Source organism: Ostrea edulis, chromosome 3 (genome assembly GCF_947568905.1).
Source record: "Ostrea edulis chromosome 3, xbOstEdul1.1, whole genome shotgun sequence".
In the NCBI taxonomy this organism is placed as follows: domain Eukaryota; kingdom Metazoa; phylum Mollusca; class Bivalvia; order Ostreida; family Ostreidae; genus Ostrea; species Ostrea edulis.
The window spans coordinates 21,876,576-21,941,896 of NC_079166.1; the positions used below are offsets into that span (position 1 = coordinate 21,876,576).

Below are 65,321 nucleotides of genomic sequence, written 5' to 3' on the forward strand. Positions count from 1 at the left end.
AATTTACATCGCAGCACTGTTTTCAACCTTCTATGGAATAGAAAGTCAACGTGTACAATAAGACATTTCGGTTTGATACACATGTTGTTTTCTCGTTGTCAATATCAGCATTTACTTGTACGCAAATCACTGTTGTGAAACATTTTTCTCTGTAGGTCTATGTATGGTCGAATAATATATTAAAACAAAGATATTATATTCAAATGAATGATTTGCCAAGTAAGCATTACTTTGTTCATTTTGAAATACATTTATCACTGGGGAAAAGGGGGCGGGTGCGTTGTTTTATTGCTTGTCTTGATCCATCTTTCAAGAAAGCATCCAAAAATTCATACGTCACATTTTATCACATGACGTCAGACACATTGACATGTGGATCGCGATTTTTTACATGCTTACATATTTTCTTGTGTCGGATTTACTATTAGCTACAACATTGCATTCAAGGGTAAGTTTTCATATAGTAGAAGTATAACCTGGTTTGGGTCAGTTTACGCTTTTTTATAGACCAGGCTATACTCGTATAACTTGCCCCATAATTAAAGTCATTCCTTAAAGACCCAATTCTAAGTTAACACCCACAAATTGAAAGGTGCTTGTCAATCAAACATTTAACAATATATCTCAGGCGGAGTGACATCTGCAGTCACTGTGGTCTGGAGCTACCCCATAGAGGTGTTTTGATAACAATAACAGCCAGTACCTACATACATTTTTTAGATCTTGAGGAAGTCCAGTATACCTGAGTTTTGACAGCATTGACCTGTCCACAACTGCTATTTTCTGGTAATTCAATTGTTTTTAAAAAAGATCCCTGAACAATGCAATTTCAATATAATTGTAGTCACCCCCCCCCCCCCGTATAGACATGTATTATAAATTAAACAATCATAAATCAAACAATAATTTGCACAATAAGATCTAAAATTTGTAACTTATTGAAATAATTTGTCATCAATTTATAATACCTCTATATTTATAACAGAAAATATTCATTGAGTCAATAACAGAGTAAGAGAGAGAAAGAGAGGGTGGGTGTAGACTGTGTGTCAGCTACCCTTAGGAATATAGCCATTATTCAAACACTATGACCATGGAAACTCTGCAGAGGTCCCCGAGACAGGTCCTGTGTATATCAAAACTATATTTAAAAAAGCAGGGACAGGTAGATTTCTACCATGTTCTGTCTCTGTGTATTTCTTTTGGTGCCATGGGATATACCAATTAACACCTTGGTAGACCCTGGCCACTCCAGGTAAATAACATCTGTTTAGATTAGGCTTCGCCTACATTTTCACCAACCCTACGGTCATGAGATGGGTCTTTAAATATATGAAAGTTTCGGGCGTTTTTTCATAGAAGAAAAGAAGACATGTTATTAGAGATAAGAGTTTGAAGGAAGTAAGGAAGAGATGCAGCACATACAGAGAAACAAGGCTGTTCATAGTTTATGATGAATGTTCAGTTTTTGTAAGGCATTTTTCAAACATTTCTTACATTCGTTGTACTTACAATTTTTCAGTAAAATAAATTGTTCAACATATAATCGACTAATTACATTCTTTGTTAGGGTCTCAAAGCTCAACCTCTTTGAAGGGGTAAACTTGTTTGTATAAATATAGTATTTAATTACAAGAATTATAAGATTTTCCAGACGGTGCAATCTAACATTATTCAATTTACCAAACACAATTGAATTTCTGCTTGTGTTTATATCAATATCAAATGTAGACTTTAATCAATTTTCTACCTCAAACCAAAGATCTTTTATTAAAAAACATTCTGAAAACAAATGATCTAATGTCTCTGGCAATTAATTGCAGTAAGAGCATAGCGTGGAGTCTTTGATACCACATCTATTCAGGTAGTGGTTTGTAGCAGATTATCTGTGAAGCGTTTGGAATTGAAACCACTTGAATTTTGTTTCTGCAGTTCGTTTAAAAGGAAGCATATAAATAGTATCCCATTTTTTTCTGCTAAAGTTGATACCATTTTCAATCCTTTTATTTTCAGAAGTTGGATTTAGTTAGATAAAGACATTATACATAGCTTTGCAACCTTTCTTGGATGTGTATATTAGTTCAATAGTAGAAGGTTATCTGGTATTGTAATCTTTTACAATAATCTTATTGTTCTGTTGTATATATATCTTTATTACTGTAACAAGACCTGAAAACTGGAGGAAGTTTACTTTTCTTGTAGACATCTTTTTAAATTCTGTAAATGACATAAATGAATTGTCCATATTACATATGTCACCAATGTGTATTATATTATTCTTTTAGAACTCTTTACGGGGTATTTGTAATCCATACCTTTTTAGATCGGGGTTATACCACAGATGATCACATGCAATATTTTGACGTTTATATTTGTCTGCATTACTTATATCAATCCAGCTTTGCAGAGTATCGATCCAAAATGTGTTACTTGTTTTGTGTTTTAACAACTCTATGTAATTTGAGCCAATTTCAGAATGCCTGAAATTGAAATTCCAAACTCAGTTTCAAACAACACTTTCCATTTAGGAGTATGAGCTGTGATTAATCTTCTGATCTAACTAGATTTAAGTGCAATAAAGTTGGTGTAATCTATCATTTTGAAACTACCATCTTTGTAATCTTGTATAATTGGTTTCCTTTTTATCTTCTCTTTTTTACCATTCCAGAGAAATTCAAAAAGTTTTTTTTCTTCAAATTTCTTAATAAATTCAGCAGAAGGATTTAGTAGAGTGAATATCAAATGGTTCATTTATGGCACACTTAGTGTCTTGATGACAGCAATTTTGCAAATCGAGGTTGATTTCCATTGAACAAGTATGTTGTGTATGTTTTCTAGTTTTTGTTTTAATTGATATTTATCTTTTTTATTCATGTTTTTCACCACACTCAACAATTTTTCAGTTATCTGGTGGCGCCCAGTTTGTTTGGTTTTTTTTTGGTGGAAGAGAGAACCCAGATACAATGTACCTGGGAAGAGACCACCGACCTTCCGAAAGTAAACTGGGAAACTTTCTCAATTACCGGCGCGAGGGGATTCGAATCCGCGCCGACAGAGGTGAGATGCCGTGTGATTTTGAGCGCAATGCTCTAACCACTAGTGATATTTATCATTTCGTCAAGGTGTAAAGATAATTTTAATCCTTAGAGTTCAAAAATGAGGTTTGGTTCCATTCAAATTTCCATCTCGAGTGATGATAAGCATCTCTTGATTTTTTTTTTACTACCTATTCAAATCATCTTGGTTTTACTTACATTGATTCTTAACCCTGCTATTTGTGCGTATAAATCTATAACTCTTAATATAGCATCTAGAGATGTAGGTGACCCACCACACATCTGCATATTGGGAAATTTTATATTCGTCCCCATCAATTACTATACCTTTAATTTCTTTATCATTTCGAATTAGAATGCCTAGGATTTCTGCGCAAAGTAAAAGTAGATATGGCGAGATTGGGTATCCTTGCCTACAGCCTCTTTGAGGATGAAAATATGTTAAAGTGATACCATTTTGGATTACACATGATGATATATTATTGTAAAAACATTTGATCCAGTTCTTAATTGAACTGCCACAGTTAAGAAACGTAATGCCTGGAAAATGAAGTTTCATGATATTGTATCAAAGGCTTTTTCGAAATCAATTATCATTAGAAGTCCTGGAATATATTTGCACTCTGTATACTTCATATTATCATAGATAAGGCGCATATTCTCTCCAATAAATCTACTTTTCAAAAGTCCTGTTTGATCTGTGTCTATAATTTTATTGAGAAATATTTTGTATTCTCTCAGCAATACAGCCAGATGCAGTTTGCATAGCTCTGATAGTATAGTGATTGGACGCCAGTTTTTTAAGTACAGTCTAGCCTTTTCCTGGTTTTGAGATACATGTAATTATTCCCAGGTTATTGATATTTGAAAATTCGCCTACTTCATATGAGTTATTAATTGCTCTTGTAATAACGTGACCTATAGATCAGACCAAAACAAATTAAAAAATTCAGCTGTGAAGCCATCTGGTCCAGGACTTTTGTCATTTTTCATATGCTTAATGAATTTCGAAACTGCAGAGTATTTTATTTCAGCTTCTAGACTATAGGACTCATCATCTGTAAATTTAGTCATTTCATATGGTTCTAGGAGTTTGTGAATATCACATTTTTCTATGATATCTCTTTTCATGTATAATGTCTCACAGAAAGTGTTCGTGTATGTTATTACTGTACCGTCATTAAGTATTAATTTTGGAATGTCTTTACTCGCATAGTTTCTAGATTCTAATTTACAGAAATATTTGCTTGGTTTTTCACCTTCCTCTATCCATCTGGCTCTTGATCTTATATAATTACCTTTAAGTGTGTGAGCTCTAATTTCTTCCAGATTTTTTTCCTCTAAAACCTTCAATGATTCTTCATTAAAATGTGCTTCCAAAAGTTCTAATTCATTTTCTAAATTATTATGTGTTTCCTTTTGTTTTGTTTTTTTCTTATATGTAGTATTAGAGATTGTTTTTCCTATAATATTTTTTAGTAGTGTGTCTAAAAATAAGTGGTCAGGGACCCGAAATTCTATTTCAACATCATTCACCTCAGTTACGTTTTCCAATTGGTAGACAAGGGCCGAATATTGCATTTTTGTTTCCTTAATTTTGGATTTTACTGAATTTACATATTATACATGTATGTCTTTTAAAAGGGAGTTGTTAAATTTCCAGAATCCCTTTCCGTGTTTAAAGTCTGTTAATTTTAAGGTCAAGTCTACTGGAGTGTGATCAGATCTGTAACTGTGTTCATGGTCAACTGCATATATAAAAGGAGTTAAAGATTCCAATATTAGGAAAAAGTCAAGTCTGGCTTGCTTAATGGGATTTCTTTTTCTCCAAGTGTATTTCAATTTGTCATCAATTTTGATTCTCCATAAGATGGATACGTTCTATATGGGCTTTGGGGTTGTTTAAGTTTTTGTAGTTCATTGTATCTATTTTTTTATCCATTACTAGGTTGAAGTTTCCTGCCATAATAATGTTCTGATCATTCGATAATGGTTCTAGTTTTTTAAATAGGTTACAGTAGGATTGGGGTTGATCCGCATTTGGGCCATAGACATTTATTAATGTAAATTGTTTTTCTTCAATTATGATTTATGCAGTTATGAAGTTTCCTTCATTGTACATCATTGTGTTTTTATTTGAAATTCAAAATAATTTTTGAATACGATTGCAACACCACGAGAGTTTGATTGGTATGAATTGAATAGTCCTTTATATCCCCACTGTGAAAGTATAATTCTCTCTTCATCTTTTGTAAAATGGGTGTGTTGCAGGAAATAAATATTGAAGTTTTTTGTGAAAATAATCAAGAACATCTCTGCGTTTCGAACAGTCACCAACCCTCGCAATACATAGTTAAAATACTGAGATATTCATGATAATTTTTAGTTCTTTATCCATAATCAGTAATGTAAAAATTTACAAAATGCATCGTCAGAAAAGAAAAGAGGGGAAGAATAGATTGATTGATTTATTTATTGATGTTTTTCGCCACACTCAACAATTTTCCAGTGATATGGTGGCTCCCAGTTTTTATTGGTGGAAGAGAGAACCCATATACAATGTACCTAGGAAGAGACCACCGACCTTCCGAAAGTAAACTGGGAAACTTTCTCACTTACTGGCGCGAGTGGGATTCGAACCCGCGCCGACAGAGGTGAGAGGCCATGTGATTTTGAGCGCGATGCTCTAACCACTCGGCCACGGAGGCCCGACAGGCAAAAGAACATAATGTAGATACTTTTGACAGGAACAACTGATTCCAAAGGTGCCAGTGAATAGTCATAGGGACATGCCGCTGGGTTTTAAAAAAAGTTTTCATAGTTTTTATAATAAACATCTTTCCCTAAAAAAAGGTTGTGTATTAATTTCTTTAGAGTAGCAGATCTGTGTATTTTAATGCATTTTCAAATCTCAAAGAAACTAACATGCTTTTATAAACGTAAATGGTAAAAGTCTAAATCTAATAAATATTGTATGATCTTGTTAAGTAGTTTGTGAAATAGATTTGAAACTTTATTAGCAGGATCCAAGAAAACACACAACTCTACCATCTAATCTAGACACATCGAGCGTGGTATCATTTAATCCTATAGATAGTGTATTGTAATGCTAGAATTAAAACACTTTTTGTTTTCATACCGTAAACTGCTAGGTAGTAACCGGAAATACATGGCGCAGTGTAAATGACTAAAACCATGCACAGTTAACAAAAAAAGATCCGGAATACCAGATCGTCAGATATGATACAAATAATTTGTATAGTACTGACAAAAAAATCTGGGATACCAGAACGTGAGATATAATTAATGCCTAATAATATTTTAGAGATAACGACGTAATACTTATTGTTCCATATGATAAATTCACATTATGTCTAACCACTAATTTCTGAATAATTAAATCAGGATAGAATGGATTTATATTGGATGTATATATATATATTAGAATATGTATCTATATATGCTATACTATACTAAATGATGCACTCGGTACAAAGGAAACATTTTGTAAAGTTAGAACAGTCGATATACGTATCACTATGAATTTCAACAAGAGTGATTAATCAAACCTTTGCTAAGTCATTACTTTACGCTGCCTACTGCGCTCATTCCCTCCTCCAGAATATGTCGAAATCGACGGGCACCGATTTTACTACTAAACCAAAGAGAAACCACTACTACACAATTTGAGACATGTTGGTCTTTCACTTACTGCAGTAATGCTCGGCCAGCGCCGTGTTTTCCATCATCACCACTTCCTTCGTGCATCACTCCGTCTGCGTGTGTGAATATGTATGCATATATGTTGCGCGTTGCACTTGAAACTTTGAGAATCCTGAAAATATATGCTTTACAGATGATATCTTAGTGGTATGCGATGTAAAACGATTCCCATTTTCCTCGATTTGTTTACTTGATGGATTTCGGACGCGTTTTTGTCGCTGGGATCTTCAAGAATGTCGAATGCTTTCGGTCTGACAATTTTTTCACGGTACACTGATCCATTATTTTTGAAGACCAGCTTGTCACCTTTGATCGTTGTAGGAATATTCTTTCCCTGTAGCTGTTCTGTACATCATAGAGTCGTTTCCGTTTTTCTCTTATCTTTTCGGGATAATGGTAGGAAATCCTAATGGGAACACCTTTGATTTTGAGTTTAGGAATTTTTTTCATGATCTTCTCCTTTTGGTAAATGTCTTGAAGCTGCACAAATGCAGGTCTGGTAAAACTTCTTTTAGCTTTCGGATCACCCTGTCTGTGCACCTTAACGATACCGACTTCGCTGATTTCCTCATCCGACATTTCCAAGTGTTGTTTGAAAAACTCCGATATGCGCTCGGGAAGAATTTCACGCTCTCTCTCTCATTTAAGCCAGTCAAAATAACATTTCTCTCTGCGGTTTTTAGTTTGAGTTCTAGGATTTGATGATTTTGTAGGTTTACCCTCTGTTCTAGTTTCACTATAAGATCGTTAAGCATTGTTATTTCTCTGAACATTTTCTGTTGTTTGTGATCAAATTATGTGATTTGTGAGATCGTGTCATCAGCTTGAACTTCTTGAAGTCTATTTTCAACACCGTGTTTCCTGTAGACATCATTCTTTATATCTGCCAGCTCCTTTCTTTATGTCTCAAAACTTATCATAAGATTAGCGAGGGTGCTTTGGATGCTTGTTAAGTCTTACATGACACGTTTCATGGACTGACCTGCATTTCTTCACGGTTTTTTTCGTACTGTCCTCCACAGTGAACTGATACTCACAAGTATTTACCAAAACAGAAAAGTCCAAAGTTTCTTTTAAATCTTCGTATACACTTTTTCTTTATAAAATGATGTGTCTTGATCGTCTTATAACTTTTCCAAATGATATATAAACCAATCACAATGAGTTACATATGAATTAAGATATAAAACACAGGAGCTGCAATTTGCACCTACATGGCCAAGTCAATCGGAACCAGAAGTCCTTTCGCAAATTTCATGGTCGTTATATAGATCTAGTTCTCCAATACAACCTATCATTGAGTCAAATGCTGCCTGACGTGTTTCATGCCGATTGTTAGGTCGTTCTTGGCACACTGATTTTGACTACAGATAACTCCGTTTATCTGATCAATATATAGGCTCAAGGTGGGTGTAACCGGTCACCAGGGGATGCGTACTCCTCCTAGGCACCTGATCCCACCTCTGGTGTGTCCAGGGGTCCGTGTTTGTCCAACTATCTATTTTGTATTGCTTATAAGAGTTATGACATTGATCACTATTCGTTATCTTCACCTTTCGTGGGTTAAACTAATTTTGATTCTGAAGTTGTATCTTATAATGAAGGGAGATACATGTACAATAACATAGATAATGCCCAAGCTTTCTCTAGCGGAGTCTATATGATGTTGAAATAGCATTATTGACATTAAAACTCATAAATGAGGGTAACCGTATTTTTTTTTTTCAATTAGCAAACAATTCATGGCATAAATTATATCGTATCTAACATTAGCCCGTGACTACTATCTTCGCTTAAATTGCGTTGTTGTTTTTACCGTATACCAGACAGTTTGGGACAATATATGTTTGTAAAGAACAAAACCTTAAAATGTCTAGATCCAGGACAAAAAGTTTGCCTGAAATATATTTTCACTTTTAACTTGATGATAATATTCAGGAAAATTTGTCAATCGACAAATAAAGATATTGAAATATACATGTACATTTGTATTTCGAATATTGGAATAATTGGTATGATTGCTACATTTATACGTCAATACTGAGAAGGAATAACACTAATTCCATGACCGAAAGCGATCATTTTGTAAACTGAATCAGGTATCTGAAAATATTGGTAACCTGATGTTACACTGATTTCAAGAATATCGTTTCGTTTAAAGTCAGCATTTATTATGATCTAATTTGTAAATACAAGCTTACTTTAGCCCAAACGATGCCTGGCGTGTTGTATACCAATATCAGAACAGTTATTTGCTCACTTAGTTTAACCACGTGTTGCTATGACGTCGCGCACGCTGTTGGTGTCAAAACGTATTTCATAGCATTACGGTAGCATTTACGCTGTTTTATATGAATAAAACCACTTTACTATACGAAAGTTGCATATCATTTTGACGACAATTTTACATTCTATCCATTTGATATCAATACATCTGATTCAAATGGGAATTATTAAAATGTATTAGTTTGGATATACTGATATTTACGTAAATATTGCATGTAGACAGGTAACGACAGTGTCGCACACACTTTACCAAAATGTTAATACATTTCTTAAAACCAAAGATACAAACATACAATTTTGCACAATAATTAAGATGGTGATGTTGATAATATAAGTTTTTAAAATTATAATGTCACCTAATATGTACGTTGTGCGCGCTGATTCACAATACAAGAATGGAGGTGTAGATAAGCCTTAACGTTAGGAAAATAGACCATGTCCATGACACATTTTGTAAGTACATTTGGATATTTGAGATAATTCTGAATTATTTATTCAAAATTTGAATTCATATTTGGATAAGTGATTTTAATATGAAAATAACTATACTTACGAAACGGTGAATATTGTATTATAGGTGTTTGATATGTGAAGTATTCATTGCGGTTATGCTCATTAGATTATGTGTCACAATTTAAAAATGTCTGTTAACAGAGTTTTTTGGTTATATTGAGTTAACGGTCTGTGTTAAATAAAAACGATTTTAGAAATAGCTTTTATATTATTTTTAAATATATTTTTGAACAAAATTTTAACATGGCATGTAGTTTATTTTAAAAGTTAAAATGGTATCGAATGTATAGCCATGTGTCACAATGAAAATTTGACGTTCAAAACGTCACACATAATTAAGATATTTATTGAATCAAAGTAATTTAAGAATGCATTTTTTAAAATGTGCACCTTTTGAATATCATTTACGGAATGTACAAATCAAAATTTCAACGTAACAAAAAATTGAGCTGATTGTTAAAATTTGTTTGTTTTTGAGACAATCTACGGAGTCAACACTGAATGTCACACCTTGCCGTAATCGTATTACGTTAATTGAAATTGAATAACTGTTTCAAAATCAATCATCCGTATAGATTGATATTAACAAAAATTAAGAAATTTTATGATTTTTAATGAATGTGCATCTCTTGAAAAAGTGTTTTCTTTAATTTAAAATATATGCAGTCTAATAATTACAAAATTCCAACAAAAAATGAATGTCAACACGTTTTGTCACATACCTAAACACATGACCGTTTTGACGTTACGATGAACATATGCTTGTAATTACATCCCAATACACGTATATCAAAAGAAATATCGGTTTTATAACTACACAATGCAGCATTATTGTGATAGAGTTAATACAATTATACAACATAATAATATTTAACATTGAATTTAAAAGTATATTTGTATTTAGATAAACTCAAAAAGTTTTATAATGCATTGGTTATGTATACAAGTACAGTTTCGTGTTATATTTTCATATTACAAGAGACACAATCACATGCACATTGACAGCATCTGATCGGATGCGATTGAGTAAAGAGTAAAGAATAAATAAGGGAGAGTGGGGGGGGGTGCAACAAACAAAATAAGGAAGAATGTAGGCAAAGAGAAAACCATTAAAACACACACACACAAAACTCCGCAAATGACAGTGAATCCAAACACCATTACCCAATTCCAGGTACAAGTGCTCAACAACAAATGTAAATTTTTGTCTTACAAGGGGATTTCAAATAAAAATATACATACATCTAACTTTGACACATTTTAACAATACTATTGACATGTAAGAAAATAAAAGAGGACCTAATACAAATCCTTTGAGGGATTACAACGTAAATTTGAATTCAAAATGTGTTTCTATGCAATATACCATTTCATTTCCGTTTAGATAACTTTAGAACAGTTTTAGCAATTTATCATTAACTCTAAATTTGTATCTTAATAAGAAGTCCCTTATGCCATGCCTGATTAAATGCCTTTGCCAAATCACCATAAACCATGTACATGTAGCAATGTTTCCTTTTAGCTTCTAAAAGTTACATCCTAATTCCTATGTTAACTTAGGAATGGACCGGGGTAACTATTTATTTAAGGCCCATGATATCAAGCTGCATGGACAATTTTTGTTCATGCCAATCATATGAAATCAACAAGTGGGGAGCATCATTCTAGTCCGGATGGGGGGGTTGTTCGTGGAAAATATTTGTTCAATGCTGGTGGTGTGGCATAGAATTTCCCCGCATAGTCCCCCCCCCAGAAAAACGGGCCCAGGATAGACACCCCCCCCCCCGGACAGATGGACCTGGCATAGAATATCCCCCTAGGAAGAATTAACCCGGACCCAATCCCCCCTTGGAAAAACCGCCCCAGTATAGAATTTCCCCGTAAATGACAGTACGCTCCCCCCTTCTTACATTTTAGCTATGTATCCGTTTCCAGTTCTATTACAAGAATTATCTTGCTTATCTAGACCCAGGAATTCTTCTTCTTCTTTTTTTTTAAATTTTGAGCACGATGTTGTGTATCACAATCACCATCTTATGTTTGTTTTTTGGGTTTTTTTTAAAGGAAATTATTCAAATCGTGTAATGGTATATCAAAATTCATTCATACGTCTCAAGTCTTTGCTGTTATCTACCAGTATCTAACATCTGAAATAGTGAATTTGGGAAGAAGTCAATGTATTTTTAATTTAAAATTTCGATTTTAAATAAACGGTTACTTTTATTTATACAGTGCATCTAATTTACTTATTAGATATTTTAATTGTATATCTTTTAGTCGACTTTTTATGAAAATCCCTAATGATATTGGCCATCGTTAAAGTCTGTTGGGAAGCATATTGTGTTTACTATACGCAATTCAAAGTTTTCGGGTAAACCCAACTTCAACATCTCAAAAAAATTCCTTTATTTTATGAATATTGTAATATTAAATAGCGGATACACACACACACAGACACACACACACACACACACACACACACACACACACACACACACACACATATATATATATATATATATATATTTCATTAAACTATAACAATTTAACAGCACATATTAGTTTCTTTTTTTAACTTTTTATTTTGATAACATGTACCTCTTTATAGCAATAATAACAAATTTCATTGATTATCATCTTCAATTGCATGGGTTTGCTTCATTCTATATTTATTCAAAAGCTTCTGCATGAGAAGAAAAAGATTCCGATCGATGAAATCCGGAAACAGGAGGAAGGAAATTCTATACCAGGGTGTTTTTTCCGCCATGGGGAAAATTCTATACTGACTTTGTACATAGGGGGAAATTATGTGCTGGGGCGCTTTTTCACCCAATGGGGGAAGATCTATCCCGGGGCCGTTTTTCCGGGAGAGGGGTCTATGCTACAACACCGGCACGTAGCATCGTTTTTCAAAGGGGAGGGGGTGGTGGGCAGCCGAAGAAGATTCGTATAAAGTTCTTTAAATGCAAACCAAAAATATGGGGGGTGTTCGGGTCTTCATAGCTAAAACTTCATATTTCCCCAGGCTTTAATTAATTAATGGGGATTTATCCTTCACTACATGTCTTCACATCATAGCTTACATTATTCTCATTCACTATACTACAATGACATATAGTGGGAAGGGAGGGGTGTGTGTGCAGTCACCCAAAACATCTTCATTTGAATATAGAAATACTAGATATTGATCATTGTCAAAAGACCCACCTCCCCTTTTTTTTCTACGTGCCTGCATTGCCGAACAATCCTTTAGAATTCAAGGTTAACCAGAAAAAATATCTGTAAGTGTGTCTGTTTTATCAATGTTTTAGATGTATTCTAAAAACGAATTGCAGAACAAAATTGTGATTTTGGGGGATGTACATGTATGTATGTATTCATCTCCCAATTTTACAGTGTAAGCATCTGTGTTCACTTCAGTGATGTGGTACTTACACATATATACATGTCCAAACCCACCATGTATAGTATTAGAGGCAAGCACTGAATTATGGATAGTAAATTTCACTTAGTCCGCATGCATGCATGTAAGAATTAATCCCTGTAGCATGCTTATGTTCAATATTTTATTTTTCATAATTAACAGAAATTGTATATAGAAATAATATCTCAGTGTAACGGCGGTTGACGTGCTAGTTAATCGCGCATACATATGTACCAAATTACATAATTCTAACTATTCCTTTTTATTGTAGTCATTTTAGATTAATTTGCAATTATTGCATGACAACTTACTGGAAATTACAAGATGAACGAAAACATCTTGAAGAGTTCATTATGGACTTTTCTTTTAAAATATTGTGATAATATATTCCTGTTGGTTTAAAACAGAAAAGTTATGAAGATCACGGATGAAATATAGACTAATTCTGAGTAAGTCGCAAGTTTAGTTTAACCATTTTAATTTACTTAAGTATAATGTCTCAGGAAAAATATCTAATTCGTTTTATGCTGCGTTCGCTTCAACTGTCATACCCCTGTCATATCAATTATATATATATATATATATATATATATATATTCTCATCAAAACTTCTTATAACGTAAATTAGATTATATCGATGTTATGACGCTGCGTTTTTAACGTCATTTTGACGTTACCAAAATTGACACCAATAGCGTGCGCGACGTCTGTGTTTATCTCATCAGGACAGAGGGCTGACGACAGCTTTTGGAACCGTCAAACTACAGTAAAGATTGGTACGGAAATATTCATTTGGCCCAGAGTGAAGACGCGTGACAATTCAGGAAGTGTTTATCTGTTATATAGCTAAACTATCATTTAGCTATCATATTGATGCTGCATACATTGGAATGAGAATTTGAAGGATAGAAGAATATCAACATATTTCAGTTGATAAAATCACTAGTATCTGATATCAATGGATTTTAATTCATTTTAACATTTCTTTTTGTGGTTTTTATCTCCTTGTATCACGTCTTCTGCCTCACAATTATGTTATGGGTAAGTCTTTTTCATTCAATCTCCACAAAATAGCGTAGTACAACATGTTCTTTATAATACAAAACAATGATGAATCATTTTGTAAGATTATTATGTACACTATTCACCAGTAGAATCCCACCAATTTACCAATGTGTTCTTTACGATTTGCTGACAGTAAGAATAGCAAGATACATGTAATAGAAATGTACTGGTGAAGTTATTATGATGATATTTTCGTTGCATATGCACGCAGCACTGTGTGTAAACATTATCAATGGCTGATTCTCATAACTTCAGTATTGGTGTGCAAATTTATCAAACACAGTTACTGTTTGTCCACTTGATTGTCGACAACTTTGGTTTTGAGTACCTATGCATCTTTATTTATAATTCCAAGAATATACCCTGATATCTTCAAATTTTAAGACGTTTTTCACATGCCCGTAGTAAATGATTCTTTTACGCAGATTTCAACTAAACGAAAAATTTTACTGGGTTATTTATAGTCACGAAACAATGTAGTCAAACCACGGAAATCGGATCTATCTTAAACATGGAATAAAAACAGTTCTTTTATATTTCTAAATATAGCGTTTTTACATGTATTTACTAATATGGATTGATTAAGTTACTGTTATGACACAATAGCTCATTATGAAGTCATATCATATCGATCTCTTTTGTAACGTTAACTATACTGTCTACTGTATGTAAAACTTATACGGTACAAATTTTGATGCACCAGATGCGCATTTCGACAAATAATGTCTCTTCAGTGATGTTCAACCGAAATGTTTGAAGTCCGAAATAACAATGAAGTTTTAGATGTATTATAGCCAAAATCAGCGTGCCAAAAAAGTGGAGTCAAATTTGTCTAAGGATAAGAGCTATGCATGAGAAAGATAATCCTTAATTTTAAATGAATTTCTAAATTTTACAACAGCAATTAAATATACATCCGTATTTATATATATATGGATATATATATATATATATATATATATATATATATATATATATATTATATTATATTATATTATATTAAAGGATTAAACATATCTTTTGAAGAATGTATCGATGTGTAAACTCCGGACATTTTACTCTCAAACTGAATAAAACTGCGAAGTAAAATATCCGGAGTTTACACATCAATAAATTCTTCAAAAACAATGTTTGATTCTTATAATTCCAATTCATTCACTTTATCAACAACTGGAAAAAAAAAATGAACAGTCTCCCAGCACTATGTTATTTGGTTTCAGGCGTGTATGAATACATCGCGTTTTCGGATTTATTGATTTGTAAACTTTTGTTCAGTTTTATTTTTGTCTAATTAAAACTGTGTGTGTGTGCGTGTGCGTGTACGCGTGTGAGTGTGCGCATTATTTTATATCAATGTTGTTAATATGGATAAAATATTAGAAAATTTTAACATCTATTTGTTCCGTCATGAACACGTTCCTTATGCGATGTGAATTGCATTGTATTGCACTTACATTATGATAATTCTTGACTAATGGTATGTTTAGTTTTCAACATCTTTGCTCGTCAAATATTAGAAACAATGGAAGTAGATGCAGTATTTTGATACGATTTGTTTTTAAACAATTGTAGTCCTGACGGGAGAGTTTGCTGTAGTGGATATGTATGGAATGAAACACAAAATACTTGTACACGTCTGTATATATTCACCTTGCATTAGTATTCAAGTTAATACATAATAGTATATTCATAATGGAAATTATATTCAAACATATTTGTATATTACTCATGGATAACGACGGCATGCATGAATATAAATTGCAATGTTGATTACCGCTGACGATTACATTGATAAATAAGCAATATTTTTTCTGCTTTTCTGTAGGTTGCACGAATGGCTTTTACGGGAGGGACTGTTCTATACCTTGTCCAAAACCATTCTTTGGCTGGGATTGTCAATTAAATTGCACATGCAGCAGTGAAGACTGTCACCACGTGTATGGTTGCAGGAAAACTCCATCAGGTGAGAAACAATTACTCTCATTTAGCTTTGTTTTTGCCGAAGAAAGGCGTCATCTGTTTAAAATTATCTCATATCTAATTTTACAGAATGTGCGCCTGGAAAGTATGGCGACTATTGTGAGTTATATTGTCGTTACCCAAACTACGGAAATAGATGTCAGTTGGTCTGTCATTTTGATGAAGCGTTGTGTGATCCTTCTAGTGGATGTGCACGTTTATTGTATAGTGATTCTTAATCCAGCTTTAATGTGTTCAGTTTCCGTTTACATTCCCTTTTAAGATAAAACTTTTATTATGTAAGAAAAACCTTTAATCAAATGCCCTGTAAATAATTACAAGGAACTATATTTTCTTTTGTTTGTAGAAGATTATTCATCATTGAACAGCAGTGAAATATCCACCATACCTGCATCTGCTCCAAGTACAATTTATAACAGTAATGGTTTATTTGTTCTTGCGAGAATTCACTGATCTTTAATTAATATAGTTATCACATTAATTTCCATGTGTACATATACCATGTTCATATCTAAACCTCCTACACACTTTGATTTTCCATTGTGTAAAGTTTTCTTTATATCATAACATAGGCTGCAACAGAGACTACACCGAAATCTAACAGCGTCCCCCATATTGACAAAATATGTGATGAAGATAGTGGATACATAAATGAAAGCAATTCGACATCTTTAATTGCGGGTATTATCAGTCTTCTGATCGTTGCTGGAATATTGCTGATCCTGTACGCAATGACGTATTTACATAAATTCACCCGTATAGATCAAGGGGTTGTAGGGAGTAAAAGCATACTCTGAAATGCTAAATCTTAATAACACCCACGTTCAATCAAAATATGACCGCATGAAACATTTATCTCAACATGTATCTAAAAGAGTAACAATGCAATGAAAAACGCAAGTTTTGTTCTATTCAGATTTCTTATTTATACCAAACAAAGAAACACATAGTACTAATTTATGGTGAATCTTATCAAATAATTTTTAAAACATGTTTTGATAAAGAGTGAATGTTGCAATTACTCATAGTAACATTTGATATTATTATTTACTAGAAAAAAGATTTGATATAATTTGAGGACAGTAGAACGTGGTTTCATAAAATCTTAAATCAGTCTCTATAACTCTCGATTGTTGTAAGCTCCTATTGCAAGTGTTACATCCACCAGTAGTCTATCAAATCCAGAGGTTCTCTATATTTTATAGCGTTATTATTATACGGAACCGCTTTTTAAGATTTGTCACGTCTGAATGATGTTCACTGCAACGATGCAATTGGATGAATGGAAGCAGGTGTGTCATCATTTACAGTTGCAAGATATTTATTTGTTTCACAAAGTACCATATCGCGCATTTGGAGCAGATATCAACACCATGGTTCAACAAATGATCGTCATAGAGCAGGTATACCACACGTGATATCATCAGCACATTATCACGTCATCTGGTTGCTTCAATGTCAAAGATTCACAACAGCACCATATACAACAACTATCATTCCTGGGATTTGTAGAATGAAAAATGAAAAGGGTGAAGAGAACGAATACTGACCAATCTCAAAATTGTAATTAGGAATGCAAATTCAGAGTAGGGCAAACACGGACTCCTTGATACCAGAGGTGAGAATAGGTGGCTAGGTGTAAACATCCTCTGTTGACCGGCCACGCCAGCCATCATCTTGATCGGGTAAACGAAGTAATCCATAGTCCTATCCGTCTATAAACAACCACCTCAATTGGTATAAAAGACGCCTAACGGCATTTCACCCAATGGTATTATGTTTTAATAAATATTGTTATAAAGACACCATGTGCAGGTGATAATGGAATATTGTTACATCAATATGGGAAGTTGACGAAGGGGAAGCTGATATAATATACATTCATTGCATTATAATGAGGGAAATATGAATATGTATTCACCCAAGAAAAATCATATTCCCCGAGGGCAACGCCCAAGTGGAATATAATTTTTCTTGGGTGAATAAATATTGATATCTCCGAACATTCATGCAATAAATTGTTTATTACACCGAAACAAAACAAGACTACAAAAATGTATTTGAAATTGGAGTCTACTCATCTATACATTGTATGTAGCTGAGATTGCCTAAACAGTAACAACGCGCTGTCAACGTATTAGAATGTAAAAACAACGAGTTACAGTGATATAATAACCAGTTTTTGTATTTCCATTCTCCGTGAATGCTGATTTACTTGCTTGTTTTTTTTCTATCAACCAAAACCAAGCAATTTAATTGTATATCAAACACCCGCATGTTTTGTGCCTTACCAACTATCAAAGTACAATGACTCGGACTCATTATGACCTCAAAATAAAATTAGTTTACCTTGACGTTAAATTTATGGAAATGCACGAGGCTGCATGTATGTTGTTGTCTGCGTCATTCGGAACACTAGGGTTTGTTCATTTAACTGGACACGAAAGGGAAGCACGAGATATCCGAAGGGGTGGAACGCGAAGTTTTGTTGCAGGGCAAACACGACGGTCACGTGACCTTCTCGGCCAATCAGATTCTGTTTTACTAGTGAATCTTTATATGAGGTATAATAATCCTGTGTGTCATAAAGTTGAATTATTAATTTGCCGTTGATATCCATTTTCAATCAAACATCCAAGTTTGGACAAGATGTGGAGGGCTCTGTTTTGTCTTTTATTTTGAACTAGATTGATCACTGTTCGTTATCTTCACCTTGCTTTGAACTGTATTTTAAACGAAATTGGCATTAATTCCATTTCTGGTAAGTTCGCTGGGATGAAAGGTGAAGATAACAAACAATGATCAATCTCATAACTCCCACAAACAATACAAAATACAAAGTTGGGCGAACACGGATCCCAGGGTATACCAGAGGTGGGATCAGGTACCTAGGATATACATCTGGAGTTCTGTGTCGCAGTTGATGCGCTATCAATACATCTTGATAGCGGACAAAAAGTTTTAGTATTCACTGCATTTTAATGAATAAGTGTTGAATTATGGTAAGGTTTGCAACAAAGGGAGATAACTCTTGATATACCTCAGTGCACTTCGCGCTTTATGACGTCACGATGAAAACATGCTTCACGACACAGTTGTATCGTGGGAAAATGTCATAATAGTTACTTGTTATCTACTACCGCTGTCAAGTGTCAAGCGCCGTGTGTGTAAATTTCCATGACAAAAGAATGATAATGTTTCTCAAATAATCAATTATAAATTTATTTTCTTTTGTATTATAAAAGTTTACATTTTTTTATTCATAGTATGCGCTATGGTTAATCTCCATTTTATGTTGTGATCTTGAAATCGCCCTTAATGGACATCGGCAGAGAAAGTCAGTTGTTTGTAAACAACGATATGGCTCTGGTAAAAAATGATGATCGGTACCGGTAGCTGATATTTTGTGTGAAACCATGAGATGGTCGCGTGTAATCTAGGGAAACTAGGGTTTATTTTGATGCTGTTATATACTCAATCATTGTTTGTGAATAGTATCCTCAAAGTTGACAAGTCTTAATTTTGTCAGACAAACATCTCCATAACAGCATGGGTCTTGTCGACATAAAACAGATTTGTTAAGTGTCATTTTTACTAACTTTACGTTAATTCGCACCCCACCCCCTAGATCCGCTACTGAGCGGGTTAACATTGTTCCGAAGGTTACTGTCGTATGTTGATCTATGTAAACAAACATCAAGCAATGGAACAAGAAGAAGGAATTTATTTCGAAGATGTACATGTAGTATAAAAGACAGGTTCGGGCTAATGAAACACGGAATCTATGACAAAGCGGGACCGTGGAAAACCCGCCGAGAAATTAAAGATATTGTATTTAGAAGGAAAACAAACACCAACAAAACCAATATTTCAATTTCTGATAAATGATTGATTGATTGGTTGATGTTTTCCGCCACACCCAACCATTTTTCAGTTATATGGTGGCGCCCAGTTTTTTATTGGAGGAAGAGAAAACCTAGATACAATGTACCTGGGAAGAGACCACCGACCTTCCGAAAGTAAACTGGAAAACTTTCTCACTTATCGGTGCGAGCGAGATTCGACAGAGATGAAAGGCCGTGTGATTTTTAGCGCAATGCTCCAACCACTCGGCCACGGAGGCCCCCTCTGGTAAATGTGATACTAGAATACTTGAAATATAAATATAATTGATCATGTTGGGCTGGAATTGTATTTTGTTCATGGAAATGCTCAATGCACTCATCAAAAATTAAACAATTATAAAACAAAGTGACAAACCGCAGAAATGAAATAATTCTTTTTAATTTGTTACCATGGAGACAAAACCCGGTGGGTAGTAATTGTATATGCTTTTTTCAATGTTTATGGTCCAAATATTATGTTTAAAGTGAAATTTATCTGACGTAGACGTTTCAAAGGTGCTCAATATGCATTTTTGTTGCCATGACAACCAATTTAAAGTTTATTCAAGATATAAAAGTGCTATTTTTAGTGTTTCCTACTAGTTAGTATAATCTTATATATAATACTCTTTTTAAAAATTCTACCAGCTTTTTACCCAATAAGTTTGCCTCGTGTAGTTTTTATACCACTAGTATTCGGTTTTGTACAAAGATCCCGAAAATGTAAAACAACACAAAATTAAGCTCATCTGGTCAAAAAACGACACGGGCATCTTTTAAAGTCAATTTTAAAAAGATAAATTCCTACTGAATATACTGATATGCAACTTAACTGTGCTCGCTACACGTCAAAATGTCGCAAACCTTACCTTAAGTGTTCATTTCATTTTCATCTTCTACATTTTGATGACTATTATATTTAGCGTTCACTACACTCTGACTACCGACTAATAAATTCACAGTTTCACTAATAATGATAGCTGTCTATTGCATTCAGAGTTCGCGCCCCTCTACTATCATGACATGCCAAACTTGTAATGTAAATATAGGTATTGAATGCTCCTTCGTCAAACGAAGGCAATCACGGGTCTTTTGGATATGACCTCCAACACGGATCCCTGGTCACAGCAGGTTTAGTATGTTAAAAAACCTGCACTACGACAAGCATGAGAGCTAAACTTAGGTCTAAAGTTGTGGTACTTCACCTACAGGTGGTAATGTCTCAATGTGAGTGAACCATTCTCAACGAAAAGAAACCAGCCTACATCATGTACGTTTATTACAATTGTTCATGCTCAGATGAAACCATTGACGTCAAACCATATTATATCTCTGACTATATATTTGTTCATATCAGAAGTGAAACCATACTCTATATTCTATAGATTTGTGTTCAAATGACAACATTGAACGCATGTCAAATGTTTAAACATGATTATATAGAAGATCAAACCACAAGAGTCAAATCAGACTCTAAATGTGGTTAAAATTCCAATGTTAACAGATTATAGTCCATATGTTAATTCAAAAGCTACTACTGACAGTAAATTTATTCTTCCGGTATATTTGCTATACTTAATGTACGAGTTAAAATTATCCATAGATTTTATAAACAAATAAATGAATGGGAATAAAATTATTTTAATTCAATCTTCTAATTTTGCGAAATATTTCCTGCGGAGATAGAACACTGGAAAAACGAGAAAATTTAGAGTAGCATCTGAAGAAATATTTCAATATTTTGAATATAAGAAATCCTTAATGATTCCTTGTTTTCTTCTCAATCCTGTTGACGGAAACAATACTATTATGCACGCAAAACCAAGTGTGCACGTGTTTTAATGATATTTTGATCACGTTTATTAACGATTAACAAACAGGTGAACACTTGAATTTTGAAGAATGATGACATCTTATAACCGTGTGAAAAGTACTTCAAATAATGAAAATGTTGATCAAGTGCCATCCACTCATGGCACTGATATCAAATCACATATTTTTCACATCGCAACAGAAATAATTTTAAAAACTCCGCTTCAAATTGATAAATGGCTAGATGGAATGTCATACACGCGCCATATGTTGTTTGCACATTATCAAGATTTATCATGACTCAAACAGCTGCAATGTAAGTGGATTTTGTTAATGGATGGTTAACTTATCATATAATATCAAGTGTAAATTATGTCCTCGCATGTCTGTATGTTTCTTAAAAGTACTACTTTATACGTTTCTCTCTCACTCTCCTTCTTTCGCTCTCTTTCTTATTTTAGTAATGTCTTTTATTTCATTGTGTTAGTTCGCTATATGTTAGCATTCATACGAAGTGTAAGGTATGTAATACGACACTGAAAAAATGCACAGGTATGTATAACATCTTGTGAAAGTCAAACCAAGGCTGGAGGCCTATATTTTATACCATCATTATAACTAAGGCAATGTCATATCACTGGCAATTAGTTTCACATTAGAATTATAGATTTATTTTAGGCTATGAATGAAAGTCATATTAAAAATTAACCTTCTTTGTGTTTAGAATGTGATGTAGAGTTCCTAGGTCACTACTGCTAGATATCATGCCGTTATCCGAACTACGGAAATCAATGTCAAATGTGATGTAACTGCGAGCAATGGAACTGCAGTTTTGTTACTGGATGTGAGGGTATGCTATGACCATTGAACATACCCCCCCCCAAAAAAAAAACCCACAAGATGCGTCAAAACTGCTTTTCAGTCAGATATCAATCTAATTATTTTAACTATGAATTTCGATATATTACAGATGGGTCACCAACGATATCACCAAGCACTACAAAAACGTCTTTTACCGTATATTCATTGACTAAAACTCAGTGTGTCAAGAACGGCTTAACAATCGGTATGAAACACATTAGACAACATTTGACAAGATGATAGGTTGTATTGAGGAACTAGATCGCTAAAACGACCATAGAATTTGCGAAATGCTGTCTACAATTACCATAATAATTCATGTTTATATTAAATGGCGTTTTGCATACAAGCTATTTTATATGCATATGTTATAAAATGGTAATTCTTAAAATGTAACGTAAATGAACAGAAAAAGAGAAATAAAAGTAGAGGAAGAGAGTAGACAGCGATTTTGTAGGTATAAAGCAAAATTTGGTGAAAAAAGTAAAGGTTTAGTTTCAATTTTCTTGGAGTAAAGCTTCGTAGGGATGTAAAATAAAATATTTTACTATTCGGTTATTCAATGCATTATTTGCAGAATAGTCTAATATTCGGAACATTTTCAACAAAGAAAAAAAAATGATAAAATCAACTCCAAATAATAAATCAAACGATCTACATTGATTGAGTAAACTTTTAGTCAAAAGAGTATAACCAGTATAACCACACTAGTGCATTCAACTTTGCATATGATGTAAACAATGGAAATATACAAATATTTCTTTAGAAAATTAAATTCAGAATCGTCCCTTTATTCCTGATAATGCTAACTACACGTGTATATAACTAAATACATTTCATCAAAATTTAGTGCACTGGGAAATGAATTACATGTACATGTGTACTGTATGTATCGAACACACTTTATCTAAAGTATATGGCGTTGAGGGCGTGTTTATTATCCTAAACAGTGAGCAATACATTCGAATGACTTGGTATCGTCTTCTGTATAAAGCGAGCTACTTCGGTAGGAGAGGCTTCTAGCTAATAAAAAAGTATTTTCATTAATATCGATGGTATGGGCTACATGCATCGCCATACGAAATTTCAAAGGTTTTAATATTCTGCAACCATAGCCTGAATTATTTAACTGTATCTGCTATCGTCCATATATTTCTAGTTCTGTAAAAGCATGGGCGGGACCAAAATCCTATAGAAAGTTCAGTTAATGAGGTAACCCTAAAGCTAAAACTCAGAGGAATATACCGGTTGTGGGAAATATGTGCGCAGTATAACATTCAAACCATAAAAGTGCAAATGTTAATCAGTTCAATCATGTAAATTTTAACATGGAACAATATGGAACAATAGGTTTTTGTAAATATATTGGGGGCCATTTCACTTCATCCCTTGTTGTAGTCTTTCATTAAAAATCATATTGAATATCTACCTTCTTTTTCCATAAATGCGTTGTAGGAGACAGAGCTGATGTAACAAGATATACAGGATGTTACAGAAGTTTCAACAGTATTGTTTAGATAGACCATTTCGCGAATCCTGGGGTCGTTATAACGATCATAGTAAGCTAATACAACCTGCCATTGGGTGAAATGCTGTATGACATTTTTTTAATTGTTAGACCGTTCTTGGCACACTGACTTTGACTACGGATTACTACATCTACATGATGAATATATAGGACACACGGCGACATAATAACCGGTCGACAGGAGACCCTTATTTCTCCTAGACACCTAATCCCACCTGACGTATATCCAGGGGTCCATTTTCCCCCAACCCTCAGCTTATATTCCTTATATGAATTATGCCATCACTGCTCACTATCTTCATCTTCCATTGTCCTCTTATTTGAGTTTATTAGAAGCATAACCAATCGTCAATAGATGAATGGTAACGGCGGTTTAACGTCAAATACCCTGTGTGTAATGACGTACTTGCATTTAATGTCGAACAATTTCAAGTCTAAGGGGTAATACTAAAGATGATAAGCAAATCAATCAATTCGGCCTCACGTTTTGTAGTCTCGTCCGAAATACCGCCCATTTAGTCATCTTAGTGATCAACGAATATGTGAAGCCAATGAACAGCGATCAATTTTACAACTTCTATAAGGAATACAGAATAAGGAGTTAAGCAAACACGGAACTATGGACAATTTATTTTAAGTGTAAGGTTGTCTCTTACGATTGTAAATTAGCATTACTGTTCCTTATCGTCACCTACTATATGATACAGATATCGCTACTATAGTCCCTTTTGTGTATGATGCAGAAAGAGCATTATAGATGGAGTTATATAGATTTAGAATGAAGACAACCATATGTTTTCAAAAAGTAAACTGCATGGCAAAAATTATATCACGTTCAAAAATTTGTTGAAATGTGCTCACTTTTATTTTAGTGAAATAAATGATTGATGATAAATCTTAAGGAAAGCTTGCCGACAAACAAATATAAATATAAAATTTAATCGCCACATAATTCGATTATTGAAATATATGATAAAAATTCAACATTTATATTTTTTTAAATCAATACTGAGAAGGATTTATACTGATTTCATGCCCGAAGGCAATCATTTTTTAAAATCTGAAATGGGCTACTAAAATATGCTAGTAAGTTGAAATCAAAGGGGTTTCAACAATCTAGTTAAAGTCAGCATTTCGCAAATTAAATGGTGGTCAAAATTTTCAATCTGAAAATACAGCCAGGCATTAACTCGAATGCCTTTTAGCGTGTTTCATATGCATTCCTCTCTGATTTTCCAGTTGGAATTCGGGTTACAATAGGTTCTAAGTACCCTTTGCTTTTCTTAAGAGGCAACTAGATGGGACGGTTCTTCAAGAGAGACCGCAAAAACGACATCCTCTATCACAGCAAATGTGACATGATATAGATCCCTATATATGATATGCATGATATAGACTCATCTGACTGTTACTCCCGCTTTTATATCGATACATGTTCGGGGGGGGGGGGGGTCAGAGTCGACTCCACATTAAAAGTTGAGAATTCAGTGACACCAGCTAGTGTGTATACTGCACATATCCATAAAACTGAATAGAATTAACTCCAAAATAATAAACATTATTAACTACATGTAAATACCGATCATATCGATCATTGATCGAAACAGTTCTTCCAATTATGACCTACCTACTGATTTTGAGTTACTAATTCTACCTCATCAAGGTAGAAACCCCATAGCCAGTTTCAAAACTGTAAACTACAGTACAGATTGTTGCGGAGATATTCAATTGGTCCAAGTGGAGAAACTTGACAATTAAGGTCGAGGCCTCTGCTGGTGGACTGTTCGTCCCCGAGGGTCTCTACAGCCCAGTAGCTAAGTACTTCGTTACTAGCTTGAAAACACGGATGTATATTTAATTGCTGTTATAAAATTTAGAAATTCATTTCAAAATTAAGGATTATCTCCCTCATGCATAGCTCTTATCCTTGGACGAATTTGGCTCCACTTGTTTGGCACGCTGTTTTTGGCTATATTTAGATCTAAAACTTCATAGTTATTTCGGATTTCAAACATTTCGGTTGAACATCACTGAAGAGACATTATTTGTCGAAATGCGCATCTGGTGCATCAAAATTGGTACCGTATAAGTTTTACATTATGACCTCTGGGTCGAGGCCTCTGCTGGTGGACTGTTAGTCCCCGAGGGTCTCTACAGCCCAGTAGCTAAGTACTTCGTTACTAGCTTGAAAATACGGATGTATATTTAATTGCTGTTATAAAATTTAGAAATTCATTTCAAAATTAAGGATTATCTCCCTCATGCATAGCTCTTATCCTTAGACGAATTTGGCTCCACTTGTTTGGCACGCTGTTTTTGGCTATATTTAGATCTAAAACTTCATAGTTATTTCGGATTTCAAACATTTCGGTTGAGCATCACTGAAGAGACAGTATTTGTCGAAATGCGCATTTGGTGCATCAAAATTGGTACCGTATAAGTTTTACTTGTATATAGTATATTGCTGAATGCCATTTTAGCTATCATATTAATGCGGCATACATTGGAATGAGAATTTGAACGACAGAAGGACATTGCAATTGATACTGTCACTGGTATATGGTATCAATGGCTGTTGTGTTTATGTCTTATTGTGAGTGTTTTCTCTCCTTTTATCACGTCTTCTATCTCACAGTTATGTAAAGAGTAAGTCTTTTTCATTCATCGTCCACTATGCAGATACATATTTTATTGTCAAATAGTGGTCCCTTTTGGGGTATAAATATATATAAACCTTGCATTTAAGTATAACATATTTGATCAATAATTCAATGTAACAGGGAACACATTGGCATATAGTCATAGATATCATCTACATCCATTTGTATACATCTTCCAACCATAGAAATGTAAATCATAAAAAGTAAACACCTTTGTTCCACCTCATACCAAAAGTTGGGGTTCAAGAATATTCATACAGTTGTCAAAAAAAAGATTTAAAATCTTAATGTATATATAATACATAAACCTGTACATAATATGTAGACTCTCCATACATGAACTAATCACAATACAAGTTGATGAATTTGAAAACAGATACAAAAATTCTTGGATTTATACTAGTCGTTAACCATATAACCATAAACCATATAGATGCATTGCGAAATACAACATATCGTCTTTAATAAAACAATCATGAGTCAGTCATTTTGTAAGATGTTCACGTAAATATTCACCAGTACAATCACATCAATTTACCAATGTGTTCTTTAAGAATTGCTGACAATAAGTATAGTAAGATACATGCATCAGAAATGTACTGGTAAAGTTATAACGTTTTCCTTGTTTATACGCGCACGACTTCGTGTATACATTATCAAAAGAGACGATATACAATATTGCAGATGTGTTTATACTCCCAGTATGAAAATCTATCAAACACGGTAACTGTTTGTCTACTTGAATGTCGACAACTTTGCTTTCAGGTATCCACTCATTATTAGTTATAATTCCAGAAATATACCTCGATTTCTTGAACTTCCTTTGCCTAATCTGTAGTAAACGCTTCTTTTTTTCAGATTTCAACCAAAACGGATATTTTTAGTCATGATACATTAACTCTTGTAGTCGAATCATGGAAATCTTATTCATTTTAAACATAGAATTAAGACGCCTCCGTTATATTTCTATTATATTCTGAATATGGAGTGTTTGCATGCATTTCCTAATATGGATTGATCACGTAACGTAACTGCCTGACGCAATAGCGCATTATGAGGTGGTTACCATACCAATTTTTTTGTAAATTTAGCTATGCTTTGTACTGTTTCTTATCTTCACCTTGCACTGTATTTCTAGGTATTGATATACTATATATTCTATATCAATGTTGATAGATATCGATAAGATGTTAGAAGATTGTATTGCCTTTTTCTTCCGTCCTGAACACATTTCTTATGCGATAAAATTGGTATTGTACACTGTAATCCACTTACATTATAATGATTCTTGACTAATGCCATATTTAGTTTGTAATATTTTGTTTGTCAAATGTTAGGAACAATAGAAGTAATTGCAACAACTTGATACAAATTGTTTTTAAATCAATTCAGCGCTAACAAGAAAGTATGCTGTAGTGGATATGTATGGAATGAAGCACAGAATACCTGTACACGTCTGTATATATTAGCATCCAAGTTACACATAATATCATATTCATAATGGAAATTATATTCAAACATATTACTCATGTATAAGGACGGGATGCATGAAGATAAATTGCAATGTAAATCACCGCTTTTGATTAATTTTATAACTAAGCAATGTTTTTTCTGCTTTTCTGCAGGTTGTATGGATGAATTTCACGGTAGGAACTGTACTGTTCGATGTCAATATCCAAGTTTTGGCTGGGATTGTCAATTAGAATGTTTATGTAGCAGTGAAGAATGGCACAACGTGAACGGGTGTAAGAGAACTACATCAGGTGAGAAACAGTTACTCACATTTAGCTTTTTTCTTACCAAAGAAAAGCATTATGCTTCAGATTACCTTATATCCACTTTTACAGACTATGTTGTTGGAAAGTATGGCGAATATTGTGAGCTATCTTGTCGTTACCCAAACTATGGCAATAGATGTGAGTCGACCTGTCCTTGTGATTAAGCGTTCTGTGATCCTTCTAGGGAATGTGCAGGTTTATTGTATAGTCATCCTCAATCCAGCTTCATTCACATTCCCTTTTAAGTAAAAAACACCTTTAATGAAATGTCTTGTAAATTATTAAAAGGAACTAGATTTTCTTCTCTTTGTAGAAGATTATTCATTATTGCACAGCATTGAAATATCAACCGTCCCTGCATCTGCTTCAAGTACAATTTATAACGGTAATGTTTAGTAGTTCTTGCAATAATGCACTGAACTCTAATTAAAAGTCAACACATTTGTTTTCATGTGTACAGGTAACTTGTACGGTTTATATATTAACCTCCTACATACTTTGATTTTCCATTATGTAAAGTTTTCTTAACATTGTAATAGAGGCTGCAACAGACACAGCACCGAAATCTACCAACACCCCCGATATAGAAAATATGTGTGCTGAAGAGATGGAAGACGTAAATTTACTGGCCCAGCCGTAACCAAAATTTCCTTTTCCTTAACCTCAACCCTCGACTCAAATTATTGAGGTTTCCTTAACTGAGATTTTCCTCAATTTGCCGTCACCAAACAGTCTGAGGAGTACCTCAGTTGAGGCTGAAAAGTCACACTCAACTCAATTGAGAAAGTACACGATTAATTTCGGGCGATTTCGCGGAATATTTTAGGTATAATGATTTTACGTAATAAAATATATCTCGTCTGCATTTGTGTTCTGTAAACATGGCTGAAAAATATATTTTAAGTCTGGTTTCGGGTGCAAAGAGGAAGTGGGGGGGCTAAATGGTCCACCGAGGAGATCGTGTTGATTGAAGAAGTTTTAAAGTATGAAGGGAGGTTATTTGGGAATATGAAAGGGGTGGGGATGAACATGCAAAACTGAAAGAAGAGACATGACATTCTATAACAGACACACTCAATTCATAAGTATTCTATATCTGCCTACCACTTACCCCTTCCTGTTGATGCTATTTTGATGATCAGACGATTCCGCATCATTGCCTCCCTTAGAAGGTGTATTCACAAAATTTATCTTAGTGCATTTCACTCCTATTCCAATATTAGCACCTAACGTCTTACTCTATTGAATTCTAAAATTCTTAAAACCCTCTTTGTACCAAATACTTGATTAATGGTTCAGCCTAACTTAACACTTGCACTTTATAAGATTCACATTTCACGATTTACGTATCTTAGAAAATAATTTATCTTGTTATTCAATTTCTTTTGTGTTATGACTGGTTAAAAGGAAGCAATATGCGCTTAGCCCATTTCTCTTCTTTTGTAATTAGCAAGTAGAATCATGGGATCTGAGACAACCCCATTTTTTTTCCACATTGATCAGTGTCTGTTATTTTCACACGCACAGTACGACATATTGGGTGGCCACCACCCTTTCTTCTAGGAGTAATGAATGATATGAAAATTTAAAGATAAACTGATGAAATGAACCCATGTTGTGAAGGGTGAATGTTGTCACCCCCTCTTAACGGTTTGGAAATTATTTTTATGTTTTATAATTAATTTTTTTGTTTGTCACAACCCCCCCCCCCACCCTCTTAAAAATATGTGCCTGCTTAAAATTCACCATGGTATCACCTTTTTATTGATTAGTGTAGCAGGGCCCCTACCGGGCAGTATGCACTATAAATCTACACTATCGTCATCTTTTTATTGATTTATATAAATTACAAACTGAAAAATGAAATGAGATTTAAAAAAAAAAAAAAAGTACCTTCAATTTTTGCAGAAATATCTGATGATAATTAGCACTGTTCATTTTAAATAATCTAGCATTAGATTTATTTTCTAATTCATATAGACAATTTAGAAATGAAAGAACCCCATAATCAATTTCTAAAAAGTACGACAACGTAAAACAGAGTGGTAAATATACAAATTGATAACTATTTTTTGAGAAATTTTAATATATAAATACAACAATGATAATAATAATTTATCTATATAATTTATAGCCAAGGATAAGATTGACGGAATACGCCGTCCCAAGACAGGGGGAGGTCCACCATTGCCATTACTGACCCAAGCTGAGGAGGTCCTCTATCAAGATATGGGCTCAAGTACAGAATAAGACGAAAATAGTAATTGTAAAGTTGATTATACTAATTTTGTTGGAATATTCATGATTTACCCATAGTACAGTAAAAAGTTCATAGCTTGTTTAATCTAAATTAATATTCAAATATATTTGATTATTTCACGAATTTTTTGGTCGATAGTTTATAATTAACCACTACTCTTATATGTTTTTAAAATGAAATCATGTATATTCATTAAATCACAGGGCAGGTACACAAGGTTTAAAAATGAAATAATGTATATTCATTAAGTCACAGGGCAGGTACACTAGGTTGAATGGTATATAGGCCTACAGGTAGACAGGTCGACAGGTTGACAGGTCGAAAGGTAGACAAGTTGACAGGTAGACAGGTATGTTCGAGATAGATCTACAGGTAGACAGGTCGACAGGTAGACAGGTATGTTCGAGATAGACTTACAGGTAGACAGGTCGACAGGTTGACAGGTCGAACGTACTGACTGATAGTCACAGGGCAGGTACACAAGGTTGAATGGTAGATAGGCCTACATGTAGACAGGTCGACAGGTTGAAAGGTAGACAGGTTGACAGGTCGACAGGTAGACAGGTATGTTCGAGATATACCTACAGGTCGGCAGGTTGACAGGTAGACAAGTTCACAGGTCGAAACGTAGACAGGTTGACAGTTCGAAAGTGCTGACTGATAGACACGCTGACAAGTAAACATAATTGATATCCTGTCGACCTGCTGATCTTTCACTGTAGACAAGAATCAAAATTCATAATTGAAACATCTTATTTGAGATCAAAGCATTGTTAAAAGATTATTAGAACAGTGATTTTATATCCAAAGTTGTTGTATCCTGTCGACCTGTCTACCTGTCAACTTGTCGACCTGTCAACTTGTCGACCAGTCATCCCTGATCGTGCAATGTGTAGACACGATTCAATAATTAAATGAACTGAATTATTCATAAATTATACATAATTTGCAATAATTATCTTAATATTATGAATATTTATGAGTTTTTATTTGAGGGTTTTTCATAAATAAAGTACATTTACATATTAATTTGTAACCAAACCGATTTACTACCACTTATGTGGATGGGACTATTTTCGTCTTATTATGTACTTGAACCAAGCTATGGACTGTAGACCCAACATTGTAGGCGTGATTGGCGGAATCGATTCAGATGGTAATTAATTTGTTTTATTTCATTAGTTGGGACTGTTTTAAAAAAAAATGGTTAGGACTGTGTCCAAAAAAAGGTTTTTTTTTTACTAGTTTTAAGATTCATATGGTAAGATGAAAATAGTCGTAATTCTATACTGATTGTAGAACCACTGATATGCTTTTCTGAACCTCAAGAGAAAGTATGGGCTTCATCCGCTGTGACAGATGTCTCGAGTTGTGTGGCAAGTGGAAGCGGTGATGTCTCAAGCTCATTTAGTGGTAAGTTTAACTATTTAGCCAGATTATGGGTGAAAACGAAATGGAATTGGAGACAAGTAAACAATGACTTGAATGTAAAACTTATACGGTACCAATTTTGATGCACCAGATGCGCATTTCGACAAATAATGTATCCTTAGTGATGCTCAAACGAAATGTTTGAAATCCGAAATAACAGTGAAGGTTTAGAGCTATTATAGGGAAGAACAGTGTGCCAAAAAAGTGGAGTCAGATTCGTCCTAGGATAAGACCTATGCGTGAGGGAGATAATCCTTTATTTTGAAATGAATTTCTAAATTTTATAACAGCAATTAAATATACATCCGTATTTTCAAGCTAGTAACGAAGTACTTAGCTACTGGGCTGTAGAGACCCTCAAGGACTAACAGTCCACCAGCAGAGGACTCGACCCAGGGGTCATAATGTAAAATTATCAATTGATATAATATGAAACAAAATGTTATAATCATGCTAATATTTTAATACACAATTAGACGATCTACGGAGGAAAGGAACAAGAAGAACAGAGACAAAGAGATATATTGTCGAGTATTTGGAAATAGAAAACATTAAGCTGGAAAATGCAAAACTTGTTCTAGAAATGAAGAAGCTTGAATTGGAACAGAGAAAATTAGAGGCAGGGGAAAAGAAATTTCAAACTGAAAATCATTTAACTGAATTAAAGAAATCCAATTTGAATTATAAATTAAATGCGGAATTTCCTGAGTGCATGTTACATGTAAACTCAGCTTACATGTAGTCAGGAAAGACCAAACACATCTTCTCAAAAGAAAAACGACCAGAAATGAAAAAATAATTTGATCACTAATGTCATTGTCATTGTTTTTATCAGATATATAGGACATTACTTCAGCTAATATTCAGATACTGAATATGCTTGAGGGAAATTTCGAGGTTGCTATAAAGCTAACCTTAAATATCTGAGGATTTCCTCAAGATTATCACTTGAGGAAACCCCAAATTTATGTGGTGACGGTGACTTGAGTGTGAAGTTAAATATTTGAGGGAAAACCTTAGAGTTGAGGCTGAGGAATGAGTTGAGTGATGTTGGTGACGGCGGGGCCAGGGAGATATGGCATTCGACATAAAAACAAAACGAGAAAATTAAGAGTCTCTTCTGGGGGCATATTTCAATCTTTTGCATCTAAGAAATCCTAAATTATTCCTCTTCTTCTTTTCATTTATGTGGATGGAAACAAACTTCGTATGCAAGGAAACCAAGTGTACATGTGTTTTAATGATATTATGGTCACTTTTACTACGATTCACAAACACGTGAACACTTGAATTTTGAGGAATGAGGAAAATTCATAACCGTGTGAAAAATACTTGAGATCATAAAAATGTTGATCAAATGTCATTCACGTATGGTACTAATATGAAATCACATCGCAAAAGAAATAATTTTCCAAACTCTTCAAATTGTTAAATGGATAGATGGAATGTCATACACGCGTCATGTTTTGTTTGTGTATTATCAAGATGTATCCTTGCTCAAACGGATACAGCGTAAGTAGGTTTTGTTAATGGATTGTTAAATAATGATATAATATGAAATGTAAAGTATGTCCTCACACGTCTGTATGGTTTTTTAAAGAACTACTTGATGAGTTTGCTCTCTCTCTCTCTCTCTCTCTCTCTCTCTCTCTCTCTCTCTCTCTCTCTCTCTCTTAATTTTAATTATTCTATTGTGTTAGTTCGCTAGATGTTGCCATTCATACGAAGTGTAAGGTATGGAATACCACACTCAAGAAATGCACAGGTAAGTATAACATCTTGTAAAAGTCAAACCAAGGCTGGAGGCCTGGATTTTATACCATCGTTATAACTAAGACAATGCCATATGTCACTTTAGAATTATAGATTTATTTTAGGCCAGGAATGAAAGTCATATATAAAATTAACCTTCTTTATGTTTAGAATGCGATGTAGGATTCCAAGGTGACTACTGTCAGATGGCCTGTCGTTATCCGAACTACGGAAATCAATGTCAAATGTGGTGTAACTGCGAGGAATGGAACTGTAGTTTTGTTACTGGATGTGAGGGTAGGCTATGACCATTATACATAATCCAGAAATAAATATAGAAACGTCAAACTGCTTTACTTACCAGATATCAGTCTAATTATCTTAGCTATGAATTTCGATATATTTCAGATGGTTCACCAACAATTTCACCAAGCACCACGGAAACTTCATTCCCCGTATATTTCATGACTAGAACTCTTAAAGGTACATTACATGATCTTTACCAAGTAACTGTTGATCGTGTAAAATATATAAAATACGTAACATGATTCCGCTTTCCAGCATGTCGCTCTGGATACACCGGGTCTGACTGTGAATTACCATGTCGGTATCCAGGTTACGGGATCAGCTGTCAGTTACAATGTGAATGCGAGAAGAATCGTTGTCATCATGTAAAAGGATGTGAAAGTAAGCAATATCAAGCAATAATGTTCTTGTTCAAATTGAAATTCACAATATTGATCATAACGACCTCTTTACGGGTTTAATCATATGACTAATATGACTAATCGTTCCATTTCAAACAGCTCTCACATATTTGGTATACAACTCATGCAAATCAATATATCATAATTTGCACTTGTTATAAGATTTGTAGACTTTTGAAACACCATTCTATGAGGTTTATTTTTGTCAGTTTTACTATTTCAAAAAACAGAAACTGATCAGTTTTAATTACCAAATGCAATCACCTAGTAACCACAGATAAGACAATAAAGTGTATGCTTTGTACTATAACAGTGCGGCAAATCAAAAGCAGTATAAATTGAACATATAATGTGAAATTACGAATTGTCATCTTATTATTTTTTTAAATTGCTGGGTGGGTGTACAGATATTATGATTGTATTTTTATATTCATACCAACCAAGTAAATAAAAAAATTACAGACTGATACAAATTCTAAATTGAAATACATACACTGTAATGCTAAGTATGTCTATGGATTAGAAATCAGTTTCATTAACACTGTTGAATTTATATTTCTGTAGCCTACACCCACTGCAGACAGAGTGAAAGTCACAGAAAAGATGTTCTAATGTACAGTACCCTGACACTAGGCGTGGTGTCAGTCATTCAGTTTGCAGTTTATATTTTTCTTGTAATCTATTATCAATAAATATTTACAGAATAAGTCCAACACAGTCATTTTATTCACACATTTCATGTACACAGTCTTCTAATCCCATCCCTCAAGTCTATAAGTATCACTGTTATCAATATGTCGATGTTACAAGTAAAAAGTAAATAAATTTGTTTATGATAGATATACCGCTTGTTAAGCCGTTCTTGGCACACTGATTTTGACTACAGATAAATCCGTTTACCTGATCAAGTATAGGGCCTACGGTGGGTGAGACCGGTCGACAGGGGATGCTTATTCCTCCTAAACACCTGGTCCCACCTCTTGTGTTTCCAGGGGTCCGTGTTTGCCTAGCATTTTTTTTTGTAATGCTTATAGGAGTTATGAGCTTGATCACTGTTCGTTATATTCACCTTTCATACAAATCCCACAGAGTTTTCATATTTTCGATCGTTTGTGGGGTTTTATATATCATTTAATCTTAGAAATATGCCAAATTCCTGAAACTTCCTGGTGTTGCATTACTTATACATGTACATGAATGTCTAAGTATTTACTTAAGAAGGGTTTACATATATTATATAGGTAGCTTATGATTATGAATTTATCAATGGAAGAACTCGTATTTGCTAAGAATCATCGGAGATGGAGATAATTAATTTCTTGAAATATAGAAAACCTAATGAAAAAGTGAAAACAGAGATCAGTGATCATTTTCATAGCTCTTATGAGGAATACCAAAGAGTTGGATAAAAAATGGACCCCTGGATAAACCGAATGTGGGATCAGGTGCCTAAGAGGGGTAGACATCCCCTGACAACAAGACCCCTGCCGTCAGCCCTACATGGAAAGTGGAGATTACGAACAGTGTTCAATTTTATAACTCCTATAAGCAATACAAAGTAGAAAGTTTAGCAAACACAGAACGTTGGGTATACCAGATGCGGGATCAGGTACTAGGAGGAGTAAGCATCCCCAGGCAATCAGACTCCCTCCGTCAGCCATATGAAAGGTGAAGATAACAAACAATGATCAATCTCACAACTTCCATAAACATTACAAAATAGACAATTGGGCAAACACGGATCTCTAGACACACCAGACGTGGAATCATGTATCTAGGAGGAGTAAGCATCCCCTGTCAACCGGTCACATCCGCCATTAGCCCTATATTTTTTATCAGGTAAATGGAATTATCCGTAGTCAAAATCAGTGTGCCAAAAAACAGCCTAACAATCGGCAGGAAACACGTCAGACAGCATTTGACCCAATGATAGGTCGTATTGGCAAACTAGATCGTTATAATGACCATAGCATTTGCGAAATGCTGATTTTAAACGAGACTCTTGAAACCCCTGCACCATCAACTTATTTGTCAATAGCCTGCTTCAATTTAAAACTGACCATACGCAGAACAAACTCTTGCGTATCGAATAAGTTGAGAGATGTAAACACCATATGCAGGTGATAGTGGAATATTGCAACATGTACATAACTATGGGAAGTTGACGATAGAGAAGTTGAAATCATCCCGTTTGTCATAAAGTTGAGTTGTCAGTTTCCCGTAATATCTACTTTCAATAAAATATATAAGTATGAAGAAGTGGACGACTCCGTGGTGTCTCTTAATTCGAGTTCACTGTGATATATTGAATCGGCATATGAATGAAAATTATTATTGTTAATATATAATATATCGTCGATAAATCTGAATGTCGAATTATAAGCCATATCAATATATTTCTCACGTAGAAGTTTTTAAATAAATTCTGCTTCATATGAATATAAAATCAGGTCAGCTAACAAAGGAGCACAATTCGTGCCCATGAGGATTCGAACAGACTGTTTGAAGACCTGATCACCAAAGACTACGAAGATATTGTCATTGTGGAACTCCAGCATATTTTGTATTCCAACTTCAAAGTACTTGTGCATGAAATCAGAGTGGCGTTTAAGAAAGCAATTTTTGGATAACTGATCACTAGATAGGAATATTTGCGTTTTCCATTTTGGTTGAAGAAACAACTGTCTATGATGTCAAAAAGTCTACTCTTTAATTTATCGTGAGGAATATTTGTGTAAAGTGTTCAAAAGTTATAGGTTTTCATGTTGTTGATTTGAGAAAAGTTTTGTGATTTCAAGTTTACTAAACGTTCTTTAGAATATTTTATAATCCACATTTGATTAACACCACTTCTGGGATATGTAGTCGCACAGTACGTTTGAAGTTTCTTCTTCACAGCTGTTAATATTTTCGTGAGGAGTAAAGATAGGGGCTTGATAGAACATTTACTGGATCCAGCAATGTATCTTTGTGTATAAGGGTTTTTATGAACTTTAGAAATCCAGTATAGGTACGGTAACTCATATCCATCCGACCCATTGACTGGGATATTAAATATGTCTACAACTGAAGCATGGCTTGTAAGAATGCAAGGTGAAGATAACGAACAGTGATCAATCTCATAACTCCTACAAGCAATACAAAATAGATAGTTGGGCAAACACGGACCGCTGGACACATCAGAGGTGGGATCAGGTGCCTAGGAGGAGTAAGCACCACCTGTTGACCGGTCACACCCGCCGTGAGCCCCATATTCTGATCAGGTAAACGGAGTTATCCGCAGTCAAATCAGTGTGCCAAGAATTTCATCTTTTGAAAGGGCAGTTGGAGTATAGGTACGATTACCAAAAGTGAAAGTCATACCAAGTTCGTTTAAAATACAGTTGTAATGAGCCTTACAAACAAAGACAATGTTATATCAAGCTTTGTCAGCTAGAACCAAAACATATTCCTCATATAACCTGTCTAATTCTTCTATCATGTTTGGTCTACCAAACACAGAAGGATATATGGTACGTACTTTTGTTTTCATGTGTCTAATGTGATATTGTAATATTCCTCTTATACTTTTGATCCATTCCGACAATGTATTTAAAAAGTTATTTTTCATATTTAGCTCACCTTCTGGAACAACCCCCGACATAATTCATAATAGAAGTGAAGTTCCGTCGCCAATTGAAAGACCAAGGCTCTATGTATTTAAGATTTTTTAGAATAACTGACCTAATGTCCCCATTTTCAACTATATCAACATCACCAGTAATGACATGTCCAGCCGGACTAGAGTTGAATGAAGACAAAGAACACGTAGGTGGATTAAGTACAAGATTGTCTATATCTAGGCACTGCAAAAGTTTTTTATAATTGCAAAGTTTGGATTCAATAGTAGAAGTATATTTGTAGGAAATACTGGGTGTAGACTTGAACTTGAAGTAAGTTGGAATACACGACTGAACTTTTTTATGACGAAGAATGTTGTGTATGTTGACGGCATCTATTCCTTTGTTTGTAAATTTGATCTTAAGGAATTAGAGGCACGATTTGGAAGGAATATTATCAATGACACGTGGTGATTTAAAGAGCCTGTGATTATCCAGCTCACTGTACACATTGTGTTCTTTATTATTTGTTATCTATTACACATCTTTTGATCATATTGACGGATATTATCAGTAGGAAATGGTGAAGATAACAAACGGTGATCAATTTTAAAAGCTACATAAAGAAGACAAAATTGAGAGTAGGGACAACACGGATCCCTGGAAAGATCACAGGTAGAATTACACCTAGATAAACGGAGGAATCAACGGTCAAACCCAGCATTACCAGAACGACTTAACAATTACTATGAAAAAAATCAGACAACTTCCTAAATAAATACAAGTCTCAAAAGAATCCTACGATAGCTCTTTATTTTGGGTGATGGTTTGAGAAGAGATCGTATGCTTTATACATGGTGCAAGAATTTTGTTCTTCAGATTAGACAACAGGTGAAAAACAATCTAGGAAACCATGAGCTTAAGTCTGAGATTTTGATCAAATGGTTAGTTTTTTTTTCTCATAACTGAAACAATTTCAATATTTTACAATTCTCGCTAAAAGGATCTAAGTCAACCGTTTTCCTAACGTTGACCATTAACTTAAATGTCCTCAGTACCAAATTATGTAAGAAAATATTGACCGAATATGGCGATCAATAACTGAAGCCAATGCCCTTATTTTCACTGATATATGGGTGAATATTAAAGGCCTACATTTTGCAGCCCTTCACTGAAAATGTGACGTTTCCATAAAAGTGAAAAAAAATTCGACGGGGACGTTAAACAACATACCACCAACCAACCTACTGATTTTCACTATGGGTTACACATTTTTCCTAATCAAGGTAGAAAGCTCATGGCCGGTTTCGAAACTGTAAAACTGCAGTGCAGATTGTTGCGGAAATATTTAATTGGTCCAAGTGGAGACCTTTGATAATTCAGGAAGTATGTATCAAGCATATTGATAAAATGTCATTTAGCTATCATATTAATCATGCATACATTGGAATGAGAATTTTAAGGACTGAAGAACGTCAACATATTTCAATTGATATATTCACTAGTATCTGATATCAATGGATTTGAGTTTGTTTTCATGTCTCATTGTGTGGTTTTTGTCTCCTTATATCGCATCTTCTAGCTCACAATTATGTGCAGGGTAAGTTTTTTTTTCATTAATCTATCACTATACAGATACACTATATTTTTCACCATTCATTAACCACATAACCATCAACCATATAAATATAATTTTATTGCAAATTCCAACATATCTTCTTCAATAAAACAATCTTGAGTAAGTCATTTCGTACGATTAACACGTAAAATGTTCACCAGTACACTCACATTAATTTACCAAATTTCAAAAACAGTAATCCAGGTAGTCAAACAGTGGAAATGTGATTCATTTTAAACATAGAATAAAAAGTTTTGTTATATTTCTATTTTAATCTAAATATAGAGTTATTTTCATGGATTAATCAAGTAACTGTTATGACGCAACAGCTCATTATGACGTCATTACCATATCAATTTGCTTTGTAACTTCGGCTATACTGTACACTGTATTTCTAATTATTGAAGTACAATATTTTTTTTCTTTTATATCAATGTTAATTGATATCAATTAAATATTAGAGAATGTTAATGACTTTTTTGTCCCGTCCTGAACACGTGTATTATACGATGTAAACTGCATTATATTGCACTAACATTATGGCGATTTTTTACTGATGGCATATTTAGTTTTTAACATCTTTGTTCGTCAAATGTTAGAAACGATGGAAGTATATACAGCATGTTGATACATGTTTTAAACAATTTCAGCCCTAACGGGAAAGTATGCTGTAGTGGATATGTATGGAATGAAGCACAAAATACCTGTACACGTCTGTATATATTATCATCTAAGTTAATACATAATAGCACGTTCATGATGTTTATATTCAAATAAATGTGTGGATTATCCGTGGATAACGATGGGATGCATGAAGGTAAATTGCAATGTTGATTTCCGCTTTTGATTATTTTATCTGCTTTCTGTAGGCTGCATGGATGGCTTTTATGATATTAACTGTAATATTCCTTGTCCATACCCATTATTCGGCTGGGATTGTCAATCAAAATGCATCTGTAGCAGTGAAGACTGTCACCACGCGTATGGGTGCAGGAGAACTCCACCAGGTGAGGAACAATTACTCATATTTCGCCTTTTTTTGCGAAATCATACTGTTTCAGAGTATTTCATATCCAATTTTACAGAATGTGCGCCTGGAAAGTATGGCGACTATTGTGAGTTATCCTTTCGTTACCCAAACTATGGAAATATATGTCAGTTGTTCTGTCATTGTGATGAAGCGTTCTGTGATCCTTCTAGTGTATGTGCAGGTTTATTGTATAGTGATCCTCAATTAAGCTTCAATGTGTTTAACATGGAACTTCTATTATATAAAAAACATTTTTCATTAAATGACTTGTAAATTATTAATACAAACTAGATTTTCTTTTCTTTGCAGAATATTATTCATCATTGCACAGCATTGAAATAACAACCATTCCTGCATCTGCTTCAAGTATGATTCATACCGGTAATTGTTTAGTTGATTTTGCAAGAATATAAGGATCTTTAATTAAAAGAGTCATCACATTATTTTTCATGTGGTAAGATAACATGCACGGTTTTTATCTTAACCTCCTGCACACTTTGATGTTTTCCTTCATACCGTAACAGAAGCTAGAAAAGAGGCTGCATCGAAATCTATCAACATCTCCCATATGCACAATATGCGTGCTCAAGAAAAGGAAGCCGTAAATGAAAGCTACCTTACACCTTTAATTGCTGGTATTTCCAGTCTTCTGATCGTTGCGGGGATGTTGCTGATCCTGTACGCAATGACGTATTCACATAAAGTCAGGTGTATAGTTCAAGGAGATACATTAAGTAAAAGCACACTTTGAAGTTATAGAACTTATGTCCCCCACGTTCAATCATGGGATATTTTCTTTGAACATGTATCTAAGAGTAAAAATGCAATAAAATAATCAAGTTTTGTATTATTTGGAATTCTTATATATACCAATAAAAAACAAAGAAACATATGGTACTAATTTTACTCTGAATCTCATCAAATAATTTTTCAAACATCTTTTTGGTAAAGAATGACTTATCTAATTACTCATTGTAACACCTGGTGCTGTTATTTACTGGATAAATATTAGACATAATCTGAGGACAATAGAACGTGTTTTCATAAAATCTTAAAACAGTCTCTGTAGCTCTCGTTTGTTGTAAGTCCCTATTCCACTTGTTTCAGGCACCAGTAGTTTATAAAATGAACGGCTTTTTTATATGTCATTGCATTGTTGTTATATGTAACCGTGTTTTGAGATTTGTCGCGTTCGAATGATGCTCAACACAACAATGCAATTGGATGAATAGAAGCAGATGTGTCATCATTTGGAAGAGATTGCAATGTTGCAAATAGCACCATATCTCGGCTTTTGAGCAGATATCAACACCATGGCTTAAACATGATCGTCATAGAGCAGGTATACCACACGTGAGGTCATCTGCACAGTATCACTTCATCTGGTTGCTTGATTTTCAACGATTCATAACATATACAAAAACTATCATTCCTGGGATTTGCAGAATGAAAAATGAAAAGGGTGGAGAGAACGAATACTGACCAATTTCAAAATTCTTATAAGGAATGCAAATTCAGAGTAGGGCAAACACGAACTCCTGTATACCAGAGGTGGGAATATGTGTCTAGGAGGAGTAATTACCCCCTATCAATAGGTCAAACTAGGCATCACCTTGATCGAGTAAATGAAGTAATCCATAATCAAATATGTGCTTAACTGGTATAAAACATGCCTGACAACATTTCACATAATGCCTGTGTGTAATGGTAAATTACATTGTTATAACGACCATGAATTTTCCAAAATGCAAACTTTAAACGAAAATGTTGAAACTCCTGCACCATCAACTTACATGTTAGTAGCCTGAGTCTAATTTTTGTAAAACAATGATCATACGCCGAACAAACTCTTGTGTATCAAATCAGCTGAGAAACATAAACACTATGTGCAGGTGATAATAGAATATTGCTACATCAATATCGGAAGTTAACAATGAGGAAGCTGAAATCATACCGTTTCTCATAAAGTCGAATTGTTGTTTTGCCGTTCATATCCATTTTTAATAAAATATCTAAGTATGAAGCAGATGTCGAGGACTCTGTTGTGTTTTTTTTATCTCGAGTTTGCCGGGATGAAAGGCGAAGATAACAATTAGTGATTAATCTCATAACTCCCACATGGAATATAAAATACAAAGTTGGTCAAACACGGTCTCAGGATATACCAAAGGTGGGATCAGGTGCCTAGGATATATATGTGCAGTTTTGTTTCGCAGTTGATAGCAGTCAAAGATTGTGTGTGTTCACTACATTTTAATGACAAAGTGTTGCATTCAGTGTTCATTTCATTTTGATCCATTATATTCAGTGTTCAGTAAATTCATTTGAGTATTATATTCAGTGCTCACTACATTTCGATTACCATTATATCTAGCGTTCACTACACTTTCATTACTGATTATCATATTAAATGTTCACCAACAATGATGAATGTCTACTATATTCATTTTATATTTTGAGCCCCGATCCTCTCATGACCGTGTCCAACCTATGACGTAAATAAAGGTAATGATTGCTCCTTCGTCAAATGGAAGTAATCACGGGTCTTTTGGATATGACCTCCAATACGGACCCCGTGTCACAGTAGGCCCTGATATGGTAGATGTCCTTCAGTGCTACAATTCTGAGCGCTTAGCATAGATCTAAATTTGCGGTACTTCACCTACAGGTGGTAATATCTCAATGTGAGTGAACAATTCTCAACGGAACGTAAACGACAACCAAAAAAACCCCACCAACACCATGTACTTTTATTTCAATTCTGTGTGCGTTCAAATTAAACCATTGACGTCAATCATGTTTTAAGTCTGATTGTATAGATATTTGCTCATACAATGATTTAAATCAGACCCTAAATCTAATTCTATAAATTTGTGTTCAGATGACAACATTGAAGTCATATCAAACTTTTAAACATTACTATATAGAAGATCAAACCACTAGAGTCAAATCAGACTTTAAATGTGGTTAAAACTTCATTGTTAACAGATTACAGTCCATATGTTAATTGGAAAGCTACTGTTGACAGTAAGATTATTTAATGTATCAAAAATATGTCTTACTGTGTCCACATTTTTTTCCAATCTTTTCAACCGTTTAATTCTAACTGACAATCTTTATATACAACATATACAGGCGTGCTTGTTGTGGGCAAATATGAGTTACCTATCATGATTTATCCATTTCCGTAAATTATCACGGTATTGTTTCTATTTATAAATATCTGCAGCTAAATTCAATGCAACGTGTTTTTCAATCAGCATAACCTATGCTTAAGTGTTTTTAAACAGATGTATCTTTCGCTCTTGTCTGAATCAAAACTGGACAGATTCCTTCAAACGTGAAAAGCTGGCAAACCATCATCAAACCTTAAATGTATGATAATACAATTCATGAGATTTCCTCAGATTTGTATTGCTTATAGGAGTTATGATCTTTATCACTGCTCGTTATCTCCGCCTTTAATATAATATCTTTGCAATGTATATGCATAATTGACAATTCTAAGAAATAGTAGAAACGTGCATTTGTCTAAATTAGTCAATCGTCTCTTTCATTATTCTTTGGTTTGATCAGCAAAGCGCCATTTTGACGAAACACACCTAGAAATCTTAGGAAAAACAATGCCGCTCCAACAGCAAAGGATTAACTCGAGTGAAAAACTACATTGATTGACTACAGTAATTTTCAGCTTTGTTAAGTTAAACATTCGATATTTTTAAGTATTCTTCTTAGTTCTGCGTATGTACTGCGTTTAGATAAAGTTGTTTCGTATGCTCATGTTTCAATTCGGAAATAATCTATTCAATATTGTATCTTATTATGATGTACATTATTTACCATATCACGGAAATGGATTTTACTCCATCGCCCTCTTGTTTCATAGTTAATTCGACAAATAATAAACTATATTGTCAATACCTGAAGTGCAACGGTTGTTGTACGACAAATCCCAAAACATAATGAACACTTAAACACGAAGTAATTTTAGACGTGAAGTGATAATATGACTGATAAGAAATTAATCAATGCCATGGGTTAAATTAATTTCAATTCCGAAGTTGTATCTTACAATGAAGGGAGATACATGTACCATAACATAAGCGATGTCCAAGCTTTCTCTAGCGGAGTTCATGTTGAAATGGTATGCTGAAATAGCATTATAGACGTAGTTCTAAAACTAAAAAATGAGGATTATCGTATAGATTTTTTTGAATTACCAAACAATTCATGGCAAAACTAATATCACGCTACTTTAACTACTAACGAAGAAAGCCTTAAAATTTCTAGATCCAGAACAAAAGGTTTGCCTGAAATGTATACACTTTTAATTTGATGATAATATTTAGAAACATTTATCGATTGACAAATAAAGATATCTAAATCAATCGCCATATATTTCGAATATTGGAATACTTTGTATGAATGCAGTATTTATACGTCTATGCTGAGCAGAAATAACACTGACCCCATGCCCGAAAGCGACAATTGTGTAAACTGAATCGAAAATATTGGTAAGTTGATGTTATACTGTTTTAAGTAATCCCGTTGAAAGAGAGCATTTTGTAAAATCAATGGCTCTTAAAATGATCTAAATTGTAAATACAACCTGAAATTAGCTCAAGCGATGTCTGTCGTGTTTCATTCCAATTTATGTGCACTTATTTACTCACTTCTTTTGATTACGGATTTCTACGTTTACTTCATCAAGATAGAGAATTCATGGCAGATTTTAGATATTTCAAACCACAGTAAAGATTGGAACGGAAATTTTAAATTCGCCCAAAGTGAAGGCCATTGACAATTTAGGAAGTATGTATATTGTATATCGCTAAAATATCATTGTAGCTGTCATATTGAAGATGCATACAGGGGAACAAGAATTTTTCAAAAGAACATCAACATACATCCCTTGATACAATCACTAGTATCTGACATCAATGGATTTTTTTTTCATGTTTCTTTTTGTGGTTTCTGTCTCCTTATATTACGTATTCTGCCTCTGAGTTATGTCCCAGGTAAGTTTTTTCTTCATTCATTTCCAACAATAATGCGCAGTACAACATCTTTAAATCAAACAGTTATGAATCAGTCATATTCTAGGATTAGTGCGTCAAATGTTCACCACTAAAATCACATCAATTTACCAATATGTTCTTTAAATTACCAATCTGTTTTTACAACATTTCCTGACGATAAGAATGGCAAGATACATGCAATAGAAATGTAGTGGTAAAGTTACAAAATTTCGTTGTATCTGCACATAACACTGTGTGTATATATCATCAAAACAAACATTATACAGCACTGTAAATATGTTTATACTCTCACAACTTCAGAATTGCTGTTCAAATCTCTAAACGACAGTAACTTTATTGTTGACAACTTTGGTTTCAAATACTCATGCATCATCATTCATAATTCAAGAAACATGCCTTGATTTCTTCAAATTTCAAGATGTCTTTGCAATGTCTGTAGAAAAAGCGTCTTTTACGTAAATTTCAACCGAAAGACAAACTTCACCGGGCTATTTTTAGTCACGAAATAATCAATGGAGTCAAACCATGGAAATGTGATTTATTCTAAACATAGAATAAGAATAGTTGCGTTATATTTCTATTTTACTCTAAATATAGAGGTTTTGCATGCATTTACTAACATGGATTGATCAAGTACCTATCGTGATGCAACAGCTCATTATGACGTCATTTCCATACCAATTTGTTTTGTAACCAATAACAATACTGTCTACTGTACTTCTAATGATCCACGTACGATTTATGTGTCATTTTATTTCAGTGTTGATGATATCGATAAAATGTTAGAAGATATTAATGTCTTTTTATTCCGTCCTAAACACGTGTCTTATGTGATGTAAACTGCATTGCATTACACTTACATTGTAATGATTCTTGACTAATGGCATATTTAGCTTTTAACATCTTTGTTTGTCAAATATTAGAAACTATGAAAGTAGATACAATATTTTGATACAAAGTGTTTTAAACAATTTCAGTTCTGACGAGAAATTTTGCTGTTATGGATATACATGGAATGAAGCACAAAATAACTATACACGTGTGTATATATTAGTATTCAAGTTAATGCATAATAGGAAGCTCATAATAGAAATTATATTCAAACATATATGTATATTATTCGTGGATTACAACGGGATGTATGAAGGTAAATTACAATGTTGATTATTTTTATAAATAAGCAATATCTTTTCTGCTTTTCTGTAGGTTGCATGGATGGCTTTTTTGGTATAAACTGTACTACACTTTGTCCAAAACCATACTTTGGCTCGACTTGTCTACTAAAATGCATGTGCAGCAGTGAAAACTGTCACCACGTTTACGGATGCAAGATAATTCCATCAGGTGAGGAACAATTACTCACATTTAACTTTTGTCTTGCCGAAGAGAGGCATTATCTGTTTCAGATTACGTCATATCCAATTTTACAGAATGTGCGACTGGAAAGTATGGCGACTATTGTGAGTTCTCTTGTCGTTACCCAAACTATGGAAATCGATGCCAGTTGTTCTGTCTTTGTAATGAAGCGTTCTGTGATCCTTCTAGTGGATGTGCAGGTCTATTGTATAGTCATCCACAATTCAGCTTCAATGTGTTCATGTTCTATTCACATTCCCTTAAAGATAAAACTTCTATTATGTAAGAAACACCTAATGAAACGTCTTGAACACGATTAAAAAAAACTAGATCGTCTTTTGTTTGTAGAAGATTATTCATCATTGCACAGCATTGAAATATCAACCGTACCTGTATCTGCTTCAAGTACAATTTATACCGGTAATGTTTTAGATATCCTTGCAAGAATACACTGAACTTTAATTAAAAGACTCATCACATCAGTTTTCTTGTGTACAGTTTATATCTTAGCCTCATAAACACTTTGATTTTCCATTTTATAAGTTTTTCTTTATATCATAACAGAGGTTACAACAGAGGCTGCACTGAAATCTACCAACATCCCCAATACGGACACAATTTGTGCCGAAGAAAGGGGAAATGTAAATGAAAGCAATTCTACATCTTTAATTGCTGGTATTATCAGTCTTCTGATCCTTGCGGGAATTTTGCTGACCCTGTATGCAATGGCGTATTTTCATAAAAGTCGCATGTATAGTTCAAGAAGATACAGCGAGTAAAAGCACACTTTGAAATTATGAAACTTACGACACCTGCGTTCAATCAATATATGACTGCATGAAATATTTTTTTCTTTACATGTATCTAACAAAAGTAACAATGCAATACAAGACTCAAGTTTTGTATTATTCGATATTATCTATACCGATCAAAAACAAAGAATCGCACATTGAAGATACATTATTTGTCGAAATGCGCATCTGGTGCATCAAAATTGGTACCGTATAAGTTTTACATTATGACCCCTGCGTCGAGGCCCCAAGGGTCTTTACAGCCCAGTAGCTAAGTACTTCGTTACTAGCTTGAAAATATGGATGTATATTTAATTGTTATTATAAAATGTAGAAATTCATTTCAAAATTAAGGATTATCTCCCTCACGCATAGCTCTTATCCTTAGACGAATTTGACTCCACTTTTTTGGCACACTGTTTTTCCCTATAATAGCTCTAGAACTTCATTGTTATTTCGGATTTCAAACATTTCGCTTGAGCATCACTGAACAGACATTATTTGTCGAAATGTGCATCTGGTGCATAATAAATTGGTACCGTATAAGTTTTACATTATGACCCCTGCGTCGAGGCCTCTGCTGGTGGACTGTTAGTCCCCGGGAGTCTTTACAGACCAGTAGCTAAGTACTTCGTTACTAGCTTGAAAATACGGATGTATATTTGGTTGCTGTTGTAAAATCTAGAAATTCATTTCAAAATTCAGGATCGTCACCATCACTCATAGCTCTTATCCTTCGACGAATTTGACTCCACTTTTTGGCACACTGTTTTTCCCTATAGTAGCTCAAAAACTTCATTGTTATTTCGGATTTCAAACATTTCGGTTGAGCATCACTCAAGAGACATTATTTGTCGAAATGCGCATCTGGTGCACAAACATTGGTACCGTATAAGTTTTACATTGATAGATTCCTTGATCTTAGCATTCATACGAAGTTGAAATTAACATTTTAGCGGTTTATATCAATGTTTCTCTCTTCCACTAAGCTGGACTGAAAATGGTCTCGGGATTGTGACTTAAATAAGAAACTAGAAGCTTCACTATCCACACGTCAGTAAACAGAGTGAAAAAGAAATAAAAAGGTCCTCCTATACGACTTTTATGCTATTTTTCTTGTCGCCTGTTGTCAGTGATTATTTACAGAAGAAATTTAAATTCACCTGTTCTTTCAGGACTTATCTACTGATCCTCTCCTCCAATATTTTAATAATTATGTCTATGGAGTGTGCAGTACGTTTGGTTAACACGATGGAGATTTTTACATTTATGTAGCAAACAGCCGCTGAAGTCAAAGTGAACGTCTCAGAAAATATGTTCTAATCTACAGTAACATAGTCCTAGGCGTGATTTCAGTCATTCAATTTACAGTTTATATCCATATTTGTCTATTCTGCTGTGCTGGATTGAAAATGGTATCTCGATTGCGATAAACTAGTAGCTTCAATATGTCATTTAACAGAGTGAAAAGGAAATAAAGCCTATCGATACGAACTTTTCGTTATTTTTCTTGTCGTCTGTTAACAATAATTACTTGCAAAATAAATCTAAAGAACATTTTTCTTTCAGGGTTTATCTTCTGATCCTCTCCGCAAGTAAGACCGATATCAATATGTTGGTGCTACAAATCGAAATAAAATGATTTTTTACGAGCTCTGATGCATTGTTAATATCATCGGATGTAGCGGGGATTACGTTCCCACGTGTACACGGTTTTCAGGTTTCGATTGTTTGTTTGCATTTCTCTTCATATCCCTTTCCCCGGAAATATACTAAACTTCTGAAAATGAAAAAAAACTCATATTTGCCAGAAATTGTAAGGGATCAATTTGTCTTGTTATAAATAAAACCAATGAAAATAGATATAAACAATTTTGCAAACTTGAGAACTTGATACCAAGGAATGTAATTAAGACACCCAAAATATACGTATATACTAGTACTTTTTGGCACATTGATTTTGACTGCGGATACCCTGTTTACCTGATCAGGATATAGGTCTCACGGCAGGTGTGACCGGTCGACAGGGAATGTTTATTCCTCCTAGGCAACTGATCCCACCTCTGGTGTGTCCAGGGGTCCGTGTTTGCCCGACTATCAATTTTGTATTGTTTATAGGAGTTATGATATAGATCACTGTTCGTTATCTTTGCCTTTCATTCTAATTATGTCCATGTCATCTCCAAACAAGAGTATATCCAATAAGAATTTAAGTATACCTACAATTCGAGAAACTACATCAACAAGCTATTTGTAATAAAATTAAACATTCTAACACTTTATTTCAAAGAAAATAGTACGAGAATCAACTACATATGTAAAACTCATTTCTTCAAAGTGCTTGGTCTGTGAGAAATTTATCATTAATTACATAAGCCTAGATTGAGGCCTTTGCAAATTTTACTGAATACGCGATTCTATTCTATTTCTCTTTTTTATTTCAAAGATAAATATAAAGAATCACTACTTAGTTCTTTAAAAAAAAAATCTTCCCCATTATAAATCCATGACGTAATACATTGACATATCCAGAAATTTATTAAGGGGGTATTAGTAAACGGGTGGACGTCTGAGGAGTGTTTTGTGACCCCAGTGGGTTCAGAACAAAATTCTGATGGAGACTCAGAGGCAAAACTCCCTGAATCAATTACTTCTGAAAAAAGAAGACGCATATATTTCAGAGTTTTTGGACGTGTTTCTATAAATAGGAGTGAGTGTACCTAACCATTATTAAAATTTCAAAGTATTGCATGTTTGTATACTACTAGTGAATGATACATTTCCGTCAAATCTTTGAAAATAACTAGTTTCAACGTAAATGGGGATTTTTTTTTTTATTTTTATAGGAATAGTTCCTGGATAGAATGACATGTTCCGATATCATTAATTATTGACATTTGAGATATATATATATATATATATATATATATATATATATATATATATATATATAGTCAGCTGTTTGACAGCTGAAAAGCTTTAGAATGTGCTATATATATATATATATATATATATATATATATGTATGTATATATATATATATCTATATATATATATATATATATATATATATATATATATATATATATATAGATATATATCTATATCTATATTTATATATATATAAGGAAGCTATAAATTATAAATTTCAGAGCAATATCTGTATCTCTAACGAAAAAAGTTCGGAAAACTGTTTGACCTACTTATAGTCGTAAATTAGGTCAAGGATGGACCAATCCAGCTGTAATGCAAATTCACTCTTACAATTCTTAGGGGTGATATTGTGACCAAAATTCAAAGTTGTACTTGCATCTGTTATGGAAAAAAGGCCGGAAAACATGAGGACGGACGGACGTCCAGCCAGCCAGACGGACGGACGCACGGACAGCGCCATAACATTAATACGTCTAATGACGGGCGTATAAAAACTCCGCTTCAAATTGTTTAATGGCTTGATGCAATATCATACACGCGTTGTACTTTGTTTGTACACTACCAATATGTATCCTGACTCAAACGCTTACCACGTGAGTGGATTTTGTTAATAGATGGTTAACTAATAATATGAAGTGTGATGTATGTTCTCATTCGACTGTATGTTTCTTAATAGGATGCGTTCTCTCTCTCTCTATCTCTCTCTCTCTCTCTCTCTCTCTCTCTCTCTCTCTCTCTCTCTCTCTCTCTCTCTCTCTCTCCGTGGTCAAGTGGTTAGAGCATCGCGCTCAAATTCACACTGCCTATCAGATCTGTCGGCGCGGGTTTGAATCCCGTTCTCGTCTGTAAGAGAGAAAGTTTCCCAGTTTACTTTCGAAAGGTACATTGTATATGGGGTCTCTTTTCCACTAATAAAAAACTTGGCGCCACCATCTAACTGAAAATTGTTCAGTGTGGCGGAAATCTCTCTCTCTCTCTCTCTCTCTCTCTCTCTCTCTCTCTCTCTCTCTCTCTCTTGTAATGTCATTTATTTATCGTGCTAGTTTCCTAGATATTAGCAATCATACGAGGTGCAAACTATGGAATATGACGCTGAAGAAATGCACAAGTAAGTATAACATCTAGTGAAAGTCAAACCAAGGCTGGAGGCCTGTATATTATACCATTGTTATAACTAAGGCAATGTCATATATCACTGGCAATTAGTTTCACTTTAGAATTATAGATTTATCTTAGGCCATGAATGAAAGTCATATTAAAAATTAGCCTTTTTTATGTTTAGAATGCGATGTAGGGTTACAAGGTGACTACTGTTATCCTAACTACAGAAATCAATGTATAATGTGGTGTAACTGTGAGCAATGGAACTGTAGTTTTGTTATTAGATGTGGGGATAATCCTGTGACCATTATACATAATCCACAAATAAATACAGTAGGCGTCAAGCTCCTTTACTTTCCAGATGAAAGGTGAATATAACGAACAGTTATCAATTTCATAACTCCTACAAGCAATACAAAATAGATAGTTGGGCAAACACGGATCACTGGGCACACCAGAGGTGGGATCAGGTGCCTAAGAGGAGTAAACATCCCCTGTTGACCGGTAACACCGATATCAATCTAATTATTTTAACTATGAATCTCGATATATTTCAGATGGGTCTCCAACGATTTCAACAAGCACAACGATTTCACCAAGCACTACAAAAACTTCTTTTACCAAGTAACTGCTTATCGTGTAAAACATATAAAAATACGTAACATGATTCTGCTTTCCAGCATGTCGCTCTGGATACACCGGGTCTGACTGTGAATTATCATGTAGGTATCCAGGTTACGGGGTCAGATGTCAGTTACAGTGTGAATGCGAATCTTTGTCATCACGTAAATGGATGTGAAAGTCAGCAATGTCAAGCAGTAATTTTCTTGTTGAAATTGAAATTCACAATATTGATGATAACGAGCACAGGTTTAATCATATATCTAAGATGACTAATAGTTCCATTTCAAACAGCTCTCACACATTTGGTATACAACTCATTCAAGTCAATCTATCAAAAATTGTACTTCCCATAAAATGTGTAGACTTTTAGAACACCATTATATGGTGTTTATTTTGTCACTGTTATTATTTCAAAGAACAGAGTATCTTATCAGTTTCAATTACCAAATGTAATCAACTAGTAACCATAGAAACTGCAATAAGTAGTATGTTTGCTATATATTATAACAGTTATATACCAGTGCGGCAAATTATAAGCAATATAAATTGAACATAGTGTGAAAATCAATTCTTTTCAAATAGTCATATTGTATTTGTTTAAATATAATTAGTGATTGTAAATAGAAATATGGTTTTAATTTTTGTATTCATACCCACCATATAAATTTTAAAAACTACAGAGCGACAGAACCTCCAAATTAGAATTGGAAATTTCAATAAGTATATCCATGTTATAAACCTCAATTTCATTAAAATTGTACAATTTTAATTTATGTAGCCTACAGCCACTACGGTTAGAGTGAGCATCTCAGAATATATGTTATAATCTACAGTGCCATGGTACAAGGCATGGTTGCAGTCATTCAATTTATCATTTACATTGTTCTTCTAATATGTCATTACTTATAGAATAAGCCTAATACAGTCATAGACGTAGTTCTAAAACTTAGAAATGAGGATAACCGTATATTATCAATTTGCAAACAATTCATGGTAAAAATCATATCGCATTTAACATATAAGATATTTAAGATATCGGGCTCACGGTTGGTGTGACCGGTCAACAGAGGATGCTTACTCCTCCTAGGCACCTGACCCCACCCCTGGTATGTCCAGGGGTCCGTCTTTGCCCAACTATCTATTTTGTATTGCTTACAGGAGTTATGAGATTGATCACTGTTCGTTATCTTCGCCTTTCATCAGCCCCCGTGAATGCTATCTTCGTTGAGGGGTTAAAGTATAATATTGTTTTGTTGTTTTGTTGTTCATACCGTATACGAGACAGTTTGGAACAATATATATTTGTAACGAACAAACCCTTAAAATGTCTAGATCCAGGAAAACAAGGTTTGCCTGAAATATATTCTCTTTCAATTTGATGATAATATTTAGGAAAGTCTGTCGATTGACAAATAAAGATATTTAAATTAATCGCCATATATTTCGAATATTGGAATAATTGGTATGAATGTGTTTGCCCAACTATCTATTTTGTATTGCTTATAGGAGTTATGATATTGATTATTGTTCGTTATCTTCACCTTTATATTAGTTATGAAATTGATCACTGTTCGTTATCTTCACTTTTATAGGAGTTATGAGATTGATCACTGTTCGTTATCTTCACTTTTATAGGAGTTATGAGATTGCTCAATGTTCGTTATCTTCACCTTTCATGAATGCAGCATTCATACGTCACTACTGAGAAGGAATAACACTGATTCCATGACTGAGAGTGACTATTTTGTAAACTGAATCAGGTTTCTGAAAATATTGGTAAGCTGATGTTACACTGGTTTCAATAATCCCGTTTAAAGTGAGCATTTCGTAAAATGAATGGTTCTTAAAATCATCTAATTTGTAAATACAACCTGGCTTTAGCTTAGAAGATGTCTGGCGTGTTTCATATCAATTTTTGAGCGATTATTTACTCGTTTCTTTTTACTACGGATTGCTACTTTATCTCGTCAAGATAAAGGGCTCACTGCAAGTTTTGAATTTGTCAAACTGCTGTAAAGATTGATACGGAGATATTCAATTGCCCCTAGTGAAGACCTTTGTCAATTCAGGAAGTATGTATATAGTATACCACTAAAATATCATTTTAGCTATCATATTGATGCTATATACATAGGAATGAGGTTTATAAATACAGAACAACATCAACATATTTCAATGGATACAATCACTAGTATATGATATCAATGGATTTTAATTTGTGTGGATGTCTCCTTTTGTGGTTTTTGTCTCCTTATATCAGGTCTTCTGCCTCCCAATTATGTGAAGGGTAAGTGCTTTCCATTCATTCTCCACAATATTGCGTAGTACAACATGTTTTTAATACAAAAACAATGAGTCATCATTTATGTAAGATTATTATATCAACTATTCACCAGTACAATCACATCAATTTACTAAAGTCTTCTTTAAGATTTGCTGACAGTAACAATAACAAGATACATGCAATAGAAATGTACTAGTAAAGTTATTTCATTTTCGTTGTATATGCACATAACTGTGCGTGGACATGTATACATTATCAAAACAAACGTTATACACCATTGTAAATCTGTTTATTCTCTCACAACTTCAGAATTGATGTGCAAATCTCTAAAACACAGTAACTGTATGTCTACTTGATTGTCGACAACTTTGATTTCAAATACTCATGCATCATTCTTCACAATTCAAGGAACATACCTTGATTTCTTCAAATTTCAAGATGCCTTTGCCATGTCTGTAGTAAACGCTTCTTTTGCGCAGATTTCAACCGAAAGACAAACTTCCCCGTGTTAGTTTTAGTCCTGAAACAATCAATGTAGTCAAACTATGGAAATGTGATTTATTTTAAACATAGAATAAAAACAGTTCTGCTATATTTCTAAATATAAATTTTTTCGCATGCATTTACTAATATGGATTGAGCAAGTAACTCCCATGACACGGCAGCTCATTATGATGTCATTACCATACCAATTTCTTTTGTAACTTTAGATATACTATCTACTGTATTTCTAATTATTGACACACGATATACATGTATGCATTATTGTTTACCAATGTTCATAATATCGATAAAATGTTAGAAAATTTTGATATATATTTGTTCCGTTATGAACAAATGTCTTATGCGATGTAAATTGCATTGTATTGCATTTACATGTACATGATAACGATTCTTGACTAATGGCATATTTAACTTTTAACATTTTTTGTTCGTCAAATGTTAGAAACAATCAAAATAAATACAGTATTTTGATATGATTTGTTTTTAAACAATTTCAGTCCTGACGGGAAAGTATGCTGTTGGGGATATGTATGGAATGAAGTACAACACACTTGCACACGTGTGTATATACTAGCATCCAAGTTATCACGTAGTAGCACGTTCATAACGGAAATTATAATCAAACATATTTGTATATTACTCATGGATAACGACGGAATGCATGATGATAACTTGCAATGTTCATTACCGTTGATGATTACATTTATAAATAAGCAATATCTTTTCTGCTTTTATGTAGGTTGTATGGATGACTTTTACGGTAGGGACTGTTCTATACCTTGTCCATACCCATTATTTGGCTTGGGTTGTCAATTAATATGCACATGCAGCAGTGAAGTCTGTCAACACGTTTCCGGGTGCAGGATAACTCCATCAGGTGAGGAACAATTACTAACACTTAGCTTTTGTCTTGCCGAAGAAAGGCATTATCTGTTTCAAATTATCCCATATTCAATTTTACCAAATGTGCGCCTGGAAAGTATGACGACTATTGTGAGTTATCTTGTCGTTACTCAAACTATGGAAATATATGTCAGTTGGTCTGTCATTGTGATGAAGTGTCCTGTGATCCTTCACGAGGATGTGCAGGTTTATTGTATAGGAATTATCAATCTAGTTTCAAAGTGTTTAACATAAAACTTCTATTTTATAAGAAACATTTTTCATTAAATGACTTGCAAATGATTAACAGAAACTAGATTTTCTTTTCTTTACAGAAGATTATTCATTATTGCACAGCAGTGAAATATCAACCATTCCTGCATCTGCTTCAAGTATGATTCATACCGGTAATTGTTTAGTTGATTTTGCAAGAATATAAGGATCTTTAATTAAAAGAGTCATCACATTATTTTTCATGTGTACATATAACATGTACGGTTTATATCTTAACCTCCTGTACACTTTGATTTTTTTCTTCATACCGTAATAGAAACTACAAAAGAGGTTGCATCGAAATCTATAAACATCTCCCATATGCACAATATGCGTGCTCAAGAAAAGGAAGCCGTAAATGAAAGCTATCTTACACCTTTAATTGCTGGTATCATCAGTTTTCTGATCGTTGCGGGAATGTTGCTGATCCTGTACGCAATGACGTATTCACATAAAGTCAGGCGTATAGTTCAAGGAGATACATCAAGTAAAAGCACACTTTGAAGTTATAGAACTTACGTCGCCCACGTTCAATCAAAATATGACCGCATTGGATCTTTTCTCTGAACATGTATTTAAAACAGTAACGATGCAATAAAAGACTCAAGTTTTGTATTATTCGCAATTCTTATCTATACCCATAAAAAAAGAAACGCATAGTACTAATTTTACACTGAATCTCATCAAATAATTGTTCAAATATCTTTTTTGGTAAAGAATGAATGTTCTAATGACTCATTGTAACATATAATGCTGTTATTTACTAGATAAATATTTGATATAATTTGAGGACAATAGAACGTGTTTTCATAAAATCTTAAAACAGTCTCTGTAACTCTCGAATGTTGTACGTCCCTATTCCACGTGTTTCAGGCACCAATAGTCAAATCAACGGTTTTTCTATATTTCATTCCAGTGTCGTTAAACGTAACCGCTTTTTTAAGAGTCGTCGCGTCTGAATGATTTTCAATGAAGCGATGCAATTAGATTCAAGTCAGCATTTTGCAAATTCTATGGTCGTTATAACGATCTAGTTCGTCAATACAATCTCTCTTTGTATCAAATGCTGTCTGACGTGTTTCATACCGATTGTTAGGCCGTTCTTAGCACACTGATTTTGACTAAGGATAACTCTGTTTATCTGATCAGAATATAGGACTTACGACGTGTGTGACCAGTCGACAGGGGATGCTTATGTCTCCTAGGCACCTGAACCCACCTCTGGTGTATCCAGGGGTCTGTGTTTGCCCAACTATCTATTTTTTATTGCTTATATGAGTTATGAGATCGATCACCGTTCGTTATCTTCACCTTTCATGAAAAGAAGCAGGCGTGTCATAATTTACAGTTGCAAGAGATTTCAATATTGCACAAAACATCATATATCGCCTTTGGAGCAGATATCAACACCATGGTTCAACAAATGATCGTCATTTAGCAGGTATACCAAAGGTGAGTTCATCAGCACAGTATCACTTCATCTGGTTGCTTCATTGTCATTGATTCACATCAGCACCCTATACAACAACTATCATTCAAAATGAAAAGATGAAGATAACGAATAGTGACGAATCTCAAATCTCTTAAGAATACAAATTCAGAGTTGGTCAAGCACGGATCCATCGAGACATATGAGGTGAGAGGAGGTGCTAAGGAGGAGTAAGCACCCCCTGTTGATCGCTCACATCAGCCATTTTCTTGATCGGGTAGTCGAAGTAATCCTTAGTCAAATCCGTGTTTAAATCACGACATCAATTTGTATAAAACATTCTTGACCTCATTTAAATAATAAAAATAATAATAATAATAGCCTTTTTATTTTCCTGGATAACACAATTTAGCATATAGCTAGTTTCCATTGTGGTCCTGCATTAAAACATATACACAAACATAAAATTAACCTATAAAATTAGTATCTAAACATGAATACGATATAAAAGGAAAAGGGGGAAAATATAGCATAAGACACCTATGGTTGTTATAACGATCTAGTTCGTCAATACAACCTATCACTGGGTCAAATGCTGTCTGACGTGTTTCATACCGATTGTTAAGCCGTTCTTGGCACACTGATTTTGACTGCGGATAATTCCGTTTACCTGAACAGGATATGGGGCTCACGGCGGGTATGACCGGTCGACAAGGGATGCTTACTCGTCCTAGGCACCTGGTCCCACCTCTGGTGTGTCCAGGGGTCCGTGTTTGCCCAACTATCTATTTTGTATTGCTTGTAGGAGTTATGAGATTGATCACTGTTCGTTATCTTCACCTTTCATATACGAGGTAAAATGAAACATTTCCATTACATTAATTCAGGTTCTACCAAAGTCATTGCTGAGATCAAAGACGTATTCTCTAAAAAGATACTGGTTAATCGGTGATAGATATTAAAATTCCTAAAGAAAACTAAATATATGACTTCGAAATGTACTACTTATTTAAAAAAGTAATGCCGCTTTCATGTCTTCCAACTGCTTAGACGTTGTATATTAACTTAAAACAGTCAAGCGTTCGCTTTGTAAGCGGGTGGTCATGAGTTGGAATCCCGTTTGCGACAGGCCGTGTCAAACCTAAGACGTAAATATAGGTAGCGATTGATCCTTCGTTAAACGCCCGGTATTTAAACGTGAGAATCATGGGGATTATTTCAGCTTCTTCATCGTCAACTTCATATATCTATGTAGCAATATCCTTTTATCACCTACATATCGTGGTTATATATCTCAACTGATTTCATACGCAAAAGCTTGTTCTCTATATGGTCAGTTTTTAAATCCGGGGAGACTACTGACAAACAAGTTCATGTTCCAAGGGTTTGAAGAGACGTGTTTAAAGTCAGCATTTCACAAATTCTATGATCGTGATAACAAGACTGTTGAAACCCCATCACCATCAACTTAGATATATCGACGACGTATTATCAATTAACAATGACAATTTTTATTCATATGTCGATTCGTTATATCCCTGTGAACTCAAAATAAAAGACACCACAGAGTCCTCCACATCCGCTTTGTACTAAGACATTACATTGAAAATAAATATCAACAGCAAACTAACATCTTGACTTCATGACAAACGGAATTATTTCAGCTTCTCCATCGTCAACTTCTAATATCTATGTAGCAATATTCCATCATCACCTATATCTGGTGTTTATACCTCTCAAATGATTCGATACGCAATATTTTCTTCGGGGTATGATCTTTTTTTTTCCTTTGTTAAATCGAGGCAGCCTACTCACATAAAAGATCGATGTTACAGGGGGTTCAACAGTCTCGTTTAATGTCAGCATTTTAAATTATATGGTCGTTGTAATTATCTAGTTTACCAAAACCACCTATATTTTGGTCAAATGCTGTCTGGTGTGTTTGTTACCGATTTTGAGACAGTTCTTGGCACATTGATTTTAAGTACAGGTTATTGTGTTACAATCATTTGAAGTAATTTAGTTTTTATTTAATAGCCTGTATTGACCTTCATTTCTATTATCCTTTGAGACACCTCAATTTCATGGTCAAGGTTGATTTGCATGACGATACCCAGCCTTACTCGGGAAGCGCACGTTTTTCTTACACCCGGTTTTGTTCCACATTGATATGAAAGGTAGATTAGGTTTTCGTGATAACTGAATCTCCAGTAAGGGTAAGTGAAATTACATTATACAGTCTACTGTAATAAGTAGTTTATTAAAATTGTACGTATTTAACTTGTTCTTTATCACATCATTTAGAAACAATGTTCTGTAGTAGTTAGTGTGTTCCTACTGTATGCGGTAGTTTTGCCACGTGCACATGCTGTGAATAGTAGTGTCTTTTAAAATATCAATGCGTTTTCTTAATGGTGTTACATTACTTTGCTTTGATGTACGAAACGGCTTATAACAGTTAAGCTTTAGTAATATTAATATTTGTTTCTTTGTATACTTATATATTGTATAGCAGTCCAGTTGGGTATTTTGCATTATTACGTTTGAACAAAATTGTTGAAAGTTTCCCTCTGTGACTGCATGAATTTGTTGCGAAAGCTACCATAGAATTTGCAAAATGCTGACTTTAAATGAGACTGTTGACATCCCTGTACAATGAACTTGCTTGTTGGTAGCCTGTCTTGATTTACATCCTGACCATACGCAGCACAAGCTCTTGCTCATCGAATCAGTTGAGAGATATAAACACCATATGCAGGTGATAGAGTTTTCTGGAATTAATTTTCACCTTTATGAATTTAAAAGGCAACGAAATGATTTAATCTATCTATTTAGCAAAGGAAAACTGCAAATGACATTTTATTAACTACCGATTGTTAAACTTTATATCATTATACAAGAGATACATATACCCTTGTCCTTCCTATCAATTAGATGACGCTTACTGCTTAAGAGCTATGTTGCAGTACTTTGGAAAATATGTATATTTTTAAAAATGAAATTCTATGGCCCGCGGTTTAATATTCAAACTTCTTTATAACACATTTCCTTGAAAACACACAAATACATTTGTTTTCATCAAACTGAAAGTTTGAAAATATCTGAACTGACAGCTGTTTCCACACTAAGATAAAATAAATATATTGTTGGGCTTAGAAAGACAATTCTTAGATTTATCATTAAAGTGGACGGTGAATACAGTCACTCTAGCACTGAATGTGGCAGAGCATGATATTTTCAATTCAATTCATTATGTCGCTAACACAAATCAGTTGACGCTTCTACCATCGCCGATCGATTGATATCCCGATTCATGTATATGTATCTTTGGATTTGAAAAGTTAACGCAACTGTTATATAATGCACAAAAGCCGCAACTTCAAAGGCATACACTTCTTCTGGGTCCATGTTTTCAATCCGCGAAGCCCGGTGTTTTGTATAATGATCGGTGACATACTACATGCGTGTAGGATTTTTAAACTGTGTGAAATATCGCTGTCGACAATAAATTGTATTTCTATTGATTTTCATATTTAATTGACCGACGGTAGAACACATTATGTATTTAAACGTGTAATATGTAAATGTTTTACGAACTATTTGCTTCTAGTGCTGAACATTGCACCTCTTTGTAAAGAAGTGATTAGGTTCAGACCACTTTAAGTCGAGTGACTGCAAAAAGGAGTTGATAAAATCAATTCCCAATAATAAACCAAAAGATCTACATTTAATGTGTAAAATGTTAGTCAAAAGGGTAAAACCATACCGTGCATTCAACTTTGCATATAATGTAAACAGTGGACATATACAATTATTTCTTTAGAAAATTAAATTCAGAATCGTTACTTTATTCATGATAATGTTAACTACACGTGTATATAACTGAATACAATTTATCAAAATTCAGTGCATTGGAAAATGAATTGCATGTACATGTGTACCGTATGCATCGAATACACTCTGTCTAAAGTACATGGCGTTGAAGGCGTGTTTATTATCCTAAACAGCGAACAATACATTCGAATCACGTAGTATCGTCTTCTGTATAAAGCGAGCTACTCCGGTAGGTATTAGGGTCCAAACAAGTTTCCATCATGGAAAGGTGTCTAGCTAATAAAAAAGTATTTTTATTAATATCGATGATATGGGCTACATGCATCGCCATACGAAATTCCAAAGATTTTAATGATATGCAACCATAGCCTGAATTATTTAACTGTATCTGCTATCGTCCAACTATTTCTAGATCTGTAGAAGTATGGGCGGTACGAAAATCCTATAGAAAGTTCAGTTAATGAGGAAACTCCAAGCTAAAACTCAGAGCCATATACCGGTTGTGGCAAATTTGTGCGCAGTGTAACATTCAAACCAAAAAAGTGCAAATGTTAATCAGTTCAATCATGTAAATTTTAACATGGAACAAGAATTTTTTGTAAATATATTGGGGACCATTTCATATAGCCATTTCACTTCATCCTTGGTTGTAGGCTTTAATTAAAATTCATATTGAATATCTACCTTCTTTTTCCATAAATGCGTTGAAGGACACAGAGTTGATGTAACAAGATTTACAGGATGTTACAGAAGTTTCCACAGTATTGTTTAGATTAAGCAATTCGCAAATCCTGGGGTCGTTATAACGATCATAGTTTGTCAATACAACTGGTCATTGGGTGAAATGCTGTTTGATATTTTTTAATTGTTAGACCGTTCTTGGTACACTGACTTTGACTACGGATTACTACATCTACATGATGAATATATAGGACACACGGCGACATACTAACTGGTCGACAGGAAATCCTTACTTCTCCTAGGCACCTAATCCCACCTCACGTATATCCAGGGGTCCATTTTCCCCCAACTCTGTTTATATTCCTTATAGGAGTTATGACATCACTGCTCGCTATCTTCATCTTCCATTGTCCTCTTATTTGAGTTTATTAGAATCATAACCGATCGTCAATAGGTGAATGGTAACGGCAGTTTAACGTCAAATATCCTGTGTGCAATGACATACTTACATTTAATGTCGAACAATTTCAAGTGGAAGTGGTAATACTAAAGATGATAAGCAAATCAATCAATGGGGCCTCACGTTTTGTAGTCTCGTCCGAAATACCGCCCCATTTAGTCATTTCAGTGATCAACGAATATGTGAAGACAATGAACAGTGATCAATTTCACAACTGCTATAAGGAATACAGAATTAGGAGGTGTGCAAGCACGGAACTATGGACAATTTACTTTGATTGTAAGGTTGTCTCTTGCGATGGTAAATTAACATTACTGTTCCTTATCGTCATATTCCATGTGATAAAGGTATCACTACCGGAGTTCCTTTTCTGTATGATGCTGAAACAGCATTCTATATGGAGTTATATAGATTTAGAATGAGTACAACCATATGTTTTCAAAAAGTAAACTGCATGGCAAAAATTATATCACGTTCAAAAGTTTGTTGATATATATATGCTCACTTTTATTTTAGTGAAATAAATGATTGATGACAATCTTAAGAAAAGTTTGCCGACAAACAAATAGAAATATAAAAAATAATCGCCACATAATTCGAATATTGAAATATATGATAAAAATCCAATATTTATATTTTTTTAAATCAATGCTGAGAAGGATTTATACTGGTTCCATGCCCGAAGGCGATCATTTTTTAAACTGAAACGGGCTACTAAAATATGCTAGTAGGTTGAAATCAAAGGGGTTTCAACAATCTAGTTAAAGTCAGCATTTCGCAAATTGAATGGTGGTCAAAATTTTCAAATCTGAAAATACAACCTGGCATTAACTCGAATGCCTTTAGCGTGTTTTATACACATTCCTTGCTACTGATTTTCCAGTGGGAATTTGGTTTAGAATATGTTCTAAGTACCCTTTGCTTGTCTTAAGAGGCAACTAGATGGGACGGTTCTTCAAGAGAGACCGCAAAAACGAAACCCTCTATCACAGCAAATGTGGCATGATATAGATCCCTCTCTCCCTGCTCAAAGGTCGTAAAGACCGAACATAGGCCTAAATTTTCCAGCCCTTCACCGGAAATGTGACGTATCCATATAAGTAAAGAAATCTCGACTGGAACGTTAAACAATATGCAACCAACTAGTGATGGAACGATTGTCGCCGACAATCGATTGTCGATCGTTTTTGGCTCTTCGATTCCGATTATCGATTCTATTTTTCATAATTGATTGTCACTTGTGTACTAATTAATATCTAACCCGAGATTCATCTTACTGTTACTCCCGCTTTTATATTGATACATGTGCGGGGGAGAGTCAGAGTGGACTTCACATTGAAAAGTGGGAATTCAGTGACACCAGCTAGTGTGTATTCTATATATATCCATAAAACTAAATAAAATTAACTCCAAAATAATAAACATTATTAACTACATATATATACCGATTATATCGATCATTGATCGAAACAGTTCTTCCAATTATGACCGATTATGAAATTTTCCCTATTTTTCAACACTAGAACCAACCAACCTACTGATTTTGACTATGAGTTACTAATTTTACCTCATCAAGGTAGAGACCTCATAGCCAGTTTCAAAACTGTAAACTGCAGCGCAGATTGTTGCGGAAATATCCAATTGGTCCAATTGGAGAAACTTGACAATTCAGGAAGTATGTATATAGTATATTGCTAAATGCCATTTTAGCTATCATATTAATGCGGCATACATTGGATTGAGAATTTGAAGGACAGAAGGACATCGAAATATTTCAATTGATATCGTCACTACTATGTGATATCAATGGATTTTGAATTGTTTTTATGTCTTATTGTGTGTGTTTTCTCTCCTTTTATCACGTCTTCTATCATACAGTTATGTAAAGGGTAAATCTTTTTCATTCATCTTCCACTTTGCAGATACATATAGTTTATTGTCAAATAATCGGCCCCTTGAGGGAATAAATATAAATAAACCTTGCAATTAAGTATAATATATTTAATCAACAATTTAAGGTAATAGGGAACATATTAGCATATAGTCATAACTAACATCTACATTCATTTGTATACGTCTTTCACTCATAGAAATGTAAATCATTAAAAAGTAAACAGCTTTGTTCCACCTCATTCCAAAAGTTGGGGTTCAAGAATAGTCAT

General features: G+C 34.1%; 2 protein-coding genes and 1 long non-coding RNA gene across 3 annotated transcripts; all 3 read left to right on the forward strand.

The window, feature by feature from the left end:
• The first annotated feature begins 22,005 nt into the window (after positions 1-22,005).
• Positions 22,006-22,804, forward strand: LOC125677615 (uncharacterized). Its single transcript, XR_008800805.1, has 3 exons — positions 22,006-22,059; positions 22,468-22,593; positions 22,714-22,804. It is a non-coding gene; the product is annotated as an uncharacterized LOC125677615 (long non-coding RNA).
• A 9,027-nt stretch (positions 22,805-31,831) lies between these two features.
• LOC130052462 (cell death abnormality protein 1-like) lies at positions 31,832-35,430 on the forward strand. Its single transcript, XM_056157540.1, has 7 exons — positions 31,832-31,986; positions 32,130-33,773; positions 33,962-34,026; positions 34,185-34,310; positions 34,422-34,496; positions 34,575-34,700; positions 35,285-35,430. The coding sequence occupies exons 2-7, from the start codon at positions 33,694-33,696 to the stop codon at positions 35,410-35,412; spliced, it is 600 nt and encodes a 199-aa protein (XP_056013515.1). The 5' UTR covers positions 31,832-31,986; positions 32,130-33,693; the 3' UTR covers positions 35,413-35,430.
• A 4,241-nt stretch (positions 35,431-39,671) lies between these two features.
• Positions 39,672-42,132, forward strand: LOC125677620 (uncharacterized). The gene is made up of 5 exons (XM_048915754.2): positions 39,672-39,919; positions 40,588-40,649; positions 40,807-40,944; positions 41,277-41,348; positions 41,492-42,132. The coding sequence occupies exons 1-5, from the start codon at positions 39,837-39,839 to the stop codon at positions 41,716-41,718; spliced, it is 582 nt and encodes a 193-aa protein (XP_048771711.2). The 5' UTR covers positions 39,672-39,836; the 3' UTR covers positions 41,719-42,132.
• Positions 42,133-65,321: the final 23,189 nt, after the last annotated feature.

Coding starts and splice junctions, on each gene's coding strand:
- LOC130052462 (XM_056157540.1), top strand. CDS start 33,694: ATGGATAGATGGAATGTCATACACGCGTCATGTTTTGTTTGTGTATTA. Junction 34,497..34,574: donor CATGACTAGAACTCTTAAAG/GTACATTACATG, acceptor TCCGCTTTCCAG/CATGTCGCTCTGGATACACC. Junction 34,701..35,284: donor TCATGTAAAAGGATGTGAAA/GTAAGCAATATC, acceptor ATATTTCTGTAG/CCTACACCCACTGCAGACAG.
- LOC125677620 (XM_048915754.2), top strand. CDS start 39,837: ATGGATTTGAGTTTGTTTTCATGTCTCATTGTGTGGTTTTTGTCTCCT. Junction 40,650..40,806: donor AGCACAAAATACCTGTACAC/GTCTGTATATAT, acceptor TGCTTTCTGTAG/GCTGCATGGATGGCTTTTAT. Junction 41,349..41,491: donor TTCAAGTATGATTCATACCG/GTAATTGTTTAG, acceptor ATACCGTAACAG/AAGCTAGAAAAGAGGCTGCA.